The 64741-nt window shown below is 41.5% G+C and overlaps 2 protein-coding genes across 6 annotated transcripts; both read right to left on the bottom strand.

Moving 5' to 3' along the window:
• Positions 1 to 1296: 1296 nt before the first annotated feature.
• On the bottom strand, positions 1297 to 1848 carry MBD3L1 (methyl-CpG binding domain protein 3 like 1). Its single transcript, XM_027980297.2, has one exon. It carries the CDS (start codon positions 1846 to 1848, stop codon positions 1297 to 1299), a length of 552 nt encoding a protein of 183 aa, XP_027836098.2.
• A 26638-nt stretch (positions 1849 to 28486) lies between these two features.
• Positions 28487 to 64455, bottom strand: ZNF268 (zinc finger protein 268). 5 transcript variants are annotated; one of them, XM_042234438.2, is made up of 7 exons: positions 64267 to 64455; positions 63900 to 63982; positions 63766 to 63828; positions 46073 to 46273; positions 36653 to 36779; positions 36278 to 36364; positions 28487 to 32684 (listed from the first exon to the last, which is right to left on the bottom strand). In XM_042234438.2, exons 5-7 carry the CDS (start codon positions 36762 to 36764, stop codon positions 30226 to 30228), a joined length of 2658 nt encoding a protein of 885 aa, XP_042090372.1. In that variant the 5' UTR covers positions 36765 to 36779; positions 46073 to 46273; positions 63766 to 63828; positions 63900 to 63982; positions 64267 to 64455; the 3' UTR covers positions 28487 to 30225. The 5 variants fall into 5 exon arrangements, with proteins under 5 accessions (XP_042090372.1, XP_042090370.1, XP_011953009.3 ...); XM_042234436.2 differs by having other exon boundaries at positions 63900 to 64455; XM_012097619.4 differs by lacking the exon at positions 63766 to 63828.
• Positions 64456 to 64741: the final 286 nt, after the last annotated feature.

The raw sequence follows: 64741 nt of genomic DNA, 5'->3' as shown, positions 1-64741 counted from the left end.
ATTCTGCCTTTTCAGGCATGAGCTTCTGCTGCTCATTCTTAAGCAGTCATTCTCTGATGATGGCAACAGTGATGATAAGAGCTGTCTGCTGATGCTTGGTACCTGCTGAGCAGCATGATGGGCAAACTCTGCCTGCATCATTTGGTTGCGTTTTATTTCCAGTTTATAGCCAGAGATATGGAAGATCAGATATTAAGTAACTTGATGAGGAAGGAAAAATATTACTTAGAACCTGAATTAAACACTCAGTCAAACTGTCAGAGAAAAAATAAAGGTGTTTTCCAACATACTGGCAGACCCAAAGTTGATCTCCCTAGGGCCACCTGTGAAAGAGCCAGTAAAGAATGTACATCATGATGATGAAATGTGAACCCCCCAAAACATAAAAGGAGTCGTGAGGAAGAGAAAAAAACTAGTGTATCTAAATAATTACTGGCTTTAAAATAAGGCATTCTAACTAAAGTCCCAGATGATTGCCACATGCTAGAGAAGATTCAATTTAAAAATGTCTCATTTTTTTTGGAAGATATAAATAGAGACTCTATTTTTTAAAAAAAAACAACATCTCTCTCTCTCTCTCAGAAATTGATAAATCCACCAGGAAAAAATAAGTAATGATGAAAAGAATTTGAATAGTACAGCACACGTGTTCAGGCAAATAGACATATATATATATATATATATATATACTCACACACACAAGTCCAGGCTTCTTATTAATGATGCTGAAAACAGTCCCTCTTGATAGCATCATTTTCCCAAATGACATGTCAATTTTCATGAATGAAATTTCAAACACAAGTAGGTCTAGAAAACAAGGGAAAGTCTGGTATTCATTACTTGCGCTTCTGAATTCATATGCAACGAAACTCAGAAAAATGGAAAGAGATATCTTATTTGAGAATATAGATGTAAAATTCTTTTAATGAGATGTTTGGGAATCTGTTGGGAAATATTACAAATACACACAAAAAATGTAATCCAGACTAGGGAGTTTGTAACTGTGAGAGCAAAACTTTGAGTAATCTTATGACTTTGATGACTCTGTTAACATTAAAATACAAATAACATACATAGTAATTAAAAATGAGAGAACTCAATTTCCCACCTCAAAAGGAAATCCTTGTCTATATTTTCTGTCACACAGAATTTACAACAAAGGAAAGTATTAGTAGATCTTAAGTTTCAAGAACTCAAAGCAAGAACACTGCAAAGAGATGTTAGTAAAGTGTGTGAAATTTCATGTGCATCATCTTCTCTTCTTCACAGCATTGGCCCAGGGCATCCTTCTTGGCCCTACACTTTCTCTGCCTCGCCAGCCAGTCTGTCAGCAACCATCGCTATTGCCAGTCTCTCTCTTGCTGTCTTCACTCTCTTTTCCTGATTCCTGATATCCTCCTCAGTTACCAGACACTGTTTGCAGAGGAGCTGTGGGGTGCCAGAACCAGCTCCTGGAATGGTCTGTGACAAATCTGAAGACCACACAGGGGTGGCCATGGGGGTGGAGTTTGGACCACCTGTATGTACCCCTGGTAGGGACTCACCTGGGCAATGTGGTGCAAATTTTTGCAAGGCTTTGGCTAGATCCAGAGGACTTAACAGTTCTCCTGCACTGCTGCAAGCCTGGAGTCCTTGCAGTCTCTTCTGCCAGTATAGCTGTTGGGGGTTGTCCAAGGTTTCCTCCCAGGGATAACATCTGACCTCATTGCTGGGATGGGATGTGATTCTAGTCACTGGTCTCTTGAATATATAACTGGACATCCTCAAAGGGATTGAGATGTTTAAACCAGGCTTTGGTTTGGATAGTTTTCCACAGTCACAATGCTTCCTCTGTGAAGTCTTCACCATCATACTTCTCGTCCTTGTACCCTATGAAAATAAACCATGAAATTGGATCCAAATGATAAATGAAATCTGCCTTCTCGGACCATTATTTTGGCTCTTTTGTACGCTCAGTCTCTCTTTGTCCCGCCAGGGTTAGGTTGAACATCATCAAGCAGATCTGAGTCAAGAACAGAAAGCTCAAGGTCAAACTCAAGGTTATCCCAGCTCATTCCTCCTTCACCAGTTTGTAACACCCCTTCCTTTATGAGTATGACTATATTCCTTTTTGTCCTCATCACTCTCAACTGCACAAGTTCGGGTCGTTTATGTCACATGGTCTTCAGTCTTTTTCTAAATCCCAAATGCTTCAGTGTCATGTGACTTCATTTGGTTAACCCACTGACTTCTTCATAGCTGCTTTAGAGCTTAAGAATATAGTGACATTAACAATTGTCCCACCCTTAGCAACTCACCCTTATCCCTGATGTTTACATCCACCCAGTTGGTCATTTTCTAAATAAATACTTCAGAAAACTTATTAACTCACTACTAATTTCTGATCTGTGATTTTTTCCAAGACTCCTGCAACAGATACTTGCTCCTCGAGATCCTGTTATACCAGATCACCATATCTTCATCTTAATTTCTTGCCTTATACTCATATCAGTCCTGGGTTCCATGGACTATGATCTCAGTAATTCTCTTGGAATAATCCAAAATTCCTTCCTGCTTATCACATCTGTCTTGCAAAACAAAACAAAACAAAACTTCAAACCTGGCACTTGACTGCCTTACATACCATAGCTACTGCTGGTCTTATGGAAACTGCTAAGAAAAGCACACAACGTGATATTTTACTACCACTGCAAGTCTGAAATCATCTGCATCCATTGAAAAGCATCCATAATGCCTGGAAATTTCATTTTCTTTTTATGTGTTGGCATATTTACTTTTGGATTTTCCCCAAAGTCTGTTTCAGGTTTTCTCCACTTTCCTCTTTCTTTCACACACATCCCATGTCCCTTAACTTGCCTGATATTTCACAGAGAGGCTGTTAACTACTACAATGAAATTTTACCGTAGTAGTCCCCAAACCTGTAAATATCTCTAAGATTCCATTATTTTCAAAGTTCCTTTAATTATATTTAAAGAAGCATCTTTTTATCTTCCAATGATGATCCTCATTTCTTCTTCCTTCTCAGTAAGTTCGCCATCCCAATATATCCCTCTTTACTTTCAGCCTCTCCTTTTCCACCAAATCCTTCCTTCAGCATTTAAGTACCTACAAATCTCTCTAAACTACACAGAAAGCCTTCACCTAGTCTTCCCAGGAACTTCCTGAACCACAGTCTTTCTACTACTGCCCCTTAGTTGTGAACCATTGAGAAGGGTGATCTACATCACGTGTCTCTGCAGCCTCACCTCCAACCAAGTCCTCAGACCTCCTCACACTACTGTCTGATTTCACCATTCTATGGGGGCTTCCCTTGGTCAGGTCACAATGACCACTTTGTTACTAGGACAAGCATAGAGCTTTTCATTATTCATCCAACATGGTCGTTAAGTGTAAAATGTTTAAGTATCTTTGGATCAATTTAAACATGTGAATCTCATTTAATAGCTGTGAACCTTACAATCTAAATATGGAATAGGTATGTTGGATAAATTGTCTCACAAACTGGAATTGTGCTGCAAGTGAAAAGCACAAAATAAATTTCAGGAACTCAATACTGAAAAAGTAAATTATGTCATTATTAAATTTTACATTGATTGCATTCACAAATGCAAATATCTTTAGCTGTAATGGGTTAAAATATACAATTAAAATAATTTCACTTGTTTGTTTCTACTTTTTAAGATGTGGCTACTAAAAATATAACGTGCTTAAAGCTATTGTTGGACAGTGCTGGTTCAAGCCATGAGAAAAAAATGAAGTCCACAGAAAGAGCTCAGCAAAGCTGGGAAAGAGTCTATCTACCTCAACCTCACCCCAAGATGTAGCAGACTGTCTCATACACCCACACACACACTTTCTAAACCAAATATTATTCCCACCACTATGTCTCAAATGCCTTGAGGCTGCACTCCTACAGTCTTAACCAGAATAATCTTAAGAAGTCAGAAGTCAAGATAGTTTATCAATTATGATGAGTCAAAACCAGAGACTAAGGATAATTTTAGGGGGAATTTCCTGCTCATTGACTTCTGTTATTAATTCAATACTCTTGAGAAACTTTTCAAGGAGGGTCATTTAAAAAAATTACTTCATCTTTACTATGTAGAATATACAAGATATGTAAAGAATAATAACTGTAGCCAATAAATGAAATCAGGATGATAGGATACAAACATTACTATTAGTGAATCAGTCAGAGGACAGATGGCGTTAATTTGGGCCTCATTAGGTTGATTCTGATTGGATGACTAACACATCAATTGTATTATGTTGACCCTCCTCCTAGTTAACCAGCAAGCCCAACAACCAGACTAGTCCTTGCTGACAAATCCCCTGGCTCCACCCTTTGATAGCACCTGGAGAATTTTCCCAGCGTCACACTCTGTCACGTCTCTCTCCTTCCTGCCACAGGCCAGGGAAATATTTTCTCCATGGTTCATTCTCTGTCTGCCCAGTTGCCCCTCAGGTAAAAGAAAGGACCAGGGTACAGACTCTGTGAGCTGCAGGAAATAGGACAAAGACTGGGGTATGCTCACAGAAGAGGAGAAAATCTTTAATGTGCTGGGTATGTACCTAGGGACAAAGAAGCCCCAGTGAGTCCTGAACAGACTTGAAGAAGATGGTGTAGGACAGAGCAGCAATATTTTGGTGGGTGGGATTCTTTTTTTTTTTAATATTTAAAAATTTTATTTATTTAGGTTGTGCTGAATTTTGTTGCTGTGCAGGTTTTTCTCTAGTTGTGGGAAGCGGAGGCCACTCTCTAGTTGCAGTGTGCAGGCTTCTCATTGTGGCTTCTCTTGTTGAGAAGCATGGTCTCTAGACACCAGAGGTTCAGTAGCTGTAGCATGTAGCCCTAGAGCATGAGCTCAGAAGTTGCGGTACATGGACTTAGTTGCCCCGAGGCCTGCAGAATCTTCCTGCACCAGGGATCAAACCCTGCAGTGGCAGGTGGATTCTTATTCACTGCACCACCAGGAAAGTCCTACTTTAATAATTTTTAAGTGTACTGTTCAGTGGTATTCGGCATACTCAGATTGTTTTGCAACCTTGACGACCACCATCTCCAGAACTCTTTTCATCTTGCAGAACTGAGATGGTGTCCTCATTAAACATTCATTCTCGATTCCCCCTCCCCCAGCCCCTGCCACCCACCATTCTACCATTTCTTTAGGAATTTCACTCCTCTCAGTTCAGTTCATTTGCTCAGCTGTGTCCGACTCTTTGCAACCCCAGGAATCGCAGCACGCCAGGCCTCCCTGTCCATCACCAACTCCCGGAGTTCACCCAAACTCAGGTCCATCGAGTTGGTGATGCCATCCAGCCATCTCATCCTCTGTCGTCCCCTTTTCCTCCTGCCCCCAATCCCTCCCAGCATCAGAGTCTTTTCCAATGAGTTAGCTCTTCACATGAGGTGGCCAAAGTACTGGAGTTTCAGCTTCAGCATCATTCCTTCCAATGAACACCAGGACTGATCTCCTTTAGAATGGACTGGTTGGATCTCCTTGCAGTTCAAGGGACTCTCAGGAGTCTTCTCCAACACCACACTTCAAAAGCATCAATTTTGGTGCTCAACTTTCTTCACAGTCCAACTCTCACATCCATACATGACCACTGGAAAAACCATAGCCTTGCCTAGACAGACCTTAGTTGGCAAAGTAATGTCTCTGCTTTTCAGTATGCTATCTAGGTTGGTTATAACTTTTCTTCCAAGGAGTAAGTGTCTTTTAATTTCATGGCTGCAAGCACCATCTGCAGTCATTTTGGAGCCCTAAAAATAAAGTCTGATGCTGTTTCCACTGTTTCCCCATCTATTTCCCATAAAGTGATGGGACCAGATGCCATGATCTTCGTTTTCTGAATGTTGAGCTTGAAGCCAACTTTTTCACTCTCCTCTTTTACTTTCATCAGGAGGCATTTTAGTTCCTCTTCACTTTGCCATAAGGGCGGTGTCATCTGTATATCTGAGGTTATTGATATTTCTCCTGGCAATCTTGATTCCAGCTTGTGTTTCTTTCAGCCCAGCGTTTCTCATGATGTACTCTGCATAGAAGTTAAATAAGCAGGGTGACAATATACAGCCTTGACATACTCCTTTTCCTATTTGGAACCAGTCTTTTGTTCCGTGTCCAGTTCGAACTGTTGCTTCCTGCCCTGCATATAAATTTCTCAAGAGGCAGGTCAGGTGGTCTGATAGTCCCATCTCTTTCAGAATTTTCCACAGTTTATTGTGATCGACATGGTCAAAGGCTTTGGCATTGTCAATAAAGCAGAAATAGATCTTTTTCTGGAACTCTCCTGCTTTTTTGATGATCCAGTGGATGTTGGCAATTTGATTTCTGGTTCCTCTGCCTTTTCTCAAACCAGCTTGAACATCTGGAAGTTCACGGTTCACGTATTGCTGAAGCGTGGCTTGGAGAGTTTTGAGCATTGCTTTGTTAGTGTGTGAGATGAGTGCAATTGTGCGGTAGTTTGAATATTCTTTGGCATTGCCTTTGTTTGGGATTGGAATGAAGACTGACCTTTTCCAGTCCTGTGGCCACTGCTGAGTTTTCCAAATTTGTTGGCATACTGAGTGCAACACTTTCACAGCATCATCTCTGAGGAGTTGAAATAGCTCAACTGGAATTCCATCACCTCCACCAGCTTTGTTCGTAGTGATGCTTTCTAAGGCCCACTTGAATTCACTCCTCTAGCTGAAGCTGAAACTCCAATACTTTGGCCACCTCATGCAAAGAGTTGACTCATTGGAAAAGACTCTGATGCTGGGAGGGATTGGGGGCAGGAGGAGAAAGGGACGACAGAGGATGAGATGGCTGGATGGCATCACCAACTCGATGGACATGAGTTTGGGTGCACTCCGGGAGTTGGTGATGGACAGAGAGGCCTGGTGTGCTGCAATTCCTGGGGTCACAAAGAGTTGGACACGACTGAGTGACTGAACTGACTGACTGACTGAGGGACCTCATATAAGTGGAATCATACAGTATTTATCCTTTCATGTCTGACTTATTTCACTGAGCATAATGTCTTCAAGTTCATCATATTTTAATGTATGTCAAAAATTCCTTCCTCTTTAAGGCTGAAAAATATTCTGACAGTAGGTAGTTGGTGTAGCTGATAGGAGAGTGGCTGGCAGCTCCTTCCCTCCCTTTCCTCACCTCCCTCAGTCTGAGCCTCTCTCCCCTAGGGGCAGCTGATTCCCAGCATTCAAGGACCATGGTGGTCTTGGAACCAGGAACAGCCCTCCAGCTGCACCTGGGAGATGAGGTCCTTCTCCTGGTCCTGTTGAGGCCTACAGCTCACACTCTACAAGAAGGTTTACTCTTTGAAGACATATGTACACAGATAATGCAGAAAAAGATGAAAGGTGAACTTCCAAAGTCAAAAGGAATCATTCAGAGTTCTGAGTCTATAGCCCTCCAAGCAGTTGGCAAAAAGGACCCTGTGGAGTCCCCTACCAAGGTCACAGGTGTTGAGCCCTGTACCAAGGTCACAGGACAAAATTATCCAGAACTGACTGAGTCCCATAGCAACTGTTTCCATGAGCTTCTCTAACCTAAACTGGCCTTCTTCAACTTCATATTAGGTAAAATATCCACCTTATAGCATCCTGACCAATCACCTAATACTACACTTCCAGCAGGAATTTTCTTTGTCTTGAGGCTATAAAAATTCGCTATTAGCCCACAAGAGGGTTCAGCTCTCCTTGAGCTCGTCTGTTGTTCTAACAGTATTTTCTGCTCCAACAAATTCTATTCTCCTCTCATTCTTTCTCATATATGCTGTGCCTCTCATTATCTCTGCCCTTTGTTCTTAATAAACTCACTCCCTTCTAAAATACTCCGTGTCTGGAAATTATTTTCCAATCCACACATAGACATGAACAGACCCTAAGATTCTCCTCCCAGACCCTGCTGTTCTGTCCGAGTAGTTGATGTCTCCTTCCTCCTTTTGACTTCCAGGCCTTGGGCTGTGGCAAGGGTCTGTCCTCGGCTCCTTGATTCTGTCCATCCCCTAGAAGAGGCTCAGATGACCCAGAAAACCACCTCCAGTTCCACCCAGGGAGTCCCCTCCCTACCCCAGAAGATCCCAGGAAGACTGACTTATGGCTACAAACCATGAAAAGCCCCTTCTCCCTCCACATCTGGAGTCTGACTCAGCTCATCACATGTGCGTTGAGAGGCTAGTGAGGCATAATTTCAACATATCGATCGTTCAAGTGTCCATCATGTGCTACGCGGTTCTTTCTACGTTCATCCAGGCATTAGTCCCCACCCTCCAGAGCATGCAAACTGTTAGATAATGATAAACACATATTTATATAACATATAGACACAGAGCTTGAGATGTACCAGGTGTTCAAGCATCTTTCAGACATTCACTCTTTAATACTTTCCCTGATATTGCAGGAGGTAGAGTTAGTATTGCCAAGTATCGGAGAGAAAAACTGAGGCATAAACAACATTGCTCCCAAACCTTGTATCTTCAGATGACACATGCTCAACACCTCATCATTTCTGTGACTCAGGAATCTTGACGCAGTTTAGCTGGGTGCTTTTGAGTGACCTGCAGTGCCTCACAGGCTGGGGCAGCCATGTTAACTGAGGCTCTTCCGGAGGGATTTGCTCCCAAGTTCACTCACACGGGTGTTGTCAGGATTCTGTTTGAACTGACAGCCTATCTGTCTGTTGGATGCAACTTTCCCTCGATTTTCCCCGATGGGGCCTCTACACAGGGCAGCTTAAAGCACCTGTGGTTGTTCTCCCAGTTCCAGAAAGACCAAGTGAGAGAGACACAGAGAGAGACAGAGAAGGAGAGAGATGCTAACTGAGGAACAGAGGGAGAAAGGGAGAACTCAAGAGAGCAAGTAAGACGGGAGTGTCAGTTTTTATTATAATGGATGTGACATCCTATCACCTGGGCTGCATCCTGTTGCTCACATGAGGATGTCAGTGTCACATAGGGATGTACACACCTGGAGGCAGCTGTCACTGAGAGTCCTTGTGGAGCCTGCCCAGCAAATGGACCAAGAGGCACAAGGACCTGAATCTAAGCAGGGAGGGTTGGAAAGTTTATGCCAGTGGATGACAACATCTGAATCTCCTCTGATTTCTACCCTTCGAGGTGCAGACCTGAAAATGAGAACAGTGGGCAGTGACTTTCCCAAGATCACTTGGCTGGAACCCAGACCTGCTTCGAGAGGTATTCCCTGCAGTGTCCATCCCTTCTTGTAATAATGATCTGTGCCTCAGATACACGTGACACCAGCACACAGATGTTGAAGGCATTGTTTCACATTCACCAATGGTGTCCCCAGGAAGTAGATACCAGCCTGGTCCCCACTGTGCAGGTCTGGAGACGGGGGAGGACCCAGTCTGGGAGGCTTTTCCAGGATAGAGAACTGCCTTCTCAAAGCAGGATCCTGGTTCCATTTCCAAGAAGTTGTGGGGAGAGCTGTGTAGTCAAGATGGGGCTTTGAGTGGGTTTGAAGGAAGAAGTGACCTCACTTCCTCGGTGACACAGCAAAACAGAACTTGAAATGTGGTAACCCAGCAGCCACATTCTAGAGCCAGCTGGCTATCCTACTCACGTGACCAGAGGTGCTCAATGCAGTGACCTGTTCTCATATTGTGGCCTGACATTCTGGGGCCCCAGCTTCTGGAAAGCTGAGAGTGGGGGCCATTTCAGACACAAGGTCAGCCCTCACTTCTGACACCTCTGGTCATTTGGCAAGAGGCCCCCAAAGGTAACACAGGGCAGCCCTGGCAAGGCCTCCCAGGCCACAGCTGTAACTCCATATGGGCATCCCAACATATCTGGTCAGTTCCTGTGTGTGTTTGAGAGAGAGAGATGTGGAAGGTAGGAGATGAGGGGGCAGGAGTGGTTGTTAGGTGTTGGAAGTCTGTTCATCCATCACTAGCATCCCAGGCCAAGGCTGGCAGGCTGGGAAGGTCAGCGTTGGGAACCAAGTTCCTCGCCCCCCCCATATTATCCATGCACCGTTGAGGTGTCATCTTGTTCCCTTTCTGGCTCGATTCTGTGCAGATGGTCCTCTGCCTGACCTGGGGAACAAAACTGCGGCGGAGGCACCCTGTAGTGATAGCCAGGCTTACTCCTGATGCCTCCCGCCCTGGCTACCTAGCCCAGGAGATCCTGGAGGAGCCAGTGAATGTTTCAGCTAACTCCATTGCCCTGGTAATGGGGCAGGTGTCCCAGGCCACCAACCACTGGGGCCAGTCTGATCTGAGAGTGGTTGTGGAGGGCCTGAGATGACTAGGGCGGGCCTGGAACCCCATCTGGAATCTGAAGCTCCCCGGGGCCCTGCCAGGGTTTTCCAACTAGAGTGCCTCTCAATCCCTCTCCCAAGGGAATTGATGTCCAATCCTCCCTCACTAGCAATGTCAGAGGGTAGAAAGTCACTCTTCACAAATTTGTTGGATAGTAGAGAAAAAAAATATTGTTTTCACTTAGCACTGTGCCATATGTATCTTTGCTTTTTTGTCCCTTTGTTGAACCTCGGATCTATATAAGGGAAGTCTCAAAATCCCCTACAGTATGAAAGAAAACCCAAGTCTTTATTTGAAATCAGCAGGATCCCCATTGATTACATCTGCCCTGTTCACTGTCTCCTAACTGGGAAGGGAGGAGCTTCACCCAGCCCTCTCCCTCTACTTCAGGGCAGATCAAGCCTCAGGAAGCTCAGAGGGCAAGGCAAGCAGTCCACACTCCGGAGGGTCCTCAGCTCTGACCTCATGGCCCTGAGCAGCCAGCCGACATACCAAGCCTCTGTTTTCTCAGCTCAGCGGGGCTGTTTGTTGAGAATTCACTGGGATAATGGTCTTAGTGCTATTAACGCAGGGAGGCCTGTTGTTCCTCAGATAACAAGGTGCCTAGACTGCAGTCATTGTGTCACCCTTCTCTGTCCCCACCAAACCCAAATGGTCCCTGTAAAGGCCACCACCTTTTCCAGTGCATGTGCTCCTGTCACTCCTCCTGGCCACGCCCCTGAGGGGCGGGGCCTCCTGGCTGAGCTCCAGGTCTCCACCCTCCTGCTGGTTCAGGTGGTTTCTCTCCTCTTCTCACCCAGAGTGAAGGGATGATGTGGTATCTGGTCATTAACTTATTCTCAAATGATTCAAAGACAAAAAGATCTGTTTTCCATTTTCAACTTTGTGTAAATTTTCTATCTTTTCAAAACAAAGAAACACTTTAAAACTGAAAGGTCTGAGTTTTAGGGACCCTAGAAGGTGAGTGGCCATCTGAGTGGCACGTCTGTCGCTCCTGATGCTCGGCCTTGAGGTTCTGGGGATGAAGATGGGATGGGATGGGGCTGCCGGGGGATGGGGTGGGGGGGGGTAGGGGGAAGCAGTGAGCCTGGGGACCGTTGGGCTGTGAGGGCAGAGTAAGGTGGTCTTAGCTTAGATGCCCCCTCTGGGGAAAGTTGCCAGGGTCTCTAAAGGGGTCTTAGGTTCTCAGCAGCTCCCTACTTCACCTCACCTTCCAGCAATTACCTGGAAGTGCCCCGTTATTCCTCTGCCTCTTCCACTATCCTGTGAGCCCTGAGGGTGCAAACCTGGCTTAGTTTCCCGCTGTATCACCTCTGTTGACCAACACGATGGGGAGGCTAGGGTCAAGGGCCCATTCCCGGAGGAGACAGTCCTGGGTGTCAAAAGTCCTCACCAAAGGGGGTTAGAGGTGCTGGGAGCTGCAGCCCACTCAGCCCCAGGGCCTGTGTGCTTGACACTGCTGCTTCCATCTCCAGGGAAATTCCTCAATTCTGGGGCAAAACGACCAAGTGAGGAGCAGAGGGCAGAGATGCCCACAGGACGCTTCTGATAAAACAGAGCCATTAGAAAGGATTTGAGTGTTGATCATCAGGGTCCTGATGTGTGGATTAGTGCCCTCGGGCAGCGAAATGTGGGCCCAGTTTGAGAAGGGAAGGTGTCCAGGATAGTTAAGTAAATGGAGGGGCGGCATGGCTCAGAACATTAAACTTTAACAGAACATTTGTTGGGCAAGCACAATCAATTGCAATCCAGGGGAAGGCACCCCGCAGCCAGGAGGCTCTTCTGCAGCTCACGTGCCTCTGTGCAAGCCCCAGACTCAGAAAGGCCAGAGGCTGCCCACACCTCACTCACATCTATTGGGAGGAGAAGTCTGGCCTTGTCCCAGGACAGGCACAGAGGGTGGGGCAGTGCAATACCCTCTTCTCTGAGGAAGGCCTTCACCGTCAGGAACCTGCCCTGGAACTTGCTATGCTCCCCCCACCCCTCCATGCTCTGCGCGTGCTCCCGTTGCACCTCTGGAGAGGAGTTGGGGAGGTGCAGTCACTATAAAGTATCGAGGCCTCAGTCAATCAGTGTGTCAGCTCGGCTGGACAACGCTGGCCTGTGACCCCTAAATCCGGGGCCTTTGGGGGCCCACTTGGCTTCAGGGGGTTCTGGTGGTTCTTGGTGAGCAGAGAAGTTCTCCAGGGAACGTGCGTGGAATTCAGGAGGGCTGCCCGAGAACCGAGAACTGAGAGGTTGGCGGTGAGTCGCCGGCGCCATCCAGCCTCGGTCTGCGTATCCTTGGGCCTCAGAAGCAAGGGAGCCTGAGTCATGGGCTGGGGTGGAGAAGAGGGTCCCATGATCCCCACCCTGCAGTAGGAGGAAGCTGTAATCCTGGACTGACCCCACAACACTGCCCTGGAGCTCTGTAGAGCCGAAGCCCTGCTGGGGTGGCAGCCTGAGGGGCAGACACTCTGATCTCTCTTGTGCCTGGGTAGATGCGCACCCGCTGCACTGTGTGGGAGGGAGCGCCTTCAAGGAGCTCCGGTCGCAGCAGACGCCCCCGTGGATCTCACCCCCGTGGGATCCTGGGTGCTCAGCTCCGCGGGGTGGAGAAGCCTTTGTGATGGTGGGGGCCTGGGGACCTGAGTTCTCCAAGCCCCTGCTTCACATGCAGGGGAAACCGCAGAACTGCCGTCACCTGCTTGGACAATTCTGAGGTCTCCCCTGTGCAGGTTACAGTCCTGTGAGTTTTGCACAGCAAGTGGAAGGTGCCCTAGAGATGAAACCAGGAGGAGTGTTAGTTGCTCAGGGACTCTTTGTGATCCCATGGACTGTAGCCTGCCAGGCTCCTCTGTCCATGGGATTCTCCAGGCAAGAATACTGGAGTGGGTTGCCATTCCCTTCTGCAGGGGATCTTCCCCAGTCAGGAATCAAACCCAGGTCTCCTGCATTGCAGACGGATTCTTTACCATCTGAGCCACTTGGGAAAGCCCTATATATACATTCATTTTTGTCTCTGTTTGTGTCTGTCTTGATGCTGGGGCCTTTCTTTAGTGGGAGAGGAGGGGAAGGCTGGGGCTGCGGGGTGGGGGCGGGGGGCGGTGTGTGTGGCACTAGTCTCTAGGTGCAGTTCCCTGGCTTCTCATTGCAGTGATTTCTCTTGCTGCAGAGCACATGCTCTAGGTGCAGAGGCTTCAGTAGTTAGGGCTCTGGGAACTCCAGAGCGTGGGCTCAGTGCTCAGCTGAGGCACAAGGGCTTAGCTGCTTCATGGCATGTAGGCTCTTCCCTGATCAGGGATTGAACCCACCTTTCCTGCACTGGTAGGAGGATTCTTAACCATTGAGCCACTAGGGAAGCCCCTTCACATTGGTTTTTAAATGATGGTCTAGGTAAAAATTCTCTTGAGGTCAAAGCTCATGCCTAAGCTTATGCAACACTTTGGGCAAAAGAGAAACATTTCAGTTTCTGTTTACAGAACAATCTGGAAACAATCCAAAGATCTGGTGGGAGATTTGCTAAGTAGATCACACTGCAGAAAGAGGATGAGCTCCTGGAAGATAATTAGTAGTTGTGCCCAGGAAGATGCTTCCTGACTCAACTTGTAATACATTGTACCATGAAAACAGCCTGTTACAAAAACAGGGTGAGTGGTACAGAGCCCATTTGAAAAGATAAGACATAAAATGATAAATACCACATTGTTATTTTGTTTTTATTTATCATTTTTATTTGGCTTTTAAATTTTCTTTTTTTTTTTTTTTTTTGCTTATCCATGTTTTCTAATTTTTATAAAAAGATAATCGGTTTTTCTTGTTTTAAGGTTCAAGAAGTGAAAAAACAAACCATAGACCATGGGGTTGGAGGAAGCACACACCCCCTCCCCCACACCAACTCAGTATACACAGGGGATGTGGGTGAACAGAGAGGAAATGAGAGGTTTGCTGTGGGAAACCCTGCCGCTGTGGGAATGCTATCTCAGGCCCTTTCTCCAGGGCCAGCTGGGAGTTAGTGACAACTTTTCTGGTTGCTCTCACCATTAAGCACCAGTGAAGTTAAAACCTCAATGGAACCCAAAATGTCCAAGTACCCATATTATAAAATTAAATTTAACAAATGCCATGATTCTAATTTGTTGCTATAAAATCAATGACTATTTTTGGCTACCAGGTAAAAAGTTACTCTTTACAAATGTCTTATTTGAGCCTCCCAAGCCTCCTCTGGGAGAAGGCAATGGCACCCCACTCCAGTTCTCTTGCCTGGAAAATCCCATTGATGGAGGAGCCTGGTAGGCTGCAGTCCATGGGGTCGCTAAGAGTTGGGCACAACTGAGCGACTTCACTTTCGCTTTTCACTTTCATGCATTGGAGAAGGACATGGCAACCCACTCCAGTGTTCTTGCCTGGAGAATCCCAGGGACGGGGGAGCCTAGTAGGCTGTCGTCTGTGGGGTCACACAGAGTTGGACACGACTGAAGCGACTTAGCAGCAGCAGCTAGCCTCCTCTGAGTGAGTGTTACGTTTCCTTGTTACTAATAAGGGAATAGATCTAGTGAATTTTAAAACTTTCCACTAGTAAGTGGCTTCTGTACCTGTCAGATTCAAAAGCTTACATTCTTAACTTAAGCACATAATAATTTTAAGTATTCTAAATCGGGGCAAACTCTTCATAAACTTCATTTTTGATCGAGGTCTAACCTTCCAACAAAAGGTAGGCCAAAATTTAAGTATCCAACACCCACTGTAAACAGATGCTGCCTCCCTTCTTCCATGCTCTCTAGTCTGAAATGCAGTCATCACCACATAATGCATTCTAAAGCATACTGACCTGCTGTTTCCAGGTTTCCTGTTCTCTTCTGGACCCAGGGTACCTGGTGTGGACTCCCAGTTCAACTGTTTAATAGCTCTGTGACTTTGACCCTCTCTGTACCTTCTCTTCTCTTTGGCGAAGTTTATTATTTGTAAAAACAGGCCTTTCCTCATTGTGATTTCAGATGCATCCAGCAGTAAGCAGCTGCTTGCAACAAGCAGTGGCTGGAAGCAAGATCTTAGTTTTCTGGACCAGGAGTCCTAACCACTGGGCTACAGCAGTTAGGGTCAGAGTCCCTAGTCCTTGCCTGACTAGTCAAGAATGAATTCAGACAAGAAGGCAGAAGTTAAATTGCAAAGTGGAAAGTTTACTGAAAAGAAAAATACATGTGGAAAGGTACATGGTGAGCTCAGAGAGAGAATCTTGAATTTGGGAAGTTGGGCTTCCCTGGTGGCTCAGAGGTTAAAGCGTCTGCCTCCAATACCGGAGACCCGGGTTTGATCCCTGGGTCGGGAAGATCCCCTGGAGAAGGAAATGGCAGTCCACTCCAGTATTCTTGCCTGGAGAATCCCATGGATGGAGAAGCCTAGTAGGTTATAGTCCACGGGGTCGCAAAAAGTCAGACACGACTGAGCGACTTCACCTCACCTCAAATCCCTCATAAGGGGGCACTTTTCCCGGTTTTTGTCTTCCTTCAGGCCAGTCATCTTGCTTTGTCCCCCCTCGCTCCAGTTAATTTGTCTCAGGACCCTCCCCCTCATGTACACACACACCTGTCAGCCAAGATGGATCTCGAAGTGAAATTTTCTGGAAGGAGCAAGACTCATTATGGCCTGGAATTATCCCCTGACTTTTGACCCCAAGGAGCTTTTCTGCCTATGTGTAGTGTCTCCCTTGTCCCAAAAAAGAGTTGGGGGTGTGTGTGCAGATTCCTTAATCCTTTACTCAAAACATGGTTTTGCACCTCTTTGTCCTTGCCATGGTTATTACCTTGACTGTTGCCATGACTATTACCTTAAGGTGTTTACAAGAGACAAAGACTGGCTATTTACCCTGTTTCTCTTGTTACTTCCATTTTGGAGGGCAAGCAGGAGGCTGATTGTAAATTCAACTGGAGCCCACCCATCTCTTGTCTCAGAAAATGCTAACAGTTATAAGTATCCAACCTGAAGCCCACTTCTTCCTGCCCCACGACAGGCAAACAGGAGGCCAGTTGTAAATGTCTAACCTGGAGCCCATCTATCTCCTACCTCAACTGGACTGAGATCATTAAATGAATCAATAACTCTTCATGTGCTATCTTCTTTTTCATCATTTTGTTTCTTACCTACATTCTTCATTTTTAACACATTCAAAATTTGGTAAGGTAACTTCTCCTTTATGACTTCTGTACAGAAATTTTCTGGCCATTAATGTACTTTCCCCTGTAATGATTACCTGAACACATTTAAAAAAATCCCTGATGCACAAAAGACTTAAAGCTCATCTGGATAGGGCCTCTTAAGCACCCCCTTTTCACCCTAAACCCCTCTCTTCCATCCAGGGAATTACCTTCATCCCCAGGGTCTCCCTGAGGGAGTTCCTGCCCCACCCTCACTGCCCCAGGATGCCTTCTTGAAGCCCCCAGGGTAAGTACCTCTGGGGTGGAGGTATCAGATTTGTTGAATGTCTGTCTGCATATTGAGTGCTTGTAGCTGTTGGAGACCAGTTCTTTGGCCCCTCCTTGGGTTCACAGAATTCCAGGCAGCAGGCCATCTGGGGAACACCTTGGGAAAGCAATGCTGGACAGAAAAAGAGGGGATACTTTACATCCCAGGTAGAACGCTGTGAAGGACAGAGGAAGTGTAAGCAAGAGCTTCAAAGAGTGACTCAGCTGCCCTTCCTTCTTGGAAGAAGGCAGGTGGTAGATGGGGGCAGGGAACAGGAAGACCCTCCTCACACACTGACCCAGAGGCAGTTGAGGCTGCCAGCCCTGCTAGAGGATTAGACCCTGTTTTCCTTCAAGCTCAGATGAGTTGCATTCCAGTTACAGGTCTTTCAAGGTAACAAAGCTGTACAGCCCCCTCCCCTGGGTCCTGTGCAGGTCCTCTGTAGCACATCTCCTTCATCACCCCGGGTGCCAGCATCACCACTCAGGGTCATGACCAGCATGTGGGTGCCCGACACTCCCTGAGTCTGGATCTGTAAGGCCCAGGCTGGAGAACTTTACTGTCCAAATAAGGCCTGCACCAGGCGGAGGCAAGTGAGGAACCAAACAACACAGTATTTTTATTTTTAAAAAATATAAATTTATTTATTTTAATTAGAGGCTAATTACAATATTGTTTTGGTTTTGCCATACATCAACATGAATCCACCATGGGTGTACACGTGTTCCCCATCCTGAACCTCCCTCCCAATACCATCCCTCTGGGTCATCCCAGTGCACCAGCCCCAAGCATCCTGTATCATGCATTGAACCTGGACTGGCGATTCATTTCACATATGATATTATACATGTTTCAATGCCATTCTCCCAAATCATCCCACCCTCGCCCTCTCCCACAGAGTCCAAAAGTCTGTTCTATACATCTGTGTCTCTTTTGCTGTCTCGCATACAAGATTATCGTTACCAGCTTTCTAAATTCCATATATATGCGTTAGTATACTGTACTGCTGTTTTTCTTTCTGGGTTACTTCACTCTGTATAATAGGCTCCAGTTTCATCCACCTCATTAGAAGTGATTCAAATGTATTATTTTTAATGGCTGAGTAATACTCCATTGTGTATATGTACCACAGTTTTCTTTTCCATTTGTCTGCCGGTGGACATCTAGGTTGCTTCCATGTCCCAGCTATTATAAACAGTGCTGCGATGAACACTGGGGTACATGTGTCTCTTTGCATTCTGGTTTCCTCGGTGTGTATGCCCAGCAGTGGGATTGCTGGGTCATATGGCAGTTCTATTTCCAGTTTTTTAAGGAATCTCCACACTGTTCTCCATAGTGGCTATACTAGTTTGCATTCCCACCAACAGTGTAAGAGGGTTCCCTTTTCTCCACACCCTCTCCAGCATTTATTGCTTATAGACTTTTGGATAGCAGCCATTCTGACTGGCATGAAATGGTACCTCATTGTGGTTTTGATTTGCATTTTAAAAACTTTTTTTTTTTTTTTTTGCCAGAGAATTCACAATGAACACAAAAACTTTAAAGATGAGATGAGTACTACTGATTTTTGCTTTTGCTTCATGCTCAGAGGTGGCTGGGCAGTGGTGCTGTGCCCAAATAAGACCCACTTCACCTACTGCAACCCTTCCCTCCTGCTGGTGTTTGGTCAGGGATGAGGTGGGGACAGGGTCTTGGAGCCCAGGGACTGTTTACTGAGCATATGTGACTCTGTGAGGTGGGTATTTTGCCTCATTTCCAAATGACAAGGTACCCATCAGAAGGTTAAGTCACTGGTCTACAGTCACAGAACTGGCAGAGGGTGGGTTTGAGGTGTGTGGTTGTCCTGTCACCTGGCAGCACCCTGAACTGGAGGGTGGGAGAGGAGGAGGGGAGTCGCGGTGTAACCTGCATCCTCATCACTCAGCCCACTTTCCTGATGCTGGTCATGCTCCAGGTCCACTCTGGACACTGACATCACAGACGAATGAGTGTCCCTGCATTTGAAGAACCCATCTTCTCAGGAGTTGCTGATTCCCTACTCTGTGCAGAGCACGAAAAAATCAATCTGTTTATCTATTTTTGTTGTTTAAAAAAAGCCTAGATATTTAACCAAAAGCATTTTAGATTAACATAATATTACATGCAAAAAGTTGAACAGACATACAAGTCCAAGGAAATGAAAGCACATTGTGAATGTTCTTGATGTTTTGATTCTCTATCTTTACAATTTATATAAAAGTGCATGAATCTTTAGGGCTTACCTCTGATTTCTTCATGTGCAGGTACTGTGTCCTCACCACTTACAGCATGCTTGAAGGCTCTCTCATGCCCTGTCCAGTCACTATCCCTCCACGGTAACCACCCTTGATTTAAGTCACCAAACATTAGCTTTTCCTGTTTTTGCACTTGACCTGCCTTTTCAAAAGCTACAAGTCCCCCCCCGCCCCCCCCATAAGCTTCTAGAAGGTCTAATTTTCCCCTTCACATTTAGGTGTACAATTCAGCTAGAAATTTTAACTTATGGTGTAAGGTATGGGGGTGGGGGGTGGGCGGTGTCAGTTCACTCCAGAGGATATCCAATTGGCCTACATGACTTATTGCATAGTGTTTCCACCACTACACTGCAGTGTCACTTTTTGTCTGAAATCAGATGATGGCACATGTCGGGGTCTGCTAATGGGTTCTCTGGTCTGTTGTTCAACTGCTCTGTTTGTCTAGCTTTATACAAAACTATACTATTATAATAATCACTAAGTCAATGTTCAGTGTGTATCCTTCAGTTTTCCTCCTCTTTGTCTTTGCTATGCTTCGCCCTTTGCATTTTCGCATGGATTTCAGACTCAGCTTGTTAATTGTGACAAAAATGCATCTACTAGGACTGTGAGATAGCACTGAATTGATAAATTTGGGCAATGCTTGAAAGCAACTTGAGTCTTCCAATCCACAAATACAAAATAGATCTTACTTGTTTAATTTCAAACCTTTCTTTAGATTCCTTTCTAATCATTTAATAAATTGATGCTGTTGTCCATGATACTTTTAGTTCCATTATCTACTTGTTTTGTAATATATAGAAATACAGTAGACTTTTGTGTATTGACATTCTACCTAGCAACTCTGCTAAATTCACTTAAATCTGTAAGTTTTATTTGCAGATTTCTTTGGATTTTCTAAGTACATAAACATATTGTGTAGGAATGACTTATTTTTCTTTCTTTCCAACCTTCTTTTTAAAAAACTTATTGTATGGGTTAGGACAAAAATATTCACAATGTTAAAGAGGTAATAATGTATGCAGGGAGAGAACATTAAATATTTAACTTGAAATCATATGTGTGCAACATGATGTCTATGATAGATTTCTTTTGTAGATATATATGCTTTGTCAGATTAAGGAAGTACCTCTGTATTACTAGTTTTAAGAGCTTTTTCTCTAAATGCCTGTTTAATATTGGCAGCTGTCTTCTGCACGTCTTGAGTTGTTTTTTCTCTTATTCTGTAACTGTTGGATCACAGTGGGTTTTGTTTGTTTTTTTAACCATACTTGATCATGATGTAGGTTTTACATATCATTAGATTCCATCTAATTCACTTTTTAGGATTTTTGCATCTCTGTTCATGAGAAATAAATGTCTATATTTTCATTTTTTTCCCTAATGTGTCTGTTGGATTTTGGCACCAAAGTTATGCAGGTCCTGTAAAAAGTATCAGGAAGCATTCTCTCACTTTTTCTATTATCTGAAAATTTTTATAGAACTAGAATTTTTTCTTCTTTAAATCAGAAGAATTCACTAGTGAAGTCAGCTAGGCTTCAATCTCTTTGTGGAAAGGTTTTAGATTTTGGATTCAATTTCTTCAATAGATTTAGTACTAATTTTTTATTTCTTTTGCTCATTTTATTAATAAGTTGGGATTTCTAAGGAATTTGTCCTTATCATCTAAACTGTCAAATATGTTTGCCTATCACATAACCTTCTTATACATTTATTTTCTTTCATGTAAAATCTTGTTGTGATATCCCTTTTCATACTGGTTACTGGCAAGGTATTTTTTTTCCTTTTTCTTGATCAGAAGTGAATTAATCAAATAATCAACTTTCTGTGGTACTTTCTCTCTTGTACGTATGGTTCCTGTTTAATCAATTTCTGATCTTCCTTATTGCCTTCTTGCTACGTTCTCTGAGTTTGCTTTTCTTTTGTGGCTTCCTAAAATAGAAGGCTAGATAATTAGTTTTCAACCTTTTTCTTAATAAAGTTATGCATTTTCCTTCAAACACGTTTTAGCATTGTATTTAACCATCATCTACCTAAAAATATTTCCTAATTTCTGAAATTTCTCAATCTAAAAATACTTTTGTAATTAAGAAATATCCGAGAGGAAAATACTTTGAGACAAGTATTTGTTCCTTGTAACATTTTTGTTTACAAGTTTTAGCATTCATTAATTTCTGCCTGAAACAATCCTTACTATAGTTGCTGCCTAAAGACAATCTTCCAACTTCATCATTTCTTCTGTTTATCATGGGAATTCTACCATCATAAATGGTTTCTCTCCTGCCCTTCCCTGTTATTTCAGTGCAACCTATTTATCTTTACTTTTTTTTTTCCTATGTTGCATTATTTTCTTTCAAGTAATTTCCTTTGTAATTTAGGCTTCATATTTTTGTTCCAGTTACTTCTATATCATCTTCTAGTGTTCCGAATCTCGTGTTTCTCCACCTTTTATTATCAGCAGCCTAAGAATTAAAGTGGTATCCTTTGATTTCCTATTAATGGAAGTATCTTATTTTCCCCAACCCTCTCTTTCCTCTTTCTATGCTTACTCGTGTTCTTACTTTACCAGAAAATATTTCTGTATAGTATTCTTCCATCTGCTCAACCCTCATTTTAGTCTTAGATGTGAAATTAAATATATTAAATGCTCACCATCAATCTTTTAGCTGGATGAAGCTCAACCTCTAGTATACTCCTCAGAAAATTGGTTTTTGTATATGGTGAAGTATAGACCAAGATACATATACATTTTTCTCAAATAGATGTGCAAGTGATTCAGCACCATTTTTTTTAAAAGACTATCCTTTTTCCAATGAATTGTTTTTGTAATTTTGACAAAAATCAGTTCACTATGTAGTGGGTAGTTTTATTCAGGACTCTCTTCTGTTTTACTAGTCGATATGTCTGTCCTTTCAGAAGTCCGTACTGTTATAGCTACTGTAACTTTATGATAGGCCTGGAAATAAAATAGTGTATGTTTTGAACTGTTTTTCCTGTTGAAAACTGTGAGTATGCTAGTTCCTTTGCTATTTCACATGTTTCAGGATGTTTGTCAGTTTTCACAGATCTTCCTGGGAATTTGATAGGAAAGGGATTGAAAGTAAAAATCCGTGTGGAGAACACTGACACTTTAACAACATTGAATCTTCCAATCCATTAACAGGGAACATCCTTTCAGTATCTAGGTCATTGTTACTCCCCTCTTCATTGCTGTTCTCAGCATTTCACTTGACTTACATTTAATTATTCCATGTTTTCTGATCCTGTCATAAATAGTGGTGCATTTAACTCAAACTTCCCATTGTATATTCCAAGTATGTAAAAACAGAACTGAGTTTTGAATGTTGATTTTATGTATTTTTTTAAAAATTTCTATTTTTAATATAAATTTATTTTAATCGGAGGCTAATTACTTTACAATATTGTATTGGTTTTGCCATACATCAACTGAATGTTGCTTTTATATTTTGCTATCTTGCTAAATTGACTTATGGTGGGTGTTTTTTTTTTTTTTTTTTTGGTAAAGTTTTAGGAGTTTCAGTGATGACAGTCATGCTGTCTTTCAGTATGGCTGTTGTTCTTTCTTTCTAATCTCTATCCTTTTCTCTTTCTTGCCTAATGAAGTCAGCTAAGTCTTCTAGTACAATGTTGAAACAGAGTGGTGAAAGTGGATACAGTTGACTTGCTCTCAATTTTAGGGGAAGCTATTCATTTTCACCCTTACATTAACTATACACCTTTTTCAGATGTGCTTCATTAGTTTGAGGAAGCGACTTTTTATTCCTGATTTGCTGTTTTTTGTTTTGTAACACTACGCATGAGGTTTCTTTTTAATTTGTTTTGGCTGCATTGAGTCTTTGTTGCTTTGTGCAGCCTCTCTCTAGTTGCAGTGAGTGGAGGTACTCTTCATTGTGATGTGAGGGCTTCTCATTGCAGTGATTTCTCTTGTTGTGGAGTACAAGCTCTAGGAGCATGGGCTTCAGTAGTTGCAGCATGGGGGCTCAGTAGTTGCAGCTCACAGGCTCTAGAGCATGGGCTCAATAGTTGTGCTGCATAGGCTCATTTGCTCTGCAGCATGTGGAACCTTCCTGGATCAAGGATCAAACCCGTGTCTCCTGCACTAACAGGCAGATTCTCATCTACTGCACCACCAGGGAAGTCCTGCTGAGGTGTTTTTTTTTTTGCTTGTTTTTTTAATGGGTGCTGTGGAACTTGAACACATGCTTTTACTACACCTATTGATGTGATCATGTGATTTCCTTTAGTTATTCAAGTATGAATTAGTGATTGAATTCTGAAACTGAATCAGTTTCCTATTCCCAAGATAAGCTCCTGTTTATCTTCTTGTATTACCCTTTACTTATTTCAGGGTAAATTAACTAATATTGAAGATTTTACATCTGTGTTCATAAAGAACATTTGTAGGATCTTTTATTAAAAAATCAGAGTAATACTAACTTCATAAAATGAGTTAAGATTTGTCATCTATTTTCTGAAAGAGTTTGTGTAGAATTGGTATTACTTCTATCAAATGTTTGATAGCAATGACCAGTGAAATGATCTGAGCTTGGATTTCTCTTTGTTCAGTTCAGTTCAGTCGCTCAGTTGTGTCTGACTCTTTGCGACCCCATGAATCGCAGCACACCAGACCTCCCTGTCCATCACCAACTCCTGGAGTCTACTCAAACTCATGTCCATCCAGTCGGTGATCCAATCCATCCATCTCATCTTCTGTCGTCCCCTTTTCCTCCTGCCCTTAATCCCTCCCAGCATCAGGGTCTTTTCCAATGAGTCAACTCTTCGCATGAGGTGGCCAAAGGACTGGAGTTTCAGCTTTAGCATCATTCCTTCCAATGAACACACAAGACTAATCTCCTTTAGGATGGGACTGGTTGGATCTCCTTGCAGTCCAAGGGACTCTCAAGAGTCTTCTCCAACACCACACTTCAAAAGCATCAATTCTTGGGTGCTCAGCCTTCTTCACAGTCCATCTCTCACATCCATACATGACCACAGGAAAAACCATAGCCTTGACTAGACGGACCTTAGTTGGCAAAGTTATGTCTCTGCTTTTGAATATGCTATCTAGGTTGGTCATAACTTTTCCTCCAAGGAGTAAGCGTCTTTTTAATGGCTACAGTCACCATCTGCAGTGGTTTTGGAGCCCCCCAAAATAAAGTCTGATGCTGTTTCCACTGTTTCCCCATCTATTTCCCATGAAGTGATGGGACCAGATGCCATGGTCTTTGTTTTCTGAATGTTGAGCTTTAAGCCAACTTTTTCACTCTCTTCTTTCACTTTCATCAAGAGGCTTTTTAGTTCCTCTTCACTTTCTGCCATAAGGGTGGTGTCATCTGCATATTTGAAGTTATTGATATTTCTTCCAGCAATCTTGATTCCAGCTTGTGCTTCTTCCAGCCCAGCATTTCTCATGATGTAATCTGCATATAAGTTAAATAAGCAGGGTGAGAATATATAGCCTTGACGTACTCCTTTTCCTATTTGGAACCAGTCTGTTGTTCCATGTCCAGTTTGAACTGTTGCTTCCTGACCTGCATACAGATTTCTCAAGAGGCAGATCAGGTGGTCTGGTAGTCCTACCTCTTTCAGAATTTTCCACAGTTTATTGTGATCCACACAGTCAAAGGCTTTGGCATAGTCCATAAAGCAGAAATAGATGTTTTTCTGGAACTCTTTTGCTTTTTTGATGATCCAGCAGATGTTGGCAATTTGATCTCTGGTTCCTCTGCCTTTGCTAAAACCAGCTTGAACATCTGGAATTTTATGGTTCACATATTGCTGAAGCCTGGCTTGGAGAATTTTGAGCATTACTTTACTAGCATGTGAGATGAGTGCAGTTGTGCAGTCGTTTGAGCATTCTTGATGAAAGTGAAAGAGGAGAGTGAAAAAGCTGGCTTAAAGCTCAACATTCAGAAAACAAAGATCATGGCATCCTATCCCATCACTTCATGGGGAATAGATGGGGAAACAGTCGAAACAGTGTCAGACTTTATTTTGGGGGGCTCCAAAATCACTGCAGATGGTGACTGCAGCCATGAAATTAAAAGACGCTTACTCCTTGGAAGAAAAGTTATGACCAACCTGGATAGCATATTCAAAAGCAGAGACATTACTTTGCCAACAAAGGTCCATCTGGTCAAAGCTATGGTTTTCCCAGTAGTCATATATGGATGTGAGAGTTAGACTATAAAGAAAGCTGAGTGCCAAAGAATTGATGCTTTTGAAGTGTGGTGTTGGAGAAGACTCTTGAGAGTCCCTTGGACTGCAAGGAGATCCAACCAGTCCCATCCTAAAGGAGATTAGTCTTGTGCGTTCATTGGAAGGAATGATGCTAAAGCTGAAACTCCAGTCCTTTGGCCACCTCATGCGAAGAGTTGACTCATTGGAAAGACTCTGATGCTGGGAGGGATTGGGGGCAGGAGGAGAAGGGGACGACAGAGGATGAGATGGCTGGATGGCATCACTGACTGGATGGACGTGAGTCTCAGTGAACTCCAGGAGTTGGTGATAGACAGGGAGGCCTGGCGTGCCACGATTCATGGGGTCGCAGAGTCCGACACGACTGAGTGACTGAACTGAACTGAACTGAACTGAACTTGAGCATTCTTTGGCATTGCCTTTGTTTGGGATTGGAATGAAAACTGACCTTTCCCAGTCCTGTGGCCACTGCTGAGTTTTCCAAATTTGCTGGCATATTGAGTGCAATACGTTCACAGCATCATCTTTCAGGATTTGTAATAGCTCAACTGGAATTCCATCACCTCCACTAGCTTTGTTCGTAGTGATGCTTTCTAAGGCCCACTTGTCTTCACATTCCAGGATGTCTGGCTCTAGGTGAGTGATCACACCATCGTGATTATCCTGTTCTTGAAGATCCCTTTTGTACAGTTCTTCTGTGTATTCTTGCCACCTCTTCTTATTATCTTCTGCTTCTGTTAGGTCTATGCCCTACCAGTAATGCTGAAGAAGCTGAAGTTGAACAGTTCTATGAAGACCTACAAGACCTTTTAGAACTAACACCCCCAAAAGATGTCCTTTTCATTATAGGGGACTGGAATGCAAAAGTAAGAAGTCAAGAAACACTGGAGTCACAGGCAAATTTGGCCTTGGAATATGGAATGAAGCAGGGCAAAGACTAATAGAGTTTTGCCAAGAAAATGCACTGGTGATAGCAAACACCCTCTTCCAACAATACAAGAGAAGACTCTACATATGGACATCATCAGATGGTCATCACTGAAATCAGACTGATTATATACTTTGCAGCCAAAGATGGAGAAGCTCTATACAGTCAAGAAAAACAAGACCAGGAGCTGACTGTGGCTCAAATCATGAACTCCTTATTGCAAAATTCAGACTTAAATAGAAGAAAGTAGGGAAAACCAGTAGACCACTCAGGTATGACCTAAATAAAATCCCTTATGATTATACAGTGGAAGTGAGAAATAGATTAAAGGGACTAATCTGATAGATAGAGTGCCTGATGAACTATGGACTGAGGTTCGTGACATTGTACAGGAGACAAGGTTCATGACCATCCCCATGGAAAAGAAATGCCGAAAAGCAAAATGGCTTTCCTGGGAGGCCTTACAAATAGCTGTGAAGAGAAGTGAAAAGCCAAGGAGAAAAGGAAAGATATAAGCATCTGAATGCAGAGTTCCAAAGAATAGCAAGAAGAGATAAGAAAGCGTTCCTCAGTGACCAATGCAAAGAAATAGAGGAAAACAGCAGAATGGGAATATATGTTTACTCTGCTCTGAATATATATTTACTTCCAGAAAAGGGTGTCCACTTTTAGACTGGGAAATAGGGTAAGGATGACTGAATCTGATCTGCATTTCAACTAAGGTTTGTTGAAACTTTTTGTTGATTTGCAAACTGCCTTCAGATATTTTAAGGGCAGATTAATCTGAGCACAGAGATGTAGAGGTCTGCTTGTGCTCACAGTCAAGCTGCCAGCTTTCAGAGCTGTACAAAACATCTTGCCTTAAAGCCTGTAGTTTAAGTATTTACCTATAGTTCATTTTGGTTTTTCTAAATAGACAATGACAACTCCACACAATTGGATTTTTGTTTCTACCCGAAACCCCAATTCCTTACAACTTTTTGTTCTCACATATTGACTAGAACTGCCATTAGATTGATCAATAAAATTGATGAGCATGCTTTAAATGTTCTTAATTTAAAGGTATACTGTTTAAATTACTGTTTTATCATCAAGTATGACATTTTTGTTTTTGGAACATACTACTTACAAAGGATTTAACTTCTATCTCTAATTTAATAATAATTTAAAATCATCTATGGGAATTATAGCCCATCAACTGATTTATCTATGCACACTGAGATAATACTCATGGCTTCCCCTCTCCCCCACAGTAGTGATTAATTTTACAAAAACATTTTTTAATATTAAATCTTCCAAGCATCCTAATATGTTTTAATTAGGATCAGATTCAGGTGCATATAACAGAACAAAGTCTCCTCCCAACAACAAAAAAGACTTGGACAAGACAGTTCACCTCTCTTTTGTGTAAAAAGATGCCCAGACTTGGTAGTCTAGGGTTGGTATAGCAGCTCCATCATTACCAGAGAGCCACATCACTGTTCTCTCTCTACTACACTTAAGCAGATGGCTTCCATCCTCAAGAGGAATTCAGTTTCTAGGATGGCTGCTGAGTCTCCCAACATCTGGCATACTGCATATTAAAAAGAAAAGATTAAAGGACACTAGGGGGCTTCCCTCACATGTTTTTCTTCAGAAAAACCTTCATATTATTCCTCAGTAACTCCTATTTCCATTTCATTATTCAGAATTAGCACGATTGTACTTAACTACAAAGAGGATGTAAAAATGTAGCTGGGCACATTAATATTATGAAAAATACAGTGATCCTGTTGGTAATAAAATATTGGGTTCACTACTAACATTCTGCTACACTAAATAATGTCATGACTTAATGAAATAAAAACTATCCATTATTGGATCGAGTTTTTGCTATAATTCCATTTAGGATTTTAAAATCTATTACATGTTCACAAATGACTTTGTCGTTTTCCCCTCAAATATCTAATTCCTGTGAAACACTGTAAAACATCAGAATTATCGTTCCCTTAATGTTCCTGAAAAATATTAACTATTACTGAAAGTCTCAGGAACATCTTTCTTTTCTGGGGCTAGGGCAGAGTTAGAGGAATTAGGTAGATTTTCAAGCCAGAGATTCAATTGTTAACTCTTTTTTGCTTACAAAAATCTATTCATTTTTGCTCAGTTTCATTCACCTGGAAAACTTTCCATTTAAGATCAAACCCAATCCAGCAATATCCTTTCACACAGTACTTGATTTACATCTCCAACATTACACTGACATCTCTGGCTTCTACTGGAGGAGGCTGAATGTGAATGTGCATCACACAACACAGCACCTTTAAAATCTAATAAACCTTGGAGAGTGGGACACAGAGTATGTTTATTCTTTATTATGTGTATGTATCTTCCTTGGAACATCAATGACAAAACACATATTCATGACATTTTCCAAGTTTAGGGGATAGACTATAGCAAATATCTGAAATTCTTTCCTTATGCAAGCTTTCTCTGCCCTTCTGTGAGTCATCATTCTTCACTCCAAGTTTCTTGACTTTGGACCCTGCATAAGCATTAGGGATTCAGAAATCAGTAACTATATCCTTCATGGAAGAAACAGTTTCTTTGGGTAAGCAATGGGATTCCCCACTGAAGGGCACAAAGTAGTGGGTGCTTTAGAAGTATCTGCAGTTTTAAATCCTCATATTCCTCCAAGATAGCCCTAAACTTATTTTCAGGGTTGTAGCTCTTTCCAGATTAATGCTAATAGATAAAAGGTAATTGGTGAGGTTATGAAAAAAACTGATTTTGTAAGTAAGCCACTGGTAGAATGACTTTTCACTGCCCTGAATCTACAGCTATACTTGCAGGCTTCAGCAGCATCACTTAAAGGTATCATTTAAATGTACTGAGAGGATACCAGATAGATCAAGTTAAGAGAGAAGTGAACTAGAATTAAGAAGTGACAACAACTAAAGCTATTCTGGGTAAGCTATATAGAAGGAACTAATTAATATTTGCAGCAAGATGTTACCTGAGAACAAAAGCTACGTTTGATTTTCTGTACTAAGGAGTCCATTAAAAATTTAAATTTTGGACTATCTCAGCCAACTCCTGGCAGGGTACCCTGAATGATGATCTGATCATGCATGCATTACATACACTGTCAATTCTCTTAAAGAAAATCAAGGTATTCTAATCAAAAAGGGAAGGACAGATTCCAGATATGCAAACACATGAAACGTGGGCTATACTGATTATATAACTAAAGAGAGGTTTCAGGTCCATTTACAGAGGGTACAAAACAATAGTAAAGGTTTTAAGGTACTGAAATGCATTTATATGCCATATTATTCTAGTAACAAGTTGTATTTTAAAGATGTTGCCATGCAGAGTATAAATCCCTGGGGAACAGTATTGTTATCTAGTTAATTTATCAAATGTGGCATCCATAAGAATATGCCAAAGTCCATAAAACATATTTTATAGTACAGAAAGGAAGAAAACACCTAAACATTGCTGCAGGGCTTCTGATGTGATCCTTATTATTATCATGATTATTACATTTACTCAGGTAAGAAAATCTTTATATTCTATAAAATGTTTATCATTGATAGTTGGATAGTTTTTTATAAGCTTTTCCTAAGAGTTTACAAGCATAATTTCCCCTAAATTTATAAAGGAAAATTTTTTTCCAGATGAATCAAAATAGTAAATCTTCCTGTAGAGGCTTACAAAACATTCATAGATCTTCACTCATTCAAATTTTTACTTTTTTATTAGAAGCCTGTCATTTCTAGGTGAAGAATTTTCCTAACTTTATACCATGGTTTCTTCAACATATATGGAATTGACTCTTTGCAGATGTTAGCATGTTAAGAAATGAGTTTCTGATATTCACTTCATTCATATTGTTCCTCAACTGCACAAACTTAAAGACATGGTGCGACTTCCTGCTAAGAACTTTCAGAGGGTTCACTGAATTCATACAGTTCCTGTGTACATTTACTGATTTGTGTGTGTGTGTATAAAAAACAGCTTTCTGTGGATTCTTTTCCACATGCCATACATACACGGTGTATAATGAGATGATTCCATTTATAAAGTTTCTCTCCTTTATGAATTTTCTAGGAATTCCTGTGAACTCACTTTTGAGAGAAAGTTTCTTATATTTAACTCACCAATATGTTTCTCATCTGCATGAGTTCTCTGATGCATAATGAGTTGTGACTTCCAACAAAAGGCTTTCCCACATTCAGCGCATTTACAAGGTTTCTCTCCAGTATGAGTCCTCTGATGTGCACTGAGAATTGATTTCTGAGAGAAAGTTTTTCCGCACTCACTGCATTCATAGGGTTTCTCCCCTGAATGAGTCCTCTGATGTACAATGAGCTGAGACTTCCTAATGAAGGCTTTTTCACACTCATTGCATTCATAGGGCTTCTCTCTCGTGTGCATTCTCTGATGTACAAGGAGCCGTAATTTCCCACTGAAGGATTTCTCACACTGACTGCATTTATAAGGGTTTTCCCCTGCATGAGTTCGCTCATGTACAATGAGTAGTGACTTCCAAATGAAGGCTTTCCCACATTTGTGACATTCATATGGTTTCTCTCCTGAATGAGTTCTCATATGTATAATGAGATATGACTTGCTACTAAAGGCTTTCCCACACTCACTACACCCATAAGGTTTTTCCCCTGCATGAGTTCGCTGATGTGAGATGAGCTGGTCTTTCCTATTAAAGGCTTTCCCACAATCACTGCATTCATAGGGACTCTCTCCTGTATGAATTCTCTGATGTACAATAAGTTGTGAGTTAAAACTGAAGGATTTCCCGCATTCACTGCATTCATGTGGTTTCTCCCCTGTGTGAGTCCTTGTATGTATGATGAGGTAGGACTTACTCCTAAAAGCTTTCCCACATTCAATGCACCCATAGGGTTTCAATCCTGTGTGACTTCTCTGATGTACAATGAGCTGTGACTTCAAACTGAAGGCTTTCCCACACTGATTACAACCATAGGGTTTTACCCCAGTGTGTGCTCCCTGATGTACAATGAGCTGTGATTTAAAAGTAAAGGATTTCCCACATTCACTACAACCATATGGTTTTTCTCCTGTGTGGGTTCTCTGATGTACAATAAGGTTTGACTTTGTATTAAAGGCTTTCTGACATTCACTGCATTCGTAGGGCTTCTCTCCTGTATGAGTTCGCTGATGTATCATGAGCTGTGATTTCAAACCAAAAGTTTTCCCACAGTCACTGCATTCATAGGGCTTTTCCCCTGCATGAGTTCTCTGGTGTGAAATGAGCTGGTATTTCCGACTGAAGGCTTTCCCACACTCACTGCATTCATAGGGATTCTCCCCTGTGTGAATTCTCTGATGTATAACAAGTTGTGAATTAAAACTGAAGGCTCTCCCACATTCACAGCATTCATGGAGTTTCTCTCCTGTGTGAGTTCTCTGATGTATAATGAGGTATGACTTGCTCCTAAAAGCTTTCCCACATTGATTGCATCCATAGGGTTTCACTCCTGTGTGACTTCTCTGATGTACAATGAGTTGTGACTTCAAACTGAAAGCTTTTCCACACTGATTACATCCATAGGGTTTGACGCCACTGTGTGCTCCCTGATGTACAATGAGCTGTGACTTGAAAGTAAAAGCTTTCCCACATTCACTACAACTATAAGGTTTCTCTCCTGTGTGAGTTCTCTGATGAACCATGAGGTTAGACTTTGTATTAAAGGCTTTCTGACAATCACTGCATTCATAGGGTTTCTCTCCAGTATGAATTCTTTGATGTATAATGAGTTGTGATTTCAAACCAAAAGCTTTCCCACATTCATGACATCCATAGGGTTTCAGTCCTGAATGAGTTCTCTGGTGGGAAACAAGCTGTTCCCTCCTAGTGAAGACTTTCCCGCATTCACAGCATTCATAGGGATTCTCCTGTGTGTGAATTCTCTGATGTATAACAAGTTGTGAATTGAAACTAAAAGTTTTCTGACAATCACTACATTCATGTAGTTTCTCTCCTGTGTGAGTTCTCTGATGTGCAATGAGGTAGGACTTGTTGCTGAAGTCTTTCCCACATCCATCACACTTGTAGGGTTTTGCTTCTTCATGAGTTTCCTGATGCACCAGAAGGTTCGACTTGCTGCTGAAGGCCTTCCCACAGGAATTGCATTCAAACAATTTCCCTCCCATATGCATTTGTTGGCAAATAAGCAGTGGCTTTCTGCTGGCAGTTTTTCCAGATTCATCATTTTCACAATATTTTATGCCAATAACAGCTTGTTCATGTTTGGAAAGGAAGGATGATTCCCTCAATGCATGAAAGTCATTAGGATTCTTTCCAGCGTAATTATTACTGAAACCTATATTACATTTCAAACTCTTCCCATTTGTGACACATTTGTGAAGTCTCTGTCTTGAAGAAGCATTATTTGCAGTAATAAGACACAGTTTTCCAAATGCAGTACAGGGATAGCCTTCTGCCATACTTCCCAGCTTGCCTTGATTTTCCTGATGCCACTCCACACAACCATCAATTTCCCAGACTTCGTCTAGAAATGAAAACACTCATATGTTATAAATAGTGACATCATCATAGTATAGCATAAAACTGCTTTAAAAATTCCATGTCATGAGGTTTTTCTTAATTTCCAATATCAGTTCTGAATACAAATAAAATCTCAAATGTAAATGTACACAAACTCCTGGGCACCTGCAGAAACAAATCAAAACATGAAAATAGGCATAGAGATCTGGTAATAAATATAGCTTTGAATTTCAAAATTTTGTATAATAGCTTCTTTGGAAAGCACATGGAGGGACTTCCCTGGTTGCCCAGTGGTTAAGAATCAATCTTCCAATGCAGGGGATGCTGATTTGATTCCTGGTTGTGAAACTAAGATCCCACATACTGCAGGGCATCTAAGACTATGTGATCCAACTGAATGCCACAATGAAGATTCAGTGCAGCCAAAATTAAAAAAAAAAAAAAGTACAAGGAAAAAAATGAGCAAAATTAAAATTTTCATTTCTCAGAGCATGGGGGTAGATACTGCCCTAAGTGGGAATTGATGTTTGGGAACATTTATAATTTGGAGGTTTCTGTATAAATAAATAAGGGTTCAGATTTAGGATGTAGAGAAATCTGGTATGAGGATTAAGACCCTGTGATGTTGCTTCTTCACAGCTGACCTTCCGCTGTGTTCTCTCAATGCCCTGCTCTGTCCTTCACCTTGGTCAGCATGTTACTCTGGTATATCTATTAATATGTCAACTTTACCCATTCTCACTTCTATTCAACCTTGAAATAAGAACTCAGACCTGTGTCTTGATCTTTATCTATTTTGTTTTTTTCAAATTTGGTGGGGGGAGGGGGTAGTTAATGTTTAAAGAGCATCTGTTCACCTGGCCTCTCTTTTTTTCATTCTCCTCAGAGGGAAAAAGTTTTGTCTCTTAGCTCTTTCCTATGGTATTTTCCTCCATGTTTTCTAAATAACAGCCTATTCTGTTGTACTTGATTTTCTCCTAATTACTCAGTGTGTAGGGTAGAGATTTAATTCCTTTCATCCTCGTCCCTGAATATTCCCCATGATATACACACTCTTCCCATACCTGCACCATCCTAATCAAGCTATTTCATATTTTTGTTTAAATCAGTCTTCAGGTTTTTCATCTTCACAACCATGTAATTTCTATTCACAGGTAAATCATGCAAGTGTACCATGGTTAGTTTTCGTTCATAAATCATTTTTTCTCTTGAGTTGTTTTACTTAGCTGCCAAGTTTTCTCTGTCATCTTTCACAAATTTAGAATTTACCCATCGCAGACTCTTCTGCATATGTCTAAATAAATATTCTTTTGGTGCAGATCAGTTCAGACATGTCCGACTCTTTGCGACCCCATGAACTGCAGCACTGCAGGCTTCCCTGTCCATCACCAACTCCCAGAGCTTGTTCAAACTCATGTCTATCGAGTCGGTGATGCTATCCAACCATCTCATCCTGTCATCCCCTTCTCCTCCTGCCTTCAGTCTTACCCAGCATCAGAGTCTTTTCCAATGAGTCAGTTCTTTGCATTAGGTGACCAAAATATTGGGAGTTTCAGCTTCAGCATCAGTCCTTGCAATGAATATTTAGGACTGATTTCCTTTAGGATTGACTGGTTTGATCTCCTTGTAGTCCAAGGGACTCTCAAGAGTCTTCTTCAACAACACGGTTCAAAAGCATCAATTCTTCTGCACTCAGCTTTCTTTATAGTCCAACTCTCACATCCATACATCACTACTGGAAAAACCAGTAGTTTGGACTACTTTGACTAAATGGACCTTTGTGGGCAAAGTAAGTATCTCTGCTTTTTAATATGCTATGTAAGTTTGTCACAGCTTTTCTCCAAAGGAGCAAGCGTCTTTTAATTTTATGGCTGCACTCACCATCTGCAGTGATTTTTAAGCCCCCCAGAATAAAGTCTGTCACTGTTTCCCCACCTATTTGCCATGAAGTGATGAGACTGGACTCCATTATCTTAGTTTTTTGAATGTTGAATTTTAAGCCAACTTTTTCACTCTCCTCTTTCACTTTCATCAAGAGGCTCTTTAGTTCTTCACTTTCTGCCATAAGGGTGGTGTCATCTGCAAATCTGAGGTTATTGATATTTCTCCCAGAAATCTTGATTCCAGCTTGTGCTTCATCCAGCCTGGCATTTTGCATGATGTACTCTGTATATAAGTTAAATAAGCAGCATGAAAATATACAGCCTTGATGTACTCCTTTCCCAATTTGGAACCAGTCCATTGTTCCATGTCTAGTTCTGTTGCTTCTTGACTTGCATACAGATTTCTCAGGAGGCAGGTCAGGTGGTCTGGTATTCCCATCTCTTTCAGAATTTTCCATAGTTTGTTGTGATCCACACAGTCAAAGGCTTTGGCATAGTCAATAAAGCAGAAATAGATGTTTTTCTGGAACTCTCTTGCTTTTTCAATGATCCAGTGGATGTTGGCAATTTGATTTCTGGTTCCTCTGCCTTTTCTAAAACCAGCTTGAACATCTGGAAGTTCATGGTTCATGTACTGTTGAAGCCTAGCTTGGAGAATTTGGAGCATTACTTTATTAGCGTTTGAGATGAGTGTGGATAATTTTAATTAGAGGTCACCAGACCATGAAGAACCACTACCAGCTCTGATTAGAAACAAGGATCTAGACTTGCACTAAAATAGTGTAAGAATGAAAAGAGGGGTGGATAGAGTATTTTTGAAGATGGATGGGTGGAAAGAAGGGTGTGACTGGATGCTTCCTCACCAAAAAGGAAGATGTAGGTGGACACTGTTGCCTAGCTGATAGTTCTGCTGCCCTTCTCCTGGCTGGCAGAAACCTGATTTTATGTTCTACATCCATCCATAAGGCCATGTGCTTCAGGTAGGAAACTGGAGACCCATCTCCATACCCCCTGCTGAATGGGAAGCATGATTTATCTGAGACAACAGTGAAGGCGTGCCATTTCCCTTGCCAGTCTGTTTTATACAGGATATGTGACAAAAATCTAGCCTACTGAACATGGTTAAGTCTGCTGGGGCTTCCTGAAATAGATTTTAATGTCTGATAAAAAGAGCCACGTGGGAAGGAACAGTCTTTATTCCACTGGTCACTGGTACATTTGCAGGTATTGGCTGGAACTGTCACAGCCATCTGATGACTATGAAGGAGGAAATTTGAGGAAAATACATAGAATGGCAAGGAAGGGGTAGACCTGTGGCAGTTTAATGAGTCAATCACTTGGTCATCCTTAGAGCTGACCCACTTTAGGACAATCGGTAATGTGTGATAATGAATCACTTCATCTTATAGGTTGGTTTAAGGTTAATTAAAAATTGCAGTTGAAACAATTCTAATATTAGGAAGATTAACTTTATTTAGAAAGGGTGTGAAAGTCACATGAGGTGAGATAAAGAGATAAAAGCTGCTTAAATGCACAATGAAATGAGTCTACTACCTCAGAAAAGAAAGAAGGAAGCTGAGAATACCAGAGAAGAAATAATGAGCAAAAGATGGTTACAAATAACATAAAAGTACAAACACAAAGAGAACAAAATGTCAGACCTCACACTGATTCTGAGTAAGGAGGAAAATATCTAAATATTTTGGTTACTCACCTGAATGGCCCTGACTTGGGCTGTGCATCATCCACAGCTCTTCTTGTTCCAACTGGAAAATGATACTGGGTTTGGTGTATTGATATCCTGTGAATGGAAAATTATAGACAATCTGGATCGAGAATGCCTAGGACCCAGGGATTCAGAAAAACTGGGAAAATTTAGTTTAGAGGTGACATGATGAAGCTGCCCTTTTGCACTCTAACAAAGTAAACACCATTCAGCCAGCATATTCTGATGCCAAAGGAAGAAAACCTGGCCTCTAGGTATAAGCCCCAAATCACCCAGTATTTTACAAAAGTGCCCCAGTTTTCAGCCTCCAAGAAGAAGCAGCCTGGAGATTACACACACTCCTTTCAAGGGGACAGTACGTACCCAGGGACACCAGGTTTCTATAGTTCTCCAACATCACACTCCTGTAAAGGTGCTTCTGAGCTGAGTCCAGCAACTGCCACTCTTCCCAGGTAAAGTCCACAAACACATCCATGAATGACAATGGTCCCTGAAATAGCAGATCCCTATTCAATCTCAAATCATTTTACTGAGCTTGTCATAAAAGCCAGCCAAGGCTCTCCATTACTTATATTCTTTAATATTTTGGGAGAAAAGCAAAATTTATTGAAAATATCCCATCAATATGCATTAAATCAGTTAACCTTTCATTCAACACACAAGAACACCATGTGTCAGGTATTCAACCTAGTGCAGGTAATATAAAATGGAGCAAAAGCAGTCCTGCCTGCAAGAAGTGTTCAGCATTGTAGAGAAAAACAAAGGTTAATGTAAAAATGTAATAGGGAGTCAAAGATGCTAAGACAAAAGAACATGTGGAGAACATGGGCATAAGGGAGGAATACATTAGGCTAAGGCCATGAAAGGGGACTAAAGGAGCCACCACTGAAGAAAGATATGTCAAAATTTGGTGGAATAAAGGCAACAGCTGTAAGTAGCAGCTACTTTGTGGGGCAACAGATCTGAGCATGATGATACACAGATGGCAAAGCAGCACATGAAAAGGTGCTCAACATTATATATCATTAAGGAACTACAAATTTAAAAAGTGAGACACCATTACATATCTAGAATGGCTAAAATTTAAAAAAATGGACAACAATGAATTTGAAAATGAAATTTTAAATTTGATGAAAGACATGGATATAAACATCCAAGAAGTTCAACAAACTCCAAAAATGATAAAACCTTAAAGAAACTTATACACTCAAATTTTCAATAGACAAACACAAAAAGAGAAAGAATCTTGAAAATATCAAGGAAGAAATGATTTGTTTCATACAAGAGCTCACGACTAACATTATAAGCACATTTCTCATCAGAACCTTTGGAGACCAAAGGACTATGAACCCATATATTCAAAGAGCTAAAAGAAAAAAAAAAAAACAACAAACTATCAGTCAAGAATTCTGTATGTGACAAAATTGTGCTTCACAGTGAGGTAGAAATGAATACATCCCCAGAAAAACAAAAGGTAGTTTGCTACCACTAGACCTGTTTGGAAAGAAATGTTCAAAAGAGTCCTGCAGGTGAAATGAAACCACACTACACAATAACTTGAAGCTGTTTTGAAGAAATAAATATCTGAACAAAGGTAAATACCTGTGTAATCATTAATGGTAGTATTATTTTAACTTTGATTTATATACTTATAAGAGACTAATGCATTTGAAATAATTGTTAATTTATGGTTTGGGGCACACAATGTATAAACATGTGACATCAACAACCAAACGGAGTTGGGACAGATTGGTAAAGGAGCAGTGTTTGTATGTCACTGAAGTTAAGCTGGCATAAATTCAAATCAGAATGCTATAACTTTAGTAAGCTTATTAAAAAGATTATACACCATGACAAATGGGATTTATTCTTGGAATGCAAGAATGGTTCAACACTGGAAAACTGCTCAGTGTAATACATCACATTAATAGAATGAAGTTGAAAAAATGATTATCTCAAAGATTATCTCAACTGAAGCACTGACAAAATTCCACACTCTTTCATGATAAAAACACTCAGTGAAGTAGGAACAGAAGGAAAGTATTTCAACATAATAAAAGTCATATCTTAAAATTCTACAGTGAACATCATACTCAATGGTGAAAGACAAAGCTTTTTCTCTAAGGTCAGGAATGAGGAACCAACGCCTGCTTTCACCACTTCTATTCAACACAGCACTGGAAGTTCTAGTCAGAGCCACTGGGCAAGAAAAAGAAATAACAGGGATCCAAATTAGAAACGGAGTAATATTATTTCTCTGTTCATGGACAATATCATCCTATACGTAGAAAACCTTAAAGATTCCACACACATACATACACACACACAGAAAACCTAGTTAGAATAAATGAATTTAGCAAATAACAGGACACAAAGTCACCCACCAAAATGAGCTGTGTTTCTATGCACTAACAATGATCAATCAGAAAAGCAAATTATAAAAATGATTCTATTTATAACAGTATTATAAAGAACTAATAATTTGGACTTCCCTGGTGGTAAAGTGGATAGGAATCTTCCTTTCAATGTAGGGGATACTGGTTCAATTTCTGGTCTGAAAAGATTCCACATACTATGGGCAACTAAAGCCTATGTGCTACAACTAATGAGTCTGTGCTCTTGGGCCCGAGACACAACTAATGAGCTCCTGTGCCACAACTACTGAAGCCACGCACCTACAGCCTGTGCTTTGTAACAAGAGAAGCCACAGCAATGGGAAGCCTGTGCACTGCAAAGAAGTGCGGCCTGTTGACTCTCCGCAACTAGAGAAAGCCCATGGGCAGCAACAAAGACCCAGTGCAACCAAAAATAAATAAATAAATAAAATTTTAAAAAGTAATAACTTAACCTAGGAAGTAAATGAATTGTAAAATTAAAACTAAAAACCTTGTTAAAAGGAATGAGACATAAAGACAGACATACTTTATGTTCCTTAATAATATGTTAGTAGTATTCAAAGTGATCTACATATTCAATGCAATCCCTAATAATATTTCAATGATATTTTTTCCAGAAAGAGAAAAAGCCATCCTAAAATGTATAAAAAAGCTCAAAAGACCTTGAATAGCCAAAACAATCTTGAAAAAGAACAAAGTTGGAGGACTCATACTTCCTAATTTCAAAACTTAGTAGAAAACTAGTAACCAAAATAACGTGATACTGGCATAAAGATGGAAAGACTGACATACAACATGGTATTTGCATAGAGGTAACAACGGAATAGAAGAAAGACCAGAAACAAACCCTTGCATATATGGTTAAATGATTGTTGACAATGGTTCCAAGACCATTTATGGGGAAAGAAAAGTCTTTCCACTAAATGATGCTAGGAAAGCTGGATATCCACATGAAAAAAATGAAATTGGACCCTATCTATTACCATATATAAAAACAAACTCAAAATAGATCAAAGACCTAAATGTAAAACCTAAAACTATGTAAAACTCTTCAGAGGAAAACATAGCAACCAAAGCTTCCCGATGTTAGACTTGACGGTGCTTTCTTGAATATGACAAAAGGCACAAACAACAAAAGAAAATACCAATCAATTGGACTTCATGAAAATTTAAAAATTTTTTGCATCAAAACACAACATCAACATTGTAAAAAGGCAATTCCCAAATGGGAGAAAGTATCTGTAAGTCACGTATTTTATAAGGGGTTAACATCCAGAATACATAAAGAACTAAAACTCAATGAAAGAAAATTCTTCAAAAGTGACCAAAGGATGTAAATAGATATTTTCCCAAGGAAGACACAAATGGCCAATAAACACATGAAGATGGTGAACATCATTAATCATTAAGGAAAATGCAAATCAAAACTATAATAAGATTCGTCTTACACCCATTAGGATGGCTCTCAAATACCATGAAAATAACAAGGGCTGGCAAGGATACGGATTAACTGGAACACTTGTACATGGCTGGTGGGGATATAACGTGGTGTAATTGCTGTGGGAAACAGCTTGATGGTGCCTCAAAAATTAAACATTAGAATTACTATATGGTCCAGGAACTCCAATTCTGGGTATATCTCCAAAGGAAGTGAAAGCAGAGTCTTAAGGAGATATTTGTACATCCATGCTTATACCAGCACTGTCATTCACAGAGGCTCAAACGTGAAAGTAATTCAAGTGTCCATTGATGGATGAATGGATAAACAAAATGTGATATACACACAGCAAATTATTATTCTATCTTAAAAAGGAAGAAAGTTCTGCAATAAAACCAGGAAGAACCTTGAGAACATTATGTCAAGTGAGATAAGTCAGTCACAAAAAGACAATTACTGTATGTCTGTATACATACAAGTACTGTATGTACTACTGCTGCTGCTGCTGCTGAGTCGCTTCAGTCGTGTCCGACTCTGTGTGACCCCACAGACGGCAGCCCACTAGGCTCCCCTGTCCCTGGGATTCTCCAGGCAAGAACACTGGAGTGGGTTGCTATTTCCTTCTCCAATGCATGAAAGTGAAAAGTGAAAGTGGAGCCGCTCGGTTGTGTCCGAATCGCAGCGACCCCAGGGACTGCAACCTACGAGGCTCCTCTGTCCATAGGATTTTCCAGGCAAGAGTACTGTAGTGGGTTGCCACTGCCTTCTCCAGTATGTACTACTAGAGTAGTCAAAATCATAGAAACAGAAAGTAGAATGGTGCTTTCCAGGTGAGAGAGTCATTTCCTAGGCAGGTTGATAAGAAGTCTAGGGTTCCCCAAGGAGAGAGGGGTCTGGAATTCTCAAGGAGGAAGAAAGGACAAGCTTTTTTTCCTTCTCTACATTCCTTAGCATTATATAACAATAATGTATCCTGCCTGAGGACAGTCTCTGGATTAAACCTTCTGGCTAATTCTGTTATCTTAAAATGTAAATTATGGGAGTAGGTCTGGTGAGGTCTTTACAACCTCCAGACATTCTTGGGATTGATTGGAGAGTATATAACTTCATTGCTAACACTAACAAGGGGGTACTCTTTCTGCACCCTTCTGATGCCTACGTCAGAAGCTTTCTCTATCTCCTTTATACTTTAATAAAACTTTACTACACAAAAGCTCTGAGTGATCAAGCCTTGTCTCTGGCCCCGGATTGAATTCTTCTCCTCCAGGGGCCAAGAATCCCGGCGTCGTGATTCAACAACAACCTTTCACAGGGCTTATGGAGAGGGGGGAGTTCGGAGTTATGATTTTGATGATATAGACTTGCAGTTGTTCAAGAGGAAGAGTTGTGGAGACAGATGATAGTTATGATTGCCAATTTTATGAATGTATTGAAGGACTTCCCTAGTAGGGCAGTGGACAGGAGCATGCCTGCCAATGTAGAAGACATGGGTTTGATCCCTGGTCCAGGAAGATCCCCTATGCTGCAGGGCAACTAAGCCTGTGCGCCACAACTACTGAGCCCACCACACTCTAGAATCTGAGAGCTGCAACTATCGAGCTAGTGTGCTGCAACTACTGAAGCCCATTCCTAGAGCACCACAACAGAGGAGGCCACCATAATGAGAGGCCCCCACTCACCACAACTAGACAAAGCCCTCACAAAAGCAATGATGACCGAGTGCAGCCAAAAATAAATAAATAAAAAGAATAAATTTAATACCACTGATGTGTCATTTAAAATGGTTAAGATGATAAAATATGTATGTAGAAATATGTATGCTCTAAAATACAGTGTTTTAAAAAATCAAAGATCTAAAAAAATGGAAAAGATGCAGGGTGTTCACAGGTTGGAAAACTCAGTATTGTTAAGATGTGAATTCTCCCTAATTTGATTCACAGATTTACTAACAAGTGTTTTTGTAGCTATCCACAATCTCTTCCATAATTAATATGAAAAGACAAAAAACTAGAACAGCCAGATGATTCTGAGGGAACAAAGGTTAAGCATTTGCCACTAGCCCAATTTGATGGCACCCCACTCCAGTACTCTTGCCTGGTAAATGCCATGGATGGAGGAGCCTGATGGTCTGCAGTCCATGGGGTCGTGAAGAGTCAGACATGACTGAGCGACTTCACTTTCACTTTTCACTTTCATGCATTGGAGAAGGAAATGGCAACCCACTCCAGTGTTCTTGCCTGGAGAATCCCAGGGACGGGGGAGCCTGGTGGGTTGCTGTCTATGGGGTCACACAGAGTTGGACACGACTGAAGCGACTTAGCAGCAGCATAAAATCTAGAGAGCATGATACTAGTGAAAAATTAGACACAAAAATCAATGAACAGAAATGAGAGCCTAGAAATAGACCCACATAAACACTGTCTCTTGAAGATTTTGTTGTTGTTTTTTAACATGACACAAAAGCATTTCAACAGAGAAAGGATCATCTTTACAACAATGGTGCTTTACAGTGGTGCTGGACCATTGTACATCCACAGACATAAGAAATGAAACTCAAAACATACCCCATATGAAAATTAACTAATGCATCATAGACTTAATGTGAAAACTAAAACTATACAAATTTCAGAGAAAAAAATTTTACCTTATGCACTTTTGTTTAGGCAATGAAACTTTAGATATGATACCAAAAGCAAAACCCATCTTAAAATATTAAAATTTAGAAAACAGACTTTACCAAAATTAAAATATTTTGCTGTGAAAGTTGTTGTCATGGAAATGAAAAGACAAACCAGAGACAGGGAGAAAATATTTGGAAATCACTTATGAAGGATTTAAATCTAGAATAAAAAAACTCTTAAAAAACTCTTAAAAATCAATGACAAGAGATAGCCAAAAAGCACATGAAAAGATGCTCAACATCACTAATTGTTACAGAAATGCAAATCAATACTACAATGAGGTATTATCTCACACCAGTCAGAATGGCCAACATCAAAAAAAATCCAGAAACACTAGATGCTGGAGAGGGTGTGGGGAAAAGGGAACTCTGTGTTGTTGACGGGAATGTAAATTGGTACAGCCACTATGGAGAACAGTATGGAGGTTCCTTAAAAAACTAAAAAGAGAATTATCATATGACACAAATATCCAACTTCTAGGCATATAACTGGAGAAAACTGTAAGTTGAAAAGATACATGTAGCCCAGTATTCACTGCAGCATTATTCACAGTAGCCAGGACATGGAAGCAATCTAGACATCCATCTACAGGGGAATGGATAAGAATGTGGTACGTACATATTTAGAGAGAGTCTAAATATGCAGCAGCCATGAAAAACTGCAGCCATGAAATTACAGGACACTTGCTCCTTGGAAGAAAAGCTATGACAAACTTAGTGTATTAAAAAGCAGAGACATCACTTTGCTGACAAAGGTCCATATAGTCAAAGCTGTGGTTTTTCCAGGAGTCATATACATATGTGAGAGTTGTACCATAAAGAAGGCAAAGAACTGAAGAATGAATGCTTTCAAACTGTGGTGCTGGAGAAGAATCTTGAGAGTTTCTTGGACAACAAGGCGTTCAAACTAGTCAATCCTAAAGGAAATCTATCCTGAATATTTCACTGGAAGGACTAATGCTAAAGCTGAAGCTCCAATACTTTGGCTACCTGATGTGAACAGCTGACTCGCTGGAAAAGATCCTGATGCTGAGAAAGACTGAGTGCAGAAGAGGGTGACAGAGTATGAGATGGTTAGATGGCATCATGGACTCAATGCACATGAGTTTGAGGAAACTCCAGGAGATAGTGAAGGACAGGGAAGCCTGGTGTGCTGCAGTCCATGGGGTAGCAAGGAGTCAGACACAACTGAGTGACTGAACACACACACACAATGGAATATTACTCAGCCATAAAAAAGAACAAAATAATGCTATTTACAGCAACACGGATGGACCTAGAGATTGCCATGCTGAGTAAAGTAAGTCAGAGGAGAGATATATATATCAATTATATGTGGAATCTTAAAAAAGGGTACAAATGAGCTTATTTACAAAACAGAAATATTGTAAATCAACTATACCTCAGTAAAAAAAAAAAAGAATTAAAAAAACCAATGACAAGAAAACAACCCAATCCATTTTTATTAAAATGAGGGAAATCTAACAGATATTTCACCAAAGATATAAAAAGAATAAAACACATATAAAAGATACTCAATAATACTAGTTAGCCATTAGGAAAATGCAACTTAAAACCACAATGAAATACCACCTTACTTCTATTAGAATGGTGAAATGTTTAACAACTTGACAATACCAAGTACTGGTCAGTATGAGGAACAAGGACTCTCATTCACTGCAGGTGGGAATGCAAAACTGCAAGCCACTCTGAAGACAGTCTCTTACAAAGCTAAACAGAATCGCCATACAATCCAGCAATCAAGCTCCTAGATATTTACCCAACTGATCTGAAAACTCATGTTCACACAAAAACCCACACATAAATGTTGACAGCATTCATAACCAAAACCAGAAGCATCTGGATAGCAAGACATTATAAATATAGTGTGAAACTGGCTCAAGGATAGAAAAGTAGACCAATAGAACAGAATGAGTTGTGAAACCAAACCATTTTTATGGGCTCCTGATATACAACAAGGAGGCACTGCAGAGACATAGGGAGAGGTCAATCTCACTTCAGTGAGACTGGGCAATTAGACAATATGATGAAAAAAAACACATCTTGACTCCTACTCACACGAAACATAAATAATTCTACATGTATTATGAGTCTACCTGTGAAAAGATAAATCTGAACAAAGAATGATGTCTTCATGAGCTCTGGATAAGAAAAAAGTTTTTAGGTTGGACACAAAAAGCACTAGTAATAAAAAAATATATATAAACTAAGTTAAAATTAGAAACAGCTGTTCATCAAAAGACAGCATTAACAGAATGAAAGGGCAAGACAAACAAACAAAAACCCAGCTTGTAAACAAATACTGAACAACAGTTACTGCTATGCAAACTGAAGAGAGAGGCATGCTGATGGCTGAAATATATTAAGAAATACACCAAAAATAAGCTGGGATGAGAGATGCAGAGGGATGGAAAGATGGACAATGTGATAAAACAAATACAATAAAAATGTTAAAGATAAATTTAAGGTGATGAGTATACAAATGTTCACTGTAAAATGCTTTCAATTTTGCCCTGTGTTTGAAAACTGTCAAAACAAAATACTGGAGGTGAAAGAAGCACTGCAGGTAAAACATGAATATGGATTTGGTATCAAGTTTGCTTTGAACGTCAATGTGCACGAATCACTGAATCTTGTTAAAACAAAAGTGTGATATAACAGGACTGAGGTGGGGCCTGAAACAGCATTTCTAAGAAGCTTCCAGAATATAAAGAACGGCTTTTAGAGGATAAGAAAAGGCATAAAACATCCACGTAAGGTAACAAAATATCCAAAAAACATGCCAGCAGGAAATGCAAAGCAAACCCATACAGAGATACCACCATACCAGAATGGCTCAAATTAAAAAGAACAGCACTTAAAAGTTGACAGAGAATGTGAGGCAAAGGAAGACCCAGACACTGCTGATGGTCATTTAACAGGATGGTGCTTAATGAAAAATATAAGCAATAGAGCAGGAGATACACATGTATATGCCATGAAGATATATTAAAAGTGGATTCACACCAATAATGATACACACGTTGTAAAGACATAAACCAAACAATGTGCATTATAAAAAATTATGGGGTGGAGGAGCTGAAAATTGAGTCTGCGGAAACCAGGAAACAGGGACCTCAGGGACCTTCCACGACCTAAGGAGAAAGTTACTTTAACCTTCCCACCTAAGGTCCTCCATCCCCCTCCCTACCAAAAAAATTTAAAAAGGAATAAAGAAAAGAAGTGGAAATAAAGAAACAAGGACTCACCCAGGATTTCTTGGCTTCCGGCTGCTCCTGGGAAATAAGCAGCCACTCCAGGACCTGTGCTGTCCCAGGTCTCCTGGGCCTCTGCCGGGGTCTTCCAGGGAGAGGCTTCTGGTCAGGGGTCCCTTGACCCAGGATGGATTTCTCACTTTGGAGCTTTCTGCTCACATTGCATGAACTGTCTCGCTCCTGGAGAGGTGGCACCTGTAGACCCAAGGGCAAGCACACATCTGAGAGCACATTTCTAACCTTGGTCTCTTTTGCTAGTGAATGCACTCACCCCGGCTGCGTCGGGGGTTCTGCGGACTGTGGCCAGTGCTGCTGAGAGGACAGAAGTGAGAGGAAATGGAAATAGGGAACCCAGCACACTGACTATAGCCTCCCACCCAGACTCTGCACAGACCCCCAGGAACCCTGAAAGGGCAGCAACCACCTTGAGATTTAAACAACTTCGGGCAGACACTTAAAAAGAACACGATGCCAGGTGCTAAGGAGTAAATGACCCTGCTTTCTGTGCTTCTCTCATAGCTCAGCTGGTAAAGAAACCACCTGCAATGCAGGAGATCCCAGTTCGATCCCTGGGTTGGGAAGATGCCCTGGAGAAGGGGAAAGGCTACCCATTCCAGTATTCTGGCCTGGAGAATTCCATGGATGGTATGTATAGTCCATGGGGTCACAAAGAGTTGGACATGACTGAGTGACTTTCACTTTCACTTACTTTAGGTGGGTGGACACTGGAAATAGATCTTGGATGAAACAGTCTGTTTCAGTAGAGTTTCTTCTCAATAATCTGGATGTCCATGAACAACTCAATTAATCTCTTTCTCTGAGTCTTACTTTTTGTTATGAAACATTAAGAGTAGGGTGAGATCAGGGTGGCAGTGTAGTCTTTTAATCTCCCAATAGAAACAAGAGGCTATCAGAATAGTAAAAGAAGCCAGAGACATCCACAGACAAATGGACCCAGGTAACAGGGCTCCTCACAAACCTCAGAATCTAGCAGATGCAACCTAACTGCATTGCTGGGGGGAGCAGGGGCCACAGGTGCCAATCTCCAAAGTCACCAGTAAATGAGCACCCCCAAAGAGAGAGCACCTCCCAAATGGAATCTGAACCCCTGAGGCACAGGGCTGCAGGTGACTAAAAAAGATGTTCCCAAAGTTATTAAGTGATCAAACAGTGTTGGGGTCTCTGAGAAATGATGGGCAAACAGCCCCTCCTAGGAGGTTGGGTCTTCACTGCGAAATGGAGACCAAATTAATCAGCAGAATTAAAAAAAAAAAAATTCAGGCAAAGAGAGGGATGAAGAGAAAAGAGATTCAGAAGATGAGAGGGAAAGGGGAGAAAAGGGAGGGCAGAAACGCATTAAGCAGTCAGAAGGAAAGGCCCAGAGGACGCTCATTCCAGAAGCTGTTTTAACAATAAAATACAAGGTGTAAAAATGGGTGAAACACATTAGAATACAAGGCACACTGAGCTCTAGGAAACCCAGGGCAAGAGGCAGAAAAAAGCCTTCCTGACAAGGCTGTGTTGAGTCAGGTCAAGTATGTATGTATTTACTTCCAAAAAAATCACTAAAATGAACTAGAAACTTGGATTACCTCTGGAGGAGGGAAGGGACAGAGTAGGAGAGATGGAAGCTTGTCTGGATACAGGCATGCTTCCATCTCTTACTTTATACATTAAAAAAAAAAATTGGAGGACAATTGCTTTATAATATTGTTGACCTCTGCCATACATCAACATGAATCAGCCACAGGTATACATATGTCCCCTTCCTCCTGAACCCCTTTCCCATCTCACACCCCATCCCACCCCTCTAGGTTGTCACAGAACACTGAATTGAGCTCTCTGTGTCTACAAAGCAAATTTCCACTTTCTGTATTACATATGGCAATGAATGTTTCCATGCTATTCTCTCAACTCGTCCTACCCTCCTTCCCACACTGTGTCAAGTCTGTTCTCTATGTCTACATCTCCATTCAGTTCAGTCGCTCAGTCGTGTCCGACTCTTTGCGACCCCATGAATCACAGCACACCAGGCCTCCCTGTCTATTACCATCTCCCGAAGTTCACTCAGACTCGCATCCATCGAGTCAGTGATGCCATCCAGCCATCTCATCCTCTGTCATCCCCTTCTCCTCCTGCACCCAATCCCTCCCAGCATCAAAGTCTTCCAATGAGTCAACTCTTCGCATGAGGTGGCCAAAATATTGGAGTTTCAGCTTTAGCATCATTCCTTCCAAAGAAATTCCAGGGTTGATCTCCTTCAGAATGGACTGGTTGGATCTCCTTGCAGTCCAAGGGACTCTCAAGAGTCTTCTCCAACACCACACTTCAAAAGCATCAATTCTTCAGCGCTCAGCCTTATTCACAGTCCAACTCTCACATCCATACATGACCACAGGAAAAACCATAGCCTTGACTAGACGGACCTTAGTCGGCAAAGTAATGTCTCTGCTTTTGAATATGCATCTCCACTGCTGCCCTACAAATAACAGGTTCATCAGTACTATCTTTCTAGATTCCATACACATACATTAATATACAATATCTTTCTCTTTCTGACTTACTTCACTCTGTAAACAGGCTCTAAGTTTGTCTACCTCATTAGGACTGACTCAAATGCATTCTTTTTATAACTAAGTAATATTCCATTGTATATATGTATAGTAATTTCTGTATCCATCCACCTGTAAATGGACATCTAGGTTGCTTCCATATCCTAGCTATTGTAAAAAGTACTGCAATTAACACCAGGGTACATGTGTCTCTTGGTTTCCGTAGAGTATATGCCCAGTAGTGGGACTGCTGGGTCATATGGTAGTTCTGTTCCTAGTTTATCAAGGAATCTCCACAGTGTATCAATTTACATTCCACCAACAGTGAAAGAGGAGAGCGAAAAAGTTGGCTTAAAGCTCAACATTCAGAAAATGAAGATCATGGCATCTGGTCCCATCACTTCATGGGAAATAGATGGGGAAACAGTGGAAACAGTGTCAGACTTTATTTTGGGGGGCTCCAAAATCACTGCAGATGGTGACTGAAGCCATGAAATTAAAAGACCCTCACTCCTTGGAAGAAAAGTTATGATCAACCTAGAAGCATATTCAAAAGCAGAGACATTACTTTGCCGACTAAGGTCTGTCTAGTCAAGGCTATGGTTTTTCCTGTGGTCATGTATGGATGTGAGAGTTGGACTGTGAAGAAGGCTGAGAGCCGAAGAATTGATGCTTTTGAAGTGTGGTGTTGGAGAAGACTCTTGAGAGTCCTTTGGACTGCAAGGAGATCCAACCAGTCCATTCTGAAGGAGATCAGCCCTGGAATTTCTTTGGAAGGAATGATGCTAAAGCTGAAGCTCCAGTACTTTGGCCACCTCATGCGAAGAGCTGACTCATTGGAAAAGACTCTGATGCTGGGAGGGACTGGGGACAGGAGGAGAAGGGGATGACAGAGGATGAGATGGCTGAATGGCATCACGGACTCGATGGACGTGAGTCTGAGTGAACTCCGGGAGTTGGTGATGGACAGGGAGGCCTGGCGTGCTGTGATTCATGGGGTTGCAAAGAGTCGGACACGACTGAGCGACTGAGCTGAACAGTGCAAGAGGGTTCCCTTTTCTCTACATCCTCTCCAGGCCATTCTGACCAGTGTGAGGTGATACTTAATTGTAGTTTTGATTTGGATTTCTCATCTGAGTGATGTGAGCATCTTTCCATGTGTTTGTTGGCCATCTGTATGTTTTCTTTGGAGAAATGTTTGTTTACACCTTTCGTCCATTTTTTTGATTGGGTTGTTTTTCTGGTATTGAGCTGCATAAGCTGCTTGTTTATTTTGGAAATTAATCCTTTGTCAGTTGTTTCATTTGCAAGTATTTTCTCTCATTCTGAGGTTTGTCTTTTAATCTGTTTATTGTTTCCTTTGCTGCGCAAAAGCTTTTAAGTTTAATTAAGTCCCATTTGTTTATCTTTGTTTTTATTTCCATTACTAGTTTTGAATAATGTAAATATTTTACATGATCAAAAGGAGGAGGGAAGGCAATCACTGAAGTGGAAAATGTCAACAAATATTTCTGTTTATACAACTGGAAACAAAACTGTAATAGACAATCATATTTCTTCCCGACCTTAACATGTGGTATTTAACTATGTATTCCTCGTAGAAAATGAGGTACAAAGACTTACTAAACTTCATTTAGTACCCCTGTCAGTAGTAACAAATTGTCATTATTTTAAAACCACCTTATGTTCGCTATAGGACATGACAGTGATATCACTGTTATTATGACCCAAGATATCTAGCACATGACAAAAAGATACAAGAGTAAAGTTTTTAACCTTCCTGCACAGCTGGTGGGGATGTAAAGTGGAGCAACCACTTTGGACCCAGCTTGGAAGCTTCTCAAGGTGTTAAACCCAGGATCACTGTATTACCTGGAAATCCCATTCCAAAGTATCTACTCAAGAGAATTAAAAGCCTATGTCCACAGAAAGGCTTGCACACAAATGTTTTTAATGGCATGACTCTAACAGTCAAATACCTATCAATGGATGAATGGATAAACCAAATGTGATCTACACATTATTTAGCCATAAAAAGTACTGAAGAATGCTACTATATGATGAACTTCTGTACTACACTGTATAGGTACCTGACAATTAGCTGTTTTTTACTTTAATGCAAATGCCTGATTGTACTAAAAGCTTCTGATTTCTGAGGTACCACTTCAGAGTCATCAATCTTGGGTAAGTTCATTTCCAGCCACACAACTAGATAAAGAGCCAGGCTGCCCACTTGACAGTCCCCTTGTAGAAAGCCCTGAGTGACCAGGATGACTGCTCATTGAGTGATCCCGCTTTCCCCTTCCTGTGCCTTTAATTCTTAATTATATTTTAAATTCACCAATAAATAATGAACCAGCAAGCCCCAGTGACCCAAATATAGACAGAACTCCAAGTCCACATTCTCGCTCTTTCTCTGCTGTGTGGCCCTGATGTGCCACCTCCTCCCAGGGTGCTCAGTAATAAACTTTGTTTTTAAAGATCCCTGATGGTTGTCGCTGAGATGCATCTTGTAATCACAGTAAGAAGCACAAGGGCAGGTCCAACCACGGCACTGGCTCATCAGGGAAATGTCTGTGGGGGCTGTGACTAGCGGGGCCCAGGTGAGCCCCCGCCCCAGGCATTCCTAGTCACAGCATCACTATTGACAGGCTGAGACCAACACAAAGCCACCTTGAAAACACAGTGTTAAATGAAAGAAGCCAGATACACAAGGCCACACATGTGATATGATTCTATTTATACCAATGTCTAGGAAAGGGAAATTCATGAAAACACAAAGTAGGCTAAATGGCTGACAAGGGGACAGGGGAAAAAGGGGATAGACAGTGGGTTTTGAATGGGGACAGGGTTTCTTTTGGAAGTAATGATAATGTTCTGGAATTGGACATGGTAATATTTAGACAGCTGTGAAAACTAAAAATGAATGTACACTTTAAAAGGGTGAGTTTTCAGCCATAAAAATGAAGGCATTTGAGTTAGTTCTAATGGGGTGGATGAACCTGTAACCTATTATACAGAGTGAAATGAGTCAGAAAGATAAAGATAAATACCATATAATAACACATATATATGGAATCTAGAAAAATGGTACTGAAGAATTTATTTACAGGGCAACAATGGAGAAACAGACATAGAGAACAGACTTATGGACATGGAGAGAGGGGAAGGGAGGGTGAGATGCATGGAAAGAGTAATATGGAAACTTTCATTACCATATGTAAAATAGCCAACGGGAATTTGCTCTATGGCTCAGGAAACTGAAACAGGGGCTCTGTATCAACCTAGAGGGGTGGGATGGGGAGGGAGATGGGAGGGAGGTTCAAAAGGGAGGGGATATATGTATACCTATGGCTGATTCATGTCGAGGTTTGACAGAAAACAGCAAAAGTCTGTAAAGCAATTATCCTCTAATAAAAATGAATTAATTTAAAAAAAGGCGAGTTTTATGGTATATAAATCATATCCCAATAAAGCTTCTATAAACGAGTATTTTTTTAATTCAATGATTTTTAATAAATGGAAAGTTTTAATCCAGGTTTGTAGCATTGCAACTGTCTCAAAGATTCCTCTAAAACCAAGGTCATTCTCACCTCTGATCCCCAGGCAACCACTGCCTTGCTTCTGTCTGCAAATCTGCATTATCTGGACATTTCATATGATAGGGACCATACTAGATACTGTGCCTGGCTTCTTTCACTCAGCACAATGCTCTGGAGGTTTATTCATGTTACAGACACACCCGTGGTTTGCTCCTTTATTGCTGAATAGTGTTCCATTCTGTCTGTACATTCACGACTTAATCCACATTTATAGTTCTGAGTTATTATACAAATCTTTGTGTGAACATGTTTTCCTTTACCATGGGTAAATTCCAAGAAGTAAAATTGCTGCACTGTATAGTAAGTTTATATTTAACTTTATATTTAACCTTTACAAAGTGACTACACAATTTTATATACCCACCAGTAATCTATAGTGGTTCCAATTTCTCTGCATCATTGTCAACACTTTGTCTTTTTGGTTACAGCCATTCTAGAGTGTATAAAGTGGAGCTTCATTATGATAATTTGTATTTCCCTTATGACTCATGATGTTAAACATCTTTCCAGGTGGTTCCCATCTATTCATCTTCTCTGGCGATGTGTCTGCTTCATTGCCCGTTTTTTAAATTAGGTTGTCTGTCTTATTGAACTGTAAGCGTTCTTCATAAACTCTGGATATATCTGTTATTAGGAACATGATTTGCAAATATACTACTACCTCCCAGTCTGTGACTTATCTTTTCATTTTCTAAATAGTGACTTTGAAGTTCAAAAGTTTTTATCCTGGTGTTGTCCATTTGTAACTCCAAAAGCACAGTCTATAAAAGAGCTTTCTGAGAACTTTAGCCTCAGAGAAGGGTGTGAATATTTTCCCCTGTGATTTCTTCTAGAAATGTTATAGCTTTTGCTCTTACATTTAAGTCTATGTTCCATTTTGAGTAAATTTTTTTGGTATTGGGTGAGGTAAGAGTCATAGCTCATCTTGTGATAACATAAAATACATAACATAAAACTTATGATCTTAACCACTTTTAAGTGAACAGTTAAGTGCAATGAAGTACACTCATGGTGCTGTGTAACCATTACCAGCATTTACATTCATCTTCAGAACTCTTCACCCCGCAAAACTACATCCTCTGAACAATAACTTCCCATTCTCCTCCTACCATGGCTCCCTGACAACCATCATGGATCATACGTTCTATGATTCTGACTCCTCTAGGAACTGAAACCATGCCCCATAGGATTAACAGAAAGGATTAAATGACCAACAGAAATTCTTGAGCTTGTCTTACAGAACAGTAGCTAGAGGAACAGCTTGTTAAAAACCCCTCTACTTATAAGCCACCCTCACTGAGCAAGTTTGCCTTAATTATCTTTTGATTCCCTAACCACCCCCTAGGTAACACCTCTGATGTATGGGTCATAGTAATGAGCTCTTAAGATGTTTTTCAGAAACCTGGAGTCAGCGCTCGTCCAGTTCAAGGCAGCCAAGACTGGCTAGGACCACTGACTAAAAACTGGTCCTGCACACGTGTCCAATGAATGACCTTCTGACGTCAGAGGGCCAAAAATTCCACATCAGATCATGCTAAGTGCTTCTACTTTTGAACATGTATTCCATAAAGAAGCATGTAACTGAGATAGGCCTATCTTTTCCCTACCTCCAATATCACCTTTCCATATACCTTCAAGACGATCCCTTGAAGAAGGAAATGGCAACCCACTCCAGTATTTTTGCCTGGAAAATCCCATGAACAGAGAAGCCTGGCAGGCTACAGTCCATGGGGTTGCAGAGTTGGACACAACTTAGCAACTAAACCACCACCACCAGTTCTTTATACCATAAATATCTCAAGTCCCTTGCCTTCAAGGAGGGAGATCTGAGATCTGTTCTCCCATCTCCTCACTTGGCTGGCTCATGAATAAACTCTCTCTGCTACAGACTTTAGCATCCCAGCATTTGGCTCACTGCATGTTAGGTGAACAAACCTGGTTCAGTAACAGAACCTCACATAAGTAGAATCTTGTAGTATCTGTCCTTTTGTGACTGGTTTATTTCACTGAAAATAATGTCCTCAATGTTCATCCATATTGTAGCATGTGTCAAAATTCATTTCTTTTTAAAGTTGAATATACACATATACATTCCATTGTTTATCCATTCATCTCACAGTGAACAGCTGGGTTACTTCCACCCCAAAGAGAGTAATTAAAAAAAGAAAATTGAAAACTCTATAATTTGAATTGGAAACATCAATATGAACTGTAATTTTTTTGCTTTCCAAAGATCCCTAGGTCTCCTTACTGAAACAGCCTAAAGGTAATGACATTCCAGTGTCAATTGAGGTCCCCAAGCACATTCCCTTCTAAAAGGTATAGATTCCTGGAGAAAAGCTTGATTCCACATCTAGGACAGGAAATAGTCAAAGGAGCCCTGAGCATCTTCTTGGGCCCCAAATCAAGGAAGCCAGAAAGCCAGCTAAGACAAACAGTCTTCCAAAAAAGGCTCAGAGTCAAGCTCAAAAGGTTCCCTTTGGCTAAGGCTGGGACAATGTAACCCACTAAAAGAATACTGACTGCAACTGATTGAAACTAAATGAATGTATTAAGATGTATGAGTTTCTTAATCATATTCAAATTTTAAAAAAAGAAAAAAAAAATCAGTGGGCTTCCCAGGTGGTCCAGTGGTTAAGAATCTTCCTGTCAATGCAGAGGACAGAGGTTCCATCCTTGGTTCAGGATGATACCACATGCCATGAGGCAGCTAAGCTTGTGCACCACAACTGAGCCCATGCTCCACAATGAGAAGCCCAAGCAACACAACTGGAGTAGCCCACATTTGCTGCAACTAGAGAAAGCCCACGTGCAGCAACAAAGACCCAGTGCAGCCAAAAATAAGCAAATAAATAAACAAAAAACAACTCACTGTTGTCACCGATGGCGGTAACTGGGGCACTACCCCCTTAGTGAAAACTGGCAATTAAAGGAAAAAAAATTAAGCATGTATCTGCCAAGCCTATCCAAACTGTGTCTCTGGATTAATGAACAGTTCTATTAATGAAGGAATGTTCTTTTTTAGAGAAGGGTTGTAAATTCAGAAAACTGCTACTAATATGGAAAGAATGATAGAGTTAGCAAGTCACTACTTTGTAAATACTGTGAAACAACTGGCTGAACGGAAGGTCATTAAAGGAGGAAAACTATGAGAAAAGGTTGATGGGACACTTTCCAACACCACCACCACATCATCACCCCCACCCCACCAATCAATCTTTGCATTGTCAAGAGAGTCAACCAGACAACGTGCTTCCTGAGGTGAAAAAACAAGGCATCAACAAGAATCCTTGCCCCAAAACATTAATAAATGAATCTAAAAGTCTTTAAAGCTAAATTTCAGTTTACCAGAAATGTTGGTGACAGAAAATATGTTAAAGTGACCAGAAGAAAACAGAGATAAACCTAAAATGAAGGATATTCTATGGGACAAATGGCTCAGCATCTTTAAAACGACAAAGGGGGGATAAAAGAATGAATGTTGGATTACTCTGGATTAAAAGAGACTTAATAGTAAGAAGTGTGTATCTTGTTTGGATTTTGATTTGAAAAACTGCCAACATTAAAAGGGGAAACAGGAATCTGAACAAAAAGCAGGTATTACACGACACCAAGGAATTATTTTGTTAGGCGAAATAGTAGTATTATACTTACTTAAGAAAACGTAGGTTTTTTTAATGCCTGGTGAAGTACATACAGATGAAATAACTGATTCTTCTTCAAAATATTTCAAAGTATTTTGGACCAAGGTACCCTCATCCCACATTTTAAATTTTTCCGTAGAGATATTTTTAAGAACAAATGACCAGCCCACAAGAAAAGCTTTCAGAAAACAATGACATGAACAAGAACCAAAAAACAACAGAAAATCTAGAGGCCAACAGATAGTGCAACTGATGAATGCTGGTTATAAATCAAATATTAGATTTGAAGACATAAAGGCAAGCTTCATGACTTGTTGCATCACACATTTGAAAAAAGAACTTAAAAGGACTTACAGGAATGAAAAAATACATTAACCAAAATCTGTTTAATAGCAAGTTAGGATAAACTGGGCTTCCCAGAGGCTCAGCCGGTAAAGATTCTGCCTGCAATGCAGGAGACCTGGATTCAATCTCTGGGTTGGGAAGATCCCCTAGAGAAAGGAATGGCTACCCATTATGGAGAATTCCATGGACAGAGGAGCCTGGTGTGCTATAGTTCATTGGGGTCACAAAGAGTCGGACACGACTAAGCAGCCAACACTAGGATGAATTAGTAAACGAAAAGACAAACTGGAAGAAATTCTCTACAAGTAGCATGGAGAGACAGGTGGGCAAGTGAGAAGTAGGTGACACACAGACCAAGAAAGTCTATCATAAGCTGCACTAGAGTCTAAAAGGAAACAGCAGAGCAGATTAAAAAATGAGGGGGAGGGAAGGCACAGCTTTCCAACAGTAGGTAGGTATCTAATGAGTATACAAGATAACAAAATTAAGTTCATTTGTCAACTAGTACAAAAAAACTCACACAAGAGGAGATGGGCTGCTGCTGGGGCTTCCTGGGCACTGTGGGGCTGCTGGGCTAAGGCCAAGGTGGGACACAGCCCTCAGAGACAGCAGCACAGAGGTGCTTCTGCCAGGATCTTAGTTCCCCAACAAGGGATGGGAATTGCGCCCTCCGAGTGGAAGCGTCAGGTCTCTAAGAGCTTAATTCAGATATCATGTTCTGGATGCTGGAAGTCCAAGTTCAAGGTGACAGATTTGGTTTCTTCTGAGGTCCCTCTCCTTGGCTTGTTAAAGTCATTATCTCCTCATTGTGTCCTCCTGTGGCCTTCTCTCTATATATGCACACCACCGATTGCCTTTTCATTTTTGATGGTTTCCTGTGCTGCGCAGAAGCTTTTTAGTTTGATGTATTAACTGTGGTGTTGGAGAAGACTTTTGAGAGTCCCTTGGACTGCAAGGAGACCAAACCAGTTCATCCTAGAGATCAGTCCTGAGTGTTCATTGGAAGGACTGATGTTGAAGCTGAAACTCCAATACTTTGGCCACCTGATGCAAAGACCTGACTTACTGGAAAAGACCCTGATGCTGGGAAAGATTGAAGGTGGGAGGAGAAGGGGACGACAGAGGATGAGATGGTTGGATGGCATCACTGACTCAATGGACATGAGTTTGGATAAACTCTGGGAGTTGGTGATGGACAGAGAAGCCTGGTGTGCTACAGTCCACGGGGTAGCGAAGAGTCGGACACAGCTGAGCAACTGAACTGATTCACACTTAGTTAAGTTTGCTTTTGTTGACTTTGCTTTTGGTTTCAAATCCAAAATACTGTCAAGACCAATGTCAAGGTGCTTATTCCTATTTTTCTTCTAGTCTTACCACTTCAGATCTTATATTGAAGACTTCAATGTATTCTGAGTTGATTTTTGTCTGTCGTATAAAATAGGAGTCCAGTGTCACTGTTTATGTGATGTGGCTGTCCATGTGATGTGGCTGTCCAGTTTTTCCAACCCCATTTATTGAAGAACCTATTTTCTCATTATATATTCTTAGCTCCACTGTAGGAAACTGACCATATATGCATGGATTTATTTCTGGACTATCTATTCTGTTATATTGAAGAAGGAAATGGCAACCCACTCATGTTCTTGGGGTAATCCCACAGACAAAAGGAGCCTGGCAAGCTACAGTCCACAGGGTTGCAAAGAGTCAGATATGACTGAGCAACTGCACAAACATACACACATTCTGTTCTACTGATCCCTGTGTCTGTTTTTATGCCGATACTATAGTGTTTTGATTACTACAGCACTGTAATATAGTTTAAAATGAGGAAGTATGATACTTCCAGCTTTGTTATTCTATCTCAAGATTGCTTTGGCTATTTGTAGTCTTTTATGGTTCCAAACAGATTTTAGGAATTTTTTTATATCGCTGTGAAAATGTTATTAGAATTTTGATAAGGACTGCACTGAATCTGTAGGTTGTTTGGTAAGTATGGACATTTTAATAGCATTAATTCTTCCAACTTATGAGCATGGAATATGTAGTTGACCCTTGACTAACATGGGGGTTAGACGCATAGACTCCTGTGCAGTTGAAAATTCACACATATAACATTACAGTTGGCCCAGAGTATCTGCAGTTCTACATCCACAAATTCAACCAACTGAAGATTGGGTAGTACTGGCATATGTATTTATTGAAAAAGTATCCACATATAAGTGGTTCCCTGCAATTCAGACTCATGTTGTTCAAAGGTAAATTTATTTCCATTGTTTGTGCCTTCTTTTTTGTAATTAATGCCTTAGAATTTTCAGTGTACAGATTTCTCAATTTCTGGTTAAATTTATTCCTACTTTATTCTTTTTGATGAAATAAATTTCTTTTTCTGATATTTTATTGTCAGTATATAAACTTCCAACTGATTTTTGTATACTAATTTTGTATCCTGCAAATTTACTAAATTTGTTTACTAGCTCTAGCACTCTTTTGGTGGAGGCTTTAGGATTTTCTATATATAATAACAAACTATCAGCAAAAAAAGACAGTTTTTTCTTCTTAAAAAACAAAACAAAAACAAAACTTCATACAAGAATCATGCATGAGGGCTAAACGAGTGGGTAAAAGTTTGAGGAGTAAGAAGATATTTATTTAGTCTCATTAGTATCTTCCAGGGCTTCCCTGGTGGCTTAGCGGGTAAAGCGTCTGCCTCCAATGCAGGAGACCCGGGTTTGATCCCTGGGTCGGGAAGATCCCCTGGAGAAGGAAATGGCAACCTACTCCAGTACTCTTGCCTGGAAAATCCCATGGACTGAGAAGCCTGGCAGGCTACAGTCCATGGGGTTGCAAAGTGTCAGATACAACTGAGCGTCTTCACTTCACTTCACTTCAGCATCTCCCAACTGATACTTAATTACAAATGGAAGAGAGAGTAACTTGACAGGGGAGAAAGCACAGACACCACCTTCACCAGGTGAGTCAAGTTCACACCAGCAGTCACCAGTGCCCTGATGCGACAGAGTAGAATACATCATTTCAGAAATGAATCAGAAGCAGCAGCAGACAACCCCAAACTGAGGGATATTCCACAAAATGCCCTGGACTCCATAACCATTATGTCTTGACAAGACAGACTGAGAAACTTTTTGAGAGTTAATTCTTAGGTAGGTTGATAAGAAGTCTGGGGTCCTTTGGGAAGAGAAAGAGGTCTGGGGCTCTCAAGGAGAAAAGGACAAACATTTATTTCTACATTCCTTCATCTTAGTCACATAAAATGTTCAGTAACTATGTTGTGGCAGTGGGTCTGGTAAGACCTTTACAAACTTGAGACATTCTTTCGATTTACTGTAATAACCAACTGAAAAAGTATATAACTCCCTTGCTAAGATTAGTGAGGGGGGCACTCTCTATCTCCCTTCTGATGTCTACGTCAGAGGTTTTCTCTGTTCCTTTCACTGTAATAAAGCTTCTGCCACACAAAAGCTCTGAGTAATCAAGCCTGGTCCTTGATCCCAAAGCTAAATCTTCTTCAGAGATCATGAATCCGATACTGTTCACTGAAAGGTATCATTTCCAGGTTAGATGAAAGATCCAGGACAACCCACTGCAATGCACACTTCAAGTTATTCTTTACCCATCAAGGACAGTATTCTCAAAATTTCTATAAAGAACATTTGGCAAAATCGAAATAAGACCTATAAATGAAATAACAACATTGTATTAATGTTAATATCCTGAATCAGCGGTTACGTGAAATATTATTCTCATTGGTAAGAAGAACTAAAGTATTTAGAGATAAAGGAAAATCATGCCTGCAAATAACTTTCAGTTAAAAAACAAAACAAAACAAAACAAAAAAACTGTATGTTCAGGAAGAGAAACAGAGGAGAGGAGCCAGGAATGAAGTGAGAGAAAATAAAGCAGGTCCAATAAAATTTTAGTATTGAGGAATCTGAATGAAGGGTATAAAACAACTTTTGTATTATTCTTGCAACATTTCTAAGATCTAAAACTATGTCAAAATAAAAACTTAAATTAAAAAAAAACAACTTTTAAGTAAGAAATAATGTGTTTAGCCTACTATAGCACAGGGAACTCTGTTCAATGTTACATGGCAGCCTGGATGGGACGGGGAGTTTAGGGGAGAATGGATACATGTGTATGTATGGCTGAGAACCTTTGCTGTCCACCAGAGTCCCTTGGACTGCAAGGAGATCCAACCAGTCCATTCTGAAGGAGATCAGCCCTGGGATTTCTTTTGGAAGGAATGATGCTAAAGCTGAAACTCCAGTCCTTTGGCCACCTCATGAGACGAGTTGACTCATTGGAAAAGACTCTGATGCTGGGAGGGATTGGGGGCAGGAGGAGAAGGGGACGACAGAGGATGAGATGGCTGGATGGCGTCACGGACTTGATGGACGTGAGTCTGAGTGAACTCTGGGAGCTGGTGATGGACAGGGAGGCCTGGCGTGCTGCGATTCATGGGGTCGCAAAGAGTCGGACACAACTGAGCAACTGAACTGAACAGAACTGAAAACTATCACAACACTGTTATCAGCTATACTTGAATACAAAGTAATACATTTAAATTTTATAAAGAGAAAGAAATATTGTGTTTGATTTCCAAACTGCTTAGAGAGAGAAAAAGAATAAAAAATTATCAGTATAAAAAAGGCAAGAGAGAAGAAACAAAAAAACAGATCAGGTATAGCATATAGAAAAAATACAGTAAGATGGTAATTTAAACTCAAACATATCAGTAATTACATTAATGATCAAGATCAAGAAGCATCCCAGTTAAGTACAAGGACTGACAGACTGATTTATTAAAAAAAAAAAAAAGAATGATGCTATTTAAGAGACACATCTAGGACTTCCCTGGTAGTCCAGCGGTTAAGAATCTGCCGGCCAGTACACGAACACTGTTTGATCAGGGCTCTGGGAAGATTCTGCATGCTACAGGGCAACTAAGCCTGTGTGCCACATGCCCAGAGCCCATGTTCCACAACAAGAGAAGCTGCTGCAATGAGAAGCCCAAACACTTACAACTAGAGAGTAGCCCCTGCTCACCAAGACTCAAGAAAGCCCATGTGTAGCAACAAAGACAATGCAGTTAAAAAAAAAGAAAAAAAGGGGGACGATGGACTAGTTGACCAGCATAAGCTGATTCTCAGAAAAGAGGATTCGACTTTGAAACACACCTCAATTTTGTCTAGGTTCTCCATTTCTACTGTGCTAGACAGCACACTCACCACCTCTCATTTGGACCCCTGTGGTCACCTCTGCCCTACTTCACCTACACTTTACTTAGCAGCCAGAAGGGCTTTGAAAAACCAAGTTAGCTCATGTTGTGCTTTTTTCTTAACACATCAGCTTCCCAGCCTGACTGGGCCTCTGACATCCTTTTGTCTGTCTCCTCCCCTCCCCTCCCCCACAACCATAGCCACAGGGGACTTTCTTTCCTGTTTACAAAGGCACCAAACCTCCCCCACCTCGAGGCCTTGGCAATGGCTGTTCCTACCCCGCATGTTCATTCACCTGCTTCTCCCAAGGCTGGCCTGCTCTGGTACCTCAGACCTGGCAAACGTCACCTCCTCCATGAGGCCTTCCCCAAGCACCCAATCTCACATCAATCAATTTTAACGCCATGTATAACATAACAATGACATTGCCTGTTAAGCAGTTTCTTCATCATTTGTGTCATCTGTCTTCCTCATGAGGTTGCTGTGAGGATTAGTTTGTATCTGTAAAGTGCTGAGATCCATGGCTGGGAAGTGCAGACACTGTATTACTGAAGTTGTAAAGTTTTCTTTGTGTAAGTACTCTGCATTGCTTAGGTTCATAGTAGTTCAACTGTTTCATCGCCACCGTAAATAAGCTAACTGATAAACAGGAAGCCGACTGATTTTGTACCATGGTACCTCACTGGATTTTCCTCAAGCTACCACTCTCTTCCCACTAAACAGGCAACCAACGTGTTCCCTCCATCCTTCTCCTTCCACTTCTGCCCAATACACATCTACATTCACATTCTGCTCTGGAAATATTACCAGCAAAACCCACCACTACCATCACCACCATATCCAATATGAACTTCTCTGATGTAACATTACTTAACCTCTCTGGGTCATCTCATAGGTAACCATTTTTGAGGTTTCTTTTTCTGACTCTGAAACACAAATCTCTCCATTTCTCTAATTTCTGATGGGCTCCTCAACCTTCAGCCCCTCCTCCACTGTCTTCACTTGTTCATCATGTGCACACTGCCCTTGGTCCTCTTCCCAGGGCACAATTGCTCTTTGAGCTCACCTAGCTGGACCTATTCATTGTAACCTGTCCAGACCTTTGAACTGAGACACATGCCTACCCATCTGCCCACCAGCATCTGCAGGGTACCACCATATCCAACAGAAATGTCCACCTGGCCCTCCTGAACAACTCTGATAGTCTTTGCGGACTCAGGAAATGGTACCTCCCAACCCAGGGCCACAAAGCAGACCTCCAGCAGTTATGCCTGGCTCTTCTTGCTCCCTCACCAACATCCAACTAGTTACCAAGTCCACTTGCTTCTGACTCTGTCTCTTTTCTCAAAACCACTAGTGTACATAAGCCTTATCATCAATTGGCTGATGTTTACTGTTCCACCCAAAATTCCTTTGGAAAATACTTCAATGAATCTTTCTCCACTAGAGGATAAAATCCAAGGTTTTTTTTTTTTTTTTTTTTTTGGCAGCACCATGTGGCTTGCAGGATTTCAATTCCTCAACCAGGGATTGAACCTGGGGTCACAATGATGAAAGTTCCAAGCTTTAACCACTGAACTGCCAGGGAAGTCCCCAAATTCAAGTTTTTAATGTGACCCTCAAAGCCCTCTACGATCCAATCTCTACCTATGGCTCTGGCCTCATTTCTTACACTCCATCACCACCATCCCCTGCAAAATCCTAAACTCTACATTTCAGCAACTGTAGTGTTCAAAGTTCACCAACATATTAGATCATTTGAAGCCTCTAAAATTTGCACACTCCTTCCTTTTCCTAGGCTGTCCCTTGTTCACCTCACTTACCTTTCAAATCAGTTTAAGACTCCCTTATTAATCCCTGAGGCACTTCTTGGAGTGTCCTTATTTCCAAAACTGACCCTGTGCTGTAGGTCCCCACACATTTTCATAGCTTGCTTTCAGAGGACCCCTAAGGTGTCACTGTGCTTGTACATTTTATTGCCCACCATCCCTACCAGATCACAATTCTTCCAAGGCAAGAATGACTTATCTTTGCACCCTTAGCACCTGCCCTAGGATCCAGCAAACAAAAGACAATAAAACTGTTGGATAACTAAAGAGACAAATGCGTAATTTCCCAAATGAGGTCCCAAAATCTTAGACACAGAAGGGAAAAACTAAGAAAATGTGTGTCGGAGAAACTGGAAGATGGATGATTACGTCTTTTTAACTCAAGGTTCATGGTATAGAATTGACAGAAAAGAGACTGAAGTGAGTAAATTAACAGTCTGATGACAAGAAGCACTTCTGGACGGTCTAACGTTACCTAAAGGAGGCCCAGTGATTTGGCAGCGGGATGGGGAGAGGGAACTCCATGCAAACGCCAACCCTGGAAGAGACGGATGAGCACACGTCGGTCTTTAGGGAGTTTTTCAGAAACTAAAGAAAATCCCTACTCACCCAGATGGCAGCTGTCCGGACCCTGGTGGCCATCCCCACAGCCAGTTTTGAGTTCCCTGCAAGAGAGTGACAGGACCCGACGGCTGCGGGAGGAGAGAATCGTGAGGGAACAGATCTCTCCGCCAAGCCCGCGCCCACGCGGGACCCTCTTGATACCAGAGGACGTGCACCTCCCTCCTCTCACGCTGCCGCGGCGTCACTTCGTCCCCACCTACACACACGCGACTGGGCCAGGGCAGGCGTGAGGGAGGCCAGACCTTCTGCACGGTCCCGCCCCCTTGATTTTGGAGGGAATTGGCGCGCACCCGCTCCCCCGAACCCTGAACTGGAAGCGCGGGAATGCGGGGGAGATGCGCTCCCAGCCGACCTCCTGGATCTTGCAACCAGATCTGCTCGTTCTCCCTCTCGACTTTGAGTCACCCGCTCTGGGCGCTTCGGCGACGGCCCTCGGGCAGCCGAGGTCGGCCGGCACCAGCTCAGGTCACCGCGACCGGCATGGAACTCGGCCCACCGAACAGGGCTCTCCCGGGCCGGTGCCGAGTGGATGGCGGCTGCTAGGGACGCACAGGAATTGCGTCAGTGAGACCCACGGGCAGGACAAACTACAACTCCCAGAAGCCTCCGCGGTCATCCCTCCTCCAGGGGTGGCTCCGACCAAGGGCCGCCGGGAGGGGGCGCTGCAGCCGCGAATCGCAGGGTTCCAGGCCCCATCCTTGGGCGGGCGTTTGGGGGCTTTCAGTAATACAGAGGATTAAAAGAATTTATAGCAATAGCGCAAAGCAGGGAGGGGTGGGCGTTGACTTTAAACTATTTTGATTCCTGCTTTCCAATGGCAGAAGTAC

The sequence above is a fragment of the Ovis aries genome, chromosome 17, assembly GCF_016772045.2.
Source record: "Ovis aries strain OAR_USU_Benz2616 breed Rambouillet chromosome 17, ARS-UI_Ramb_v3.0, whole genome shotgun sequence".
NCBI classification, from domain to species: Eukaryota; Metazoa; Chordata; class Mammalia; order Artiodactyla; family Bovidae; genus Ovis; species Ovis aries.
This window is presented reverse-complemented; position numbering and strand designations above follow the sequence as displayed.

What these genes read in the sequence shown, in the direction of transcription:
- MBD3L1 (XM_027980297.2), bottom strand. Translation starts at nt 1,848, where the DNA reads ATGGTGAAGACTTCACAGAGGAAGCATTGTGACTGTGGAAAACTATCC.
- ZNF268 (XM_012097619.4), bottom strand. Translation starts at nt 63,932, where the DNA reads ATGGCCACCAGGGTCCGGACAGCTGCCATCTGG. An exon ending in TCCGGACAGCTGCCATCTGG is followed by an intron (nt 46,274 to 63,899) that starts GTGAGTAGGGAT and finishes TTGGGTCTACAG; the next exon opens with GTGCCACCTCTCCAGGAGCG. An exon ending in CGGAAGCCAAGAAATCCTGG is followed by an intron (nt 36,780 to 46,072) that starts GTGAGTCCTTGT and finishes CTGCTATTTCAG; the next exon opens with GGACCATTGTCATTCATGGA.